Source organism: Peromyscus leucopus, chromosome 9 (assembly GCF_004664715.2).
Source record: "Peromyscus leucopus breed LL Stock chromosome 9, UCI_PerLeu_2.1, whole genome shotgun sequence".
Taxonomy (NCBI): Eukaryota; Metazoa; Chordata; class Mammalia; order Rodentia; family Cricetidae; genus Peromyscus; species Peromyscus leucopus.
In genome coordinates, this window is record NC_051070.1 from 67,542,266 (window position 1) to 67,610,090 (window position 67,825).

The 67,825-nt window shown below is 42.7% G+C and overlaps 1 protein-coding gene, 1 long non-coding RNA gene and 1 pseudogene across 2 annotated transcripts; 1 reads left to right on the plus strand and 2 right to left on the minus strand.

Moving 5' to 3' along the window:
- The first annotated feature begins 31,739 nt into the window (after positions 1-31,739).
- LOC114683788 (histone H3-like centromeric protein A) lies at positions 31,740-32,822 on the plus strand. The gene is made up of 3 exons (XM_028858121.1): positions 31,740-31,877; positions 32,338-32,394; positions 32,607-32,822. Exons 1-3 carry the CDS (start codon positions 31,740-31,742, stop codon positions 32,820-32,822), a joined length of 411 nt encoding a protein of 136 aa, XP_028713954.1.
- Positions 32,823-36,935: 4,113 nt separating this feature from the next.
- LOC119088523 lies at positions 36,936-41,361 on the minus strand. The gene is made up of 3 exons (XR_005092178.1): positions 41,174-41,361; positions 38,218-38,620; positions 36,936-36,999 (listed from the first exon to the last, which is right to left on the minus strand). It is a non-coding gene; the product is annotated as an uncharacterized LOC119088523 (long non-coding RNA).
- A 4,826-nt stretch (positions 41,362-46,187) lies between these two features.
- LOC114683787 lies at positions 46,188-49,056 on the minus strand (annotated as a pseudogene).
- Between the last annotated feature and the right edge of the window lie 18,769 nt (positions 49,057-67,825).

Sequence of the window (67,825 nt, forward strand, 5' to 3'; positions counted from 1 at the left end):
GCAGCATCAGGTCTTTCAAATGTCCCAGGAGACAGAGTCAGGTCATTGGTGCTCACAAAGCTATTGCCAATGGGCTGAGATGGAGGGCAAATATAGATGATGGGCAGGTGACAGATGAGTGAGCTCTCTTGCCATCTCATGGGCATGCAGGGTAGTTAATTTACAGCCCACTTCCTCTCCCCAACCCCCACCCCACCCCCCGTCAACAGAACATTGAGCCCTCCAGCCTAAGTATGTGGTAAGGTAAAGAGAGATAGGAGACAGACCTCTCCCATGGGTGATACCCAACATTCTCTCTTTAGAAACTAGAGAGTCATCTTCAGTTAATCAATTCTAGAAACAGGAAGATAGACTAGAAGGTCTTGGAAAGTTCCTTCCTTTAAAAAAATAATGAAGAATTTGGAAGTTAGGAGATTTGAGCTCATCATTGTAGGTCAGAGGTACGGCTCCTCCCAAACCAGATAAATCTCTTAGGTATAAGGAAGGACAGGATGTTCCCCAAATATATTTACTTACAATTAGACTTTGTATTTCCTTATGAGCTAATCATATTCTTAAAATAGAATTTTATTTTGTGTTCTCGTAAAGTTTGTGTAACTATGGATTCCAACCTGCTGGAAAATGGCATTAGTAAGATCAGATGTGTACAGTTTGTGAACTGTGCACAAAATTCAGTGTTCTTATGCAGTCCCCTTTTTGAGGAACAAAGACCCAGAAGTGATAGGCTACTTTCCTTTTTAATGCATTAAAATGTGAAAAGTGAAAAGATAGCGCCGTGCAAAGGAAACATGACATCTCCGTGGGCCTCTCTGTCCTTGTCCCTTAGGTCATTACCACTGCAGCTTGTTGGGGGCAGGAACAAGCTAAAATTCAAGCTGAAGGCCGTGGCTTGGGTTAATAGCCAAGGCCCGTTAATAATTACTGAACACCAATGTGGTCACACAGTGGGGATGCAATATGGCACCCAAGCTTGCATACACAAGAAAAAGAACTTTATTTTTTGGTGAGTTTAATTTATGCTTTGAAATCCACTTGCCAGGGGGTAGAAACGTCAGTGTTGGTATATTAGTGTCTCCCCAGCTTCCTCTAGTGCTGAGTCTGTCAGTCAGGAGTGGTTTGTGGGCGATGAGTTATTTAGGGGGAGACTCACCCGTTCCTGGAGTCTTTTGTTCCCTGGAGGGATGAAGCTGCTGTTGGTTCCAAGGAGAGGAGGAACACTCGGCACTAAGGGGTCGTCAGTTGGGGGAGGTATCTGAGGGGGTACAGGACCAACTGGCACCTCCCTCATTGGCTCATCTAGCATCAGATCTCATGAAGTTTGATCTGGCTGAATGATACAAACCTTCATTTAGTTCTTCCTTCTAAAGCACTAAGGCAGTTCAACAACCTTCAGGGACACTTCCGTACAGAGCCGATGACTCCTCTAGTTCCTTTTCTCATCTTACTGTGAGGAGGGAGAAAGAGCAGCGGCAGGAAAGAGGTTTGCAGGGTCTGGAAGGAGCCCGAATAACAGCCCCCACGGCCTTTGGAGCCCTGTCTCTGCCCTCAGCTGGCCCTTGTGCCAGAGGCTGGAGGCAGAGCTGACACACACCCAAGCCGTGGTCTGGCTTTGCTGTCTGAATAAACAAGATGATCATTTGAAGATAATGAATGTTTACCTTGCTTTTCCTCAGTCCTAACATCTTTTTCCTTTTCTTTTTTTTTTATTGGTTTATATTCCTTGTACACAGTGCTGGGTTTTATAAAGACAATTTCTTTCAAGTTCCCGTATCCCTTGATCATACTTCCCTCCCTGCGTCCTCTCCTTTGACCCCCCTTACCCCTCCCACTAATCTCCTTCTAATCTCCCTTTGAATTCCTGTCATTTCTGTACAAAACGGTTTTATGTATTCATGTCAAATAGGGGATCCATAAAGTAAAGAAAACATGGCGTTTCATTCTGAGTCTTGTTGATTTCACTTAATAATGATCACATACACTTGCACAGTTCCCCCTCAGACGACACCATTTCATTCTTTTTTATGGCTGAACTAAACTACGTTCTTATTTGTATCATCTTCTTTATCTTTTTATTTGTTGCTTCCCCGGCTGATTTCCATGACTTAGCTGTTGTGAACAGAGCGGTGAGAAACACGGATGCACCAATAGCTCTGTACTACGGTGACTGGGGATCTTTGGTTGTTTACTCAGGAGTGGTGTAGCTGGGCTATCCTGTAGCACTATTTTTAGTCTTTTGAGGAAACTCTACACTGATTTCCATAGTGGCCAGACCAGTTAGCATTCCCACAAGCAGCTTATACTGGCTCCCTTACCCACATCCTTATCAGCATTTGAGGTTGTACCGGGGTGAGATAGAATCTCAATGTGACTTTAATTTGCAGCTCCTTGCTGACTAAAGGTAGTGGGGAAAATTTCATGTTTATTGATCATTTGTACTTCAACTTTTAAGAACTGTTTATATCATCAGCTCCTTTATGGATTTCATTGCTTAGTTTTTGTGGTTCTTTATATAAGCTGGATGTCAATCATCTGGTGGGCCCAGCCAGCAAAGGTTTCTACAGAGAGGCTGCCTCTTTTCTCCACAGAAAAATTTCAATTTCATCTGTCGATTCTGGGGATTATATCCTGAGCTGTTTGAGTACCTCTCAGAAAGTCTTTGCTGAGGCCTGTATGAATTGTTTCCCCTCTGTTTCCCAGCAGTGGCAGAGTTTCTTTAGAGTCAATAAGGCCCTTGACCACTTCGAATGGATTTCTGTTCCAGTGTGAGAGACAGCTGCCTGCTCTCATTCTTCTCAATGTGGGTGCCCACTTCCCCCAGCACCATCTCTCAGAGGGCTGTCCTTCTTTTCAATGGATGTCTTTGAAAACCTTGTCAAAATTCAGCTGGCTATATTCCACTGATCTGAGGATCAGGGCACGCGCGCACGCATGCACGCGCACACACACACGCACACACACGCACCTGAATGGAAGCACAATTGCCAATACCATGCTGTTCTTGTTACTATGTCTCTGTAGTCACTACAGAGTGGTGTTTACACTACAGTAGTGTATCTTGGGATTAGATACTATGATACCTTCAGCTTTGCTCTTTTTCTTGGGATTGCATGGGCGATCCAGCGACTTTTATGCTTGTATATAAATTTTAGGATTGTTTTTCTATTTTTGTGAAGACTGTCATTGGAATTTTGATGGTGATTGTATTTAATCTATAGATCATTTTGATAATATAGTTATTTTCACTGTAAAAAAAATTGTGCCCATCAATGACTATAGAGATCTATCTATCTTCTAGTGTCTTCTTCAATTTCTTTCTTCAGTGTTTTAAAATTTCCACTATAGATTTCTTCCACTTCCTCAGTTAGGATTCTTCCTAGGTAGTAAAGCTATTGCATATGGGACTTTCTGATGTCCTTTGCAGCATGCCTGTTGAAGGCAGAGAAAAGCTACTGTTGCAGGTGGTCTTACATCTCGCTACCCTGCTGAAAGTATTTATCCATTCTAAAAGTTTTCTAGCAGAGCATTGGGGTTTCTTATATACAGGAATCACATCAACACAGTAATAATGGGTAACTTCAATGCCCCATTCTCACCAATGGACAAGCCATCCGCACAAAAATGCAATAAAGAAACATCAGGGTTAAATGACATTCTAGATTAAGTGGACTTTTAAACTCTGCAGGTTAATGTTCTTCCCAGCAGCCATAGAGAGTTCTTTAAAATAAATCACATTCTGGGGACATAAAATAAATCCTAACAAATAGCAGTACATTGAAATAATTCCTGATATTGTATCTGATGAGATTGGAATAAAACTAGAAGGCAATGGTAAAAGAAATTATAGAACATACACTAATTAATAGAGACTAAATAAAATGTTATTAAATGATGTGATGGGTTACTGAGGAAATCAGGCAAGAAACTCACAAATTCCTAGAATCAACTGAAAACAGAACACAGCATACAGAACTGTGTTTAGAATGAAAGCAGTTCTGAGACTGGAGTCTATAGTCATAATTTCCTACATTTAAAAATATTAGAGAAATCTCAAATAAAAGCTTTAATGATGTCTCTCAAGGTCTTAGAAAAACAAGAACAAACCAAACCAAAATCAGTAATATGGGAAGAAATGAGATCAGAGTTAGGTGACATTACAAATCAAGTGGGATGAATCTCTAGAATAGTGAATGGAAATACAAAGAGCGATATAAGGATTCAATGAAACAAAGAGCTGGCTCTCTGAAAGATGAACAAGATTGACAAACACTTCTTAGCCAATGAAAAGAAAAATATAGAGGATATAAATTAATAAAATTAGAGCTAAAAAGGGATATATTTCAACAGACATCAGTGAAATTCAGAGGAACATTAGGGCAAACCTTAAATATTTATTCTAAAAAACTGGAGTATCTAGAAAAAATGGATACACATGACCTATTAAATTTAAACTCAAAGTGGCTGCAGAGATGAGTCAGTAGCTAAAAGCACTTGTTTCTCTCTCAGAGGGTCTTAGTTCAGTTCCTAGCTTGCACATGATGCCTCACAACCATCTGTAACTCTGCTTCTAGGTGATATCTGATGCCTTCCTCTGACCTCCCTGAGCACCAGACATGTCATGCACATGGTACAGATACATACATGCAGGCAAAGAAATAACATACATAAAATAAAACAAAGAAATCTAAAGAAAATAAAAATAATAAAATTAAAGCAAGAGACTATAAACATGTTAAATGATCTATAACAAACAATGATATTTTAACATTAATAAAAACCTCCCAGTGAAGGACAGGTACGTAGCACATGCTTTTTATCCCAGCACTCAGGAGACAGAGGCAGGTGGGTCTTTGTGAGTTCGAGGCCAGCCTGGTCTACATAGTGACCAAAAAGATAAAATCTTCTAAACAAACAAACAAACAAAAATCCCAGTTCCAGGTGGGTTCACTGTTGAATTCTACCAGACCTCTTTTATAGAACAATCAAGCTACCTACCCCATGACATATGAGAGGAAGCAACACTACCAAATTCATTTTATAGAGCTAATATCACCCTGGTACCAAGACTGGATAAGGATTCAACAATGAAAATTGTAGACCAGTCTTCCTGATAAGCATGCATGAAACTATTCTGAACAAAAGACTTACAAATGGAATTCAACTACACATCAAAAAAGTCATTCACCATGACCAAGTGGACCACATTCAAGGGATGCAAGGGTGGTTTGGCATATAAATAAATAGGTGTACCAGACCACCCAGCATCTGTATAATACCACTAGGCCCTCGGCTTCCTCTTCTCTCTTCCTCTTTGGTAACTGCTCTTCCTTTTTTATAGGATCTCCTGCAGACTATAGAAGGGACCAGGAGAGGAAGAGCCAATCTATGAACAGGAGTAACTGTGGGCACTGGCTAAGCAAGGAAAGGAAGATATACTCAGACCACTTGGGCTTTCTTGGAGTTCAGCTCTTCAATGGTTTCACTTGGCAACCCTTTTCAGGAGCACCCAGCATCAGATGTGACATAGGACCTCCCGTGGGTCCAAAGAGAGGAGCAAGCCAATGGTGGGAGCTTCTCAGGCTGATGCAACACACTCGTTTCCACAGCTGGGCTAGCAGAAGAAGAAGTTCTAGGGTAAGGAAGATGTGCCAGCTTTGGAGTCTCCTGTTCTTGGGCATGAAGAAGCTATAATATTTACTGAAATGCTAACAACCACATAATGTAGTTTGGGAAGGATCTAGAAGTTTCTTTAGCTATCTAGTATGGTGTGGGGGGGGGGTGTGTGGGGTCTTAGCATTATAGTTACCTCTTAAGGATCTCGAAGGTTTTTTAATTTCTAAGAGGTTCAGCTAAAACAGGTTTTTACTTTATAGTTTGTTGGAGGCTGATCTTGGACTGAATTTAGATCAGGTAAGTTTGATCCAGCCTCAGTCTGGGTCATTAATATAGTCAGTGAGATTCCACCTGGCCTCACAATGGCCTTTGTCAGGGTCTGAGTTCCAGCATGAGGGTTGGATGTCTGCCCACAAGTTCCCTAGACGAGTGCCAGTTTATGGCTCTTGGGGGTGAGAGCCCAGCACTCTTCATTACTACTAACCTTGGCAGCACTTCACTCTGGATTAAGCAGGCTACAAAACTAGTTTCAAGATGCAATGCCAGGTAGTTAGCGTAATTGCACACCCAGGTATGTTCATGGCCTGGAAAGTGGGTGAAAGGTCTTGGGCCATTCATTAGCTCAGCAGCTATAGAGAATCAGTACCAACCGGGGAACAGGAATGTTTCCAGGCTCCACCACATGGGACTTGTACCTTTTTTGTGTGTGTGTGTCAAAAACAAATTGCATTGTTTTTCCTTGCTTCCTTTTTTCCTTCTCCTTCCCTTCATCTCTCTCTCTCACTCACTCCCCATCTCTCCCTCCTTGTCTCTCTCATTTCCTCCCTCTTTCCCCTCCTTTCTGCTCCTTCCTTTGCAGTGCTGTGACTCAAAGCCAGGTCCTGGTGTGCTAGGCAAGAACTCTACCAACGATCTACATCCCTGATGGCCCCTATTATTTATGTTAATTTCTGTGCCCCCCACCCCACCCCACCATCCTCCAATTTACTTCCTGTTTTTCCTTTTCTGATGAGAGTGGGTCAGTTACACATGTAGTGTGTTCTAAGTGATGTCTGTCTACATTTTTTGGGCTAAGCCTGAACTTTAGACAGGCTTAGTTTATCACATGATTCCCAGCAAGACTGGCAATGGGCTCTCAAGCTAGCAAGACTTCATCATAGCACTGAAACTTTTGCAGCCTGAAAAGGGGGTAAGTTCACTGAGGACAGTCCGCCAATGAACAGTAACCAAGTGAGAAATGTCTGTTGAAGGTCTGCTGCACATGCTCAGCACACAGTAAAGAACCTTTAAGTTACCGGAGAAATATAAGCAATGGTTGGCTCTTGTAACAAGATGGTTAAATCAAAAGAGGAACAGATCCCAAATGTATGCAGACCAAGGCAGGAGGGAGAAGACTTTTCTCAGAACTATAAGTGAAGACAGCACATGGAGGTGGCTTCTATTCCCATTCTGCAGGGATAGCAGCAGTTTGCAGATAGGGTGCTTCTCTCTTTAATATGTGGCTTCCAAGACTGCCCTGAGGACCGTCTTCAGCTCAGCTAGACAAGGGGAAGGCCTTCAGAACTTCAGCACCAAGTACAGGTGTGGAAAGTCTGTATGAGCTGAGTCACAACAGATGTGTATCCAGACTCACTGGTTAGAGTTCAGAATGTGGACAACTTCTAGTCAATGACACATTTTGATTATGTCTCAAATCCAGTCAACCAGGCAACCTAGGGTCTTGTTCAAGTAAAGGGCAGGCTCTGTTACCGATCTACATGCCCAGCCTTTGGGGCATGTGTGTTCAATGGCATGTGTTGTGGAGGTCAGAAAACAATTTGTGGCATTTTATTCTTTCCTTCCACCATATGGGTCTCGGGGCTTGAATTCAGGTCATCAGGTATGGTGACTCCACTCTGGGTTTTACAGCAGTCAGGGAAAAAAAAAAATGATCAGAATGAGCTAAGAATGAAATTCAGCTCAGCCCTATTTTATTGTAACCAGTGCTGGACAATGACTTCTAGAGTCTGACCCAGATCATTTTGCTTTAGCTGTATTTAAGCACATCACAATTTTTTGGGGAAAAAGCATTCAGATAACAATTAGCTCAGTCCCAAGTGCACAACAATTCAAGATGTGTTATTGAAGCTCTTTGTAAAGTACACATAGCTTCATCCATACGATGGGTTCTTGTGGACTTAGAAACAATGCTCAGGGTAAGGGTCTAGGGAGAAAGACTGAGGAAAACACAGTGCCGGTGGGTGTCAGGATTGGCCTGGTCCTAAAATAACACAGAAGTCACTTCTGCTCTTGAAAGTACAATCGACATCATTCATAAGAGTGAGTTTTATGGTCTAAAAGCAATGCTTAAAATTTAGGGGGAGAGGGTCCAGGATAAGTAAAAACAAAAATTTTGCAAGATATGGACAGGGCCCGTCTTATCAGATAGCAAAGGATCACCATGTTGTAAACTACACCATTCCTGGCATTCCAGGAAGAACAGCGCCACACCTCATTCCATTGAAGGGGTGAGCTGTATGTTTAGCTTTCCTGGCTTCTCCAGAGATTAGCTGTGTGCACAGTGTGATGTCTTTTTGCCCTCTACAGTCAGGCTTGGCAACTGGCATCTTTACCTGCTGAGCTTTCTTGTCAGTCCCTGTATCTATCCACTTCTTACAGTCACAAGTTCACGGCAGCAGCTCTAGGGCAGAAATCACAGTACTTTCTAAGTTCTGGCTGTGCACATGTACTTTTGAGGTCCACTGTTTGGCAACGAGCAGAAGTCCTGTGGGTCACTTCTAGGTAGAGGCAGTAAATGTGAATCTTGGAAATGCATTTTCTTTGAACTGTGTGACTTCTGATGAAGACCTGGGGAAGACTGAGGACAGGGAAGCATTGTTGAGTGATACATGTTGATTAAGGAGCTACTAAGGAGATTGTCCTAACCTACAGCTGAACAGCGTGTGTGAGAGAAAATGCCCTGTTGTATTGTGCCACCAGGACTTTCAGGATTTAGATGACCACATAGTCTAGTGTGTCCAGACTGACAAGGGCTTGCGGGCAGGAGGAAGGGGTCTATCTATCCTTGGAGTGGAGGAATAGGAGAAGAAGAAGGGGCACTGTAGAGGGCAACTTTTTCTGCCTCACCACCAACAAATCTGTGAGCTGAGGGAGAACATGGATAGATCTGTCTGACTTTGGAGGAAAGGGAAGCTCAAGAAGAAAGAAAATCGCTCTGGGGCCTGGTTCATCCACAAGCGTGAGGACCTGAGTTTGGACTCCCAGTATCTATGTAGAAGTCAAGTGTGGTGCCTCCCTGTAACCTCTAACCTATGCATGTACACCATGGACCAGGTAGGCAAACACACACGCACAGAGAGACACAGACAGACAGACAGACAGACACAGACAGACACAGACACACACAGACACACACAGACACACACACACACCACACACACACGAGAGAGAGAGAGAGAGAGAGAGAGAGAGAGAGAGAGAGAGAGAGAGAGAGAATAAAATAAAAATTAGAAAAAAAAATCTATCCATCCAAGTATGGTGCCCTAATGAATTTAATTGGTGTTACTCACAGGGACATGGGTGAGGGGTTACCTATAAAAGCATGGACAACTTATAGATGACCACACCACCAAAATAAAGTCTCCCTCCCGCAGCAACCATAAACGATTTTTCTATTTAGAGTGAGGGGAAGGACCGCATGAGCCTGATGAACCACTGATGAGGTGCCTGGGGGAGCCCCATGGGTTCCTTGTGTGCCACATGTGAGCTATGTTGTGGCCTAGTGAGCCTTCTCCTCCACAAAGGGAGTTAGTGGGCCCAGTCTTGTGGGGGTGAGTAATCACATCTCAGTAATTCCAGAGTTCCACAAAAAGAGACCAGTAGGAAATGTTTTTCTTTCCTGGAGGAGGGAGGGGTTAGTTACTGGGTATTGGAGCTATGGCCTTGTTCTCTCTAAGAACATGCCTGTGGATGAATTATACCCCCAACTGTACTAGTATAATGAGAATAAAAGTTTCTCTGTGGACAGCGTTAAAGCCACCCACCAGGGGTGCTAAGGGATCCCGTAGGTCAGTTTCTGTTAAGTTACCGTCAGTAGATATTGATTATGAATTGATTTTAGGGGTACCTGAGATTTAATTCTAGGCCTCATACATGCTAATCACATGCTCTACCAGTGAACCGCAGTTCCTGGTTGTGAAATTTTAGCTACACCGTTGTCTTGCCAAATGAGACAGTTGATGGGGTTGACAGGTTTTGTAAGCAAAGACAAACTTTAAGGGATAAGGACCTCATACATTACGGTATGAAGTTTTTCACATCTGAAAGTCAATAGTTCATTTTATTTAGTTATTTTTTGTAGTACTAGGGATTGGACCTACGTTCTCTCACACTATGCAAGCATTCAACCACTGAGATATGTCCCCAGTCTTCTTTTTACTTTTTATTTTGAGACAGGGACTCACTAAAGTGCACATGCTGGCCTTGAACTTGCAACCCTCAGCCTGAACTTCCCAAGTGACTGGGATTATGGGCCTGCACCTGGTTTTCTTTCAGTTTCTAAGGTAGAGTTTCACCCAGGTGGGTCTTTAACATTTAGGCTTGAGCTGTTCTCATCCTCAGCCTCTCAGGTGGTTGGGACTATGGGGCAGGTGGTGCCATGCTTGGTTTTGGAGTCTTACCCTGCCGCCCATGTTTTCATCCTGCTCTATAGTATCTAACTGACTGTGACACTGGGCAGCATGGACTTGGTGTGCAGGAGCTCACTGTCAGGTACGTGTGTACTCTGCAGCTCAGAAGCACCTCTGGAGAACCTGAGAGCCAGTCTCAGAAATTCAACTACCAAAAGAATAGGAATGTAGTCTTTAAGACCCCACAGATACAAAAATAAGGCACAGTAAAATAGCTCTATAGTGGGTAGAATCCTAACTTTGATAATCAGAAGGCACCTGGAGAGAGCAGCAGGTCCTTTAAGCTCATTGCCCAGTCGATCTAGCTGTGTCAATGAACTCCAGGTTCAGTAAGAGACTCTGTCTCAAAAATAAGATTGAGGATGATTGAAGAAGATGCTTGACATTGACCTCTGGCCTCAGTCTGCACACATCCTCACAAACATGTGCATACATCACACACAATCACACACAATTGCAGGGTGGGGAGAGAAGAGAGAGAGAGAGAGCGAGAGCGAGAGCGAGAGCACGACAGAAGACAGAAAGAAGATGGACAGAGCAGTGACAGAGACAGAGAGAGGCAGAGACAGGTGGAGAGACATAGAATAAATCGGGTTCGTTTTAAGAAAATATTATTGATTAATTAATTTAAAATAATATGAAAACATTTTTCTTGCAGTCATAACCAGTTTGATTATATGCAAATTTTCTCTCTGATTCATTCTTTACAAAGGCTCACCAGCTTGCCTGGATGGTTGCAGCTTGCCTGGATGGTTGCAGCTTGCCTGGATGGTTGCAGCTTGCCTCGATGGTTGCAGCTTGCCTGGATGGTTCACAACCCACTGAAGTCTTCTGCTGTGTTCTTTATTTCTTCCTTTGCATTTTTGAAATGATCCCGCCAATATCCTTTAGGACAGAGATGTACTTCATAATGCAAAACTTCTTCTCATATAAGAACTGCTTATTCTCCTTTTCACTCTCCTTCCCCAGGATACATCCTTATACCTACAATTTCTTTTGTATTTTTCTCTACTACTTACTGACCTCACTCTGCTTTCTCTTAATTTCCTTCTGTAAAAGTAGATTCTGAAACAATTATTTAAAAAGAATTAAATCAGGCAAAATCACCTTTTCTCAATAAAGGGCGACTATTTCTTTGATTCATTTTATTGAATTACTGATTTTAAGTACACTGTTTCTACAACCAGATGTTTGGTAGCAGGAAATGTTAGGGTGACTAAATAATATTTTCTATCTTACTGACTTTCTCATTAAAATGCATCTTTATTTTTCTTATATTCTTTACATTTAGAATGACACATATGAATGGGTATTTTTAATTCTGTTATCTTAATTTCTAGTGAGAACACAGGAAGAAAGCAATTTTGAATCATATATCAATAGTTTATGTTTATAAAATGTATTTATTAATAAACCCAAGCATATGTATATAGTATCTTTCCTAAGGAACTCAAGGAGTCAAGAGCAAAGTTGAAACTATATTTGGCAAATGATGATTCAGTGTTTTAACTTACAGAGAAATGACTCAGACCTTTTATGAATACGTCAATTTAACTGGTATTATGTAACTTTAGATTTTAACTCATCAAAAGTTCATTTACATTCCAGCATGGTGACATACATTCATAATCTCAATATTTGGGAGGCTGAGGCAGGATGACCATGAGTTCAAGGCCAGCCTGGACTATAGAGTATATTCCAGGTCTCATTAAGACTATGGAAGAAGGAGGAGGAGGAGAAGAAAAAGAAGAAAGGAGAAGGAGGAGGAGGAAGAAGAGGAAGAGGAGGAGGAAGAGGAGGAGAAAGAGGAGGAGAAGACGAAGAAGAAGAGGAAGAAGAAGGAACCTATAAATAACTATTTATCCCTGTGGTTGTATTGTGTTCCCCAAAATATTGTACACCCTAATAAACTTATCTAGGGTCAGAGAATAGGACAGCCACTAGATACAGAGGCTAGAAAATGGTGGCACTCACACCTTTAATCCTAGCATTCCAGAAGCAGAGGCAGAAATTCCTCTGGATCTCTGTGAGTTCAAGGCCACCACATTGGAAACAGCCAGGCATGGTGACACACGCCTTTAATCCCAGAAAATGAGCTTTTAATCCCAGGGAGTGAGGCAGAAATCAGAAAGGTATATAAGGCGTGAGGACCAGAAACTAGAAGCATTTGGCTGGTTAAGCATTCAGGCTTCTAGCAGCAGTTCAGCTGAGAGCCATTCCGGATGAGGACTCAGAGGCTTCCAGTCTGAGGAAACAGGATTAGCTGAGGAACTGGCAAGGTGAGGTAGCTGTGGCTTGTTCTGCTTCTCTGATCTTCCAGCATTCACCCCAATACCTGGCTCCAGGTTTGATCTTATTAATAAGACCATTTAAGATTCTTGCTAAATATCCCATTTATCTTATTTTAATGATTCTATCCGTAGATTAGTTATGATACTGAAATGTTAAATAAGAATAGTCCTGATTTCAAGTTATTTTCATGTTAAGGAACCACAACCCCTAAGAGCTAAATTGCTATTTTTGAGGCATGGGGGATAATGCATATTTTATTTTAGTACACCTCTAAGTACTCCTGCTCATTTACTTTTCTTATTTTGAGATGGTGTCTTGTCTGAGAACCCTTGCTGCCCAGAACTTGTGTTTGATGGCCTCGAACTCATGGCCATCAGAACTTGTGCTTCAGCTTGTCCGGAGAGGGACCCACAGATGTACTACCATGTCTAGCTCTTTATGGGTTCTAGCAATTTGAGCTGAGGTCCTCACACTTGCATGGCAAGCTCTTTACCCTCAGTCACCTCCTCAGCCCTGTGGTTATTTATTAGACAAGGTCTTTCCAGACAGCACAGGCTGGCTTTCAATTCTTCAACATCCTGCCTTATCTCCAGTGCTGGACTGACAGGCTTGTGGCACCGTGCCTACGCTCAATACACTTTGACTTGTGATATTTTTGCCTTCAATGGGCTCATAAAAATGCAATCCTGTGGCAAGTTACCGGGATGATGCTAATATGGATGTGTTTATAACCTTGGTTAAGTAAGCAAAGCAAATATTGGAATAGAACATATAAAATCAGAGCTGTGGTGTGAGACTATTTCTTTGATTCATTTTATTGAGTTCCTGATTTTAAGCACGCTGGTTCTGCAACCCAGATGTTTGGTAGCAGGGAATGTCATGGCAACTAAAGCCATTGCTGACAAATGACTTTTCTAGGGATTGTTTCTCTCCCATTCTCCCTCCCTCTCTTTATCTTCAGTGTTGGGGATAGAGTTCAGGGCCTTGTCCATGCTCATCAAGTGCTTTACTGCCGAGCCGCAACCCCAGCCCTCAGATCTTTTAAAGAGGAAAGGGTGTTACCTCAAGTTCCAGCTACTCAGGAGGCTGAAGGCAGGAGGATCCCAAGGTCCTGTAGGTATAAGATCAGCTTGAGCAGCATAGCAAGATCTGCAAATTAAACAAATTAAAAATCTCTGCACCTGTTGGAGTGATTGTGTGACAATCATATCCAAGAGCCCTTATGGATCTAAAAGGTCATACCTATGCTCCCATAGGTAGTAACAGTTGAATTTAATGTAAGTGTCAAATAGCTCACTGGAGAAGGGAGTACTCATAGCCCTTTTCAATGTCACCCATCTCCGAACCAAATAGTTGTTCTACAGTCAGCCAGTTCATGGAAGCAGGTGTATGATAAATAAGAATTACTTCAGCCGGGCAATGGTGGCTTTAATGCCAGCATTTGGGAGGCAGAGGCAGGCAGATCTCTGTGAGTTCTAGACCAGCCTGGTCTACAGAGCAAGCTCCAGGACAACCAAGGCTGTTACACAGAGAAAGATTGTCTTGAAGAAAAAAAAATTGCCTTGATGTGTGCATACTTCTGCGTGTGAGAGATGCCTCGTCCTCACGGCCCAGAGAGCAACAGTGACATTATGATGGCATTGTTGGATACTTGTGCCACATGCTTGTTCTGTGGGACCTTGTATAGATTACTTTTTTTCCTTTTGTTTTCTCGCCTACCTCCCACCCCCACTGGGTCTCACTATGTTCCTGAGCTTGGTTTCAAACTCATGGGCTCAAGAACTCCTCCCACCTCAGCACCCTGAAGTGTGACAGGACAGAAGTGTGAGCCACTGATGCATTTGGTGGTGACGTAATAAGTGAGAAATCATTTTCTTCTATGCCAGAAAAATCCTACCCTAAAATCCTCCCGAAGGAACTGGCCCTGCAGAAGCCCTGGGTTATGCCCAGTGAAATCCTGACCTTCAGAACTGCAAAACAATAAATTTATGTTATTAAAACGTCTTCTTGAGCTGCTAAGATGGCTCAGCAGGTGGAGGTGATTGCCACTAAGCCTCGGGGACTGAGTTCATTCGATCCCTGAGACTGCATGGAAGAAGGAGAAAGCCAGCTCCCAGAGGCTGTCCTAGGACCTCCACATGCACTAATGGCTTCTCTTTTCTTTATTTCCTGGTCCATCAAAAATCTAGAATTTCCATTTATTAATAGTATTTGGAACTCAGAATCTTAGATCTGAAGATTTTTTAAAATTCTCAGCCAGTGACACCCCTCACCTATTTTCTACTTCTGAAATACTAGTTGCTGGATTCACACACACACACACACACACACACACACACACACACACACATACATATGCACACAGGTTATAAATATTAGCATATCAGATTTCTCTCTCTCTCTCTCTCTGTCTCTGTCTCTCTCTCTCTGTCTCTGTCTCTGTCTCTCTCTCTCTCTCTCTCTCTCTCTCTCTCTCTCTCTCTCAGTAGCAGTTCCCTTTGTGGTTTTCTAAGAAACACCTCTCAAATCCATTAAATCCTCCCCTCCTTTGGTGACAGAGTTTGGCTATATAGGCTGACCTTGTCTTGAACTTGAAATCCTCCTGCATCCCCCTTAAGAGCTAGGACCACAGGTTTGTACCACCACACTGGGTCTAAGTCTCCATTTTTGTCTATTTTGGTATTTGTCCTGCTCATTGAACTTTTAATGAAAATATCTATGTGTGTTTCATCTTGAGAGTTGTATTTGGTTCCTTTTCAAATCTTCCCCTTCTTTGTCTCTCTTCTTTGCAGAGGTTCTAGTCACCCTTGCATATTTGAGCTGGTTTGACAAGCCTTTTCTTTCTGCTGATGGATGACCTGGACGGCGCCAGGCTGAGCCACACTGCTGGTGTGTCTGATGTTCTGCTCTCAAGGAGAGTGGGTGCCTCACTCTTCGTCATTTCCCATTTTGGGCTCATGGTTAGCGGGGCTTCTTTCCTTCTGAGACTCCCTCGTGATCTTGATTCATTATGTGAATTTAATTACAAAGAAAAATTTTAGATCCAGGGGATATAGCCCAGCAGGATAACCTTTGTCCAGCATGTGAGGCCCTAGGTTCTACCCCCAGCGCCACAAAAATAAAATAAGCCCTATGAACATTTGTGTTTGTCTGGAGGACTGCTCAATCTTTTAGTTCCTGTGCCTCCCACATAAAAACTTGGGAGTAAACAGTCATTGAAAATTGACTCTCAGCACACAGCAGCAACACTGGGGGTTGGGCTGGGAGCTTGTTGCACACACTGGTTGCTTTGCACAGTCTCACCAAGATAATTGGTAGGAATCTTTTTTTTTTTTTTTTTTTTTTTTTTTTTTTTTACATTTGGAACCTTCAGATGAAAATGGGAACAAATACACATCAAAAAACTAAAATAAAAAGTACAGGGGGATGTGGTGATATTATGTCCCCCCAATATATTGTGCACTTTAATAAACTTATCTGGGGGTCAGAGAACAGAACAGTCACTAGACAGACATAGAGGCCAGAAAATGGTGGCACACACACCTTTAATCTTAGCATTCTGGAGGCAGAGATCCATCCAGATCTCTGTGAGTTCAAAGCCACACTGGAAACAGCCAGGCATGGTAACACACGCCTTTAATCTCAGGAAGTGATGGCAGGAAGCAGAAAGGTATATAAGGCATGAGGAGGGAACTAGAGCCTGGTTAAGCTTTTAGGCTTTTGAGCAACAGTTCAGCTGAGATTCATTCTGGATGAGGACTCGGAGGCTGAGGAATTGGCAAGGTGAGGTGGCTGTGGCTTGTTCTGTTTCTCTGATCTTCCAGCATTCACCTCAATACCTGGCTCCAGGTTTGTTTTTATTGATAAAACCTTCTAACAATTTGTGCTACAGGGGGAGGGCCTTGTTTTGGACCAAACTGAACAGGCAGGCCTCCATGCCAAAGTTCTACCTCATCAAAATGTAACGGAGCTGTTATCTGACTTCAGAGAAATTTGGAGAGACTGTCACAAGCCAAAAATGTCAAACAGGCCAGTGCAAGCAAGTATGTCTCAGTCCTTACCTTAAAGTGGCCTAAAAGAACCTAATGTCAACCAGTGACTCTCCCCTTGTTTCCTCCCCATGTATCCTAGCCCCCAACAGTCCCTCACCAGAAAATGGAGTTAGTTATGACATTTCTGGTGGGTTGTTTTTTTGGTGGGTTTTTTTCCCCTTTGCTGGCAATAAACTGAGCAGCTCTGGAGATAATTTAGTTTTATGTAGTTGTCTACCTCTAGAATTACAAATAAAGCCAGTTTACATTTTTCTTTTTTTCTTTTTAGATAACACCTCCATAAATAGCCCTGACTGGCCTGGAACTCTCTATGTAGCCCAAGCTGACCTTTAATTTATGATAATCCTCCTGCCAGGGCTACAAAGAAAAACCCTATCTCGATTTGTGTTTGTTGAGCTAGGACCTCCCTAAGTAGCACAGGCTAGCCTAAAACTCTTTGTATAGACCAGGCTGATCTTGAACTCACAGAGATCCATCTGCTTCTGCCTCCCAAATGTTTGGATTAAAGGCGTGCTCCACCACTGCCCGCCAACGCCAAAAAGGATCTTAATAGTTGTGATTTTGCCTTTTGGTAATTGTGAAAAGTGGCTGGGCCAGTCTGTTTAATGATAGTGTCAGGGCTTGGAGACCAAAGTCATTTAAATTTGGGCTCTTCCTCTGCTTGCAGAACAGGCCGGTGCTCTGAGTTCCCAGGGAAGCTCTTACTTCCCAGTCAGTGGGTGAGCTTGTCCTGGGCATCCTCTGGAACTAAGTGGTGCCCTTGGCTGTTCTCCGACCAACCACCCTCTTGGAGATCTGGGATCTGGTCCCTAGGGCAATGTCAGCATGAGCCTAGGCAACCTGGGCACAATTACTGGTCTCTTCCTGTGTTTCTGCCCTGGACTCCTTCTCCCTCCCCCAGACTTCTATTTTAAGGTCATCCTGGCATTAGAGAGAGTTCTTCCAGTTTGTCAAACTGGAAGATTTGACAAACCAGGGATTCTAAGCAGTCTTACTCAGCTGTATTTATAGCAGAAGAAGTCACCTTCAGTCTTTCTGCTTCTCAGGGGCACTGATTTGACAAGCTCACATACATCCACCTGTCTGTCTGTCTGTCTGTCTGTCTCTCTCTCTCTCTCTCTCTCTCTCTTTTGGGCATGATTTTACTATGAAGCCCAGGCTGGCCTCAAAGACTAGATCCTCGTGCTCCAGCCTCTTCATTGCTGGGATTATGAGATTATGTCACCATGCCCTGCTTACTGGGGTTTCAAAACCCCATTCTGTGCATAGTGATCATGGGTATCTGTGTCACCAGGTTTCAAAGCTAGTCCACAGTAGAGGTGTGAAGTGTGAGGGTGGCCTTCAGCTGCTATCCCTCCTGTAAAAGGAGAGGTGTAGTGATATACCACCGCAGTTCAGAGCACATGCTTTGACCCTGTCCACATCTGCAGTCTCAACTCTGTCATTAACCACTGGCTACTAAGTTTCTGAATTTCTATCTCCTCAGATATAAGACTGGAAAGTGTGGGGAAAGCAGTTCAGTGGAACAGTGTGTGTGTGTGTGTGTGTGTGTGTGTGTGTGTATACACCCGTGTGCACGTCTGAGAATGGGGACATTGTTTCCATCGTTTTTTACCTTTCCACGGCGTGTAGAACAAGCCTTGCCCAAAGGCTGAATTCTTGGCTCATGGAGTGCCCAGTGGTGGGTGGAAAGGGGAAGGCTGAGTCACTGGTTGGGAGGAGCAGGAGAAGGTGTAGGTGGGGTTCCTGTAAGATGGGATTTAATTCTGCTACTTTGAATAAGAATTTTGCACTTGAGGTTTCCATTTCAAATGTAGAATTGGAGAGCAAGGAGATTGTGTCTCCCATAGTCGCCCAAGAGTTTCTCTTCTGCAGTAGATGAAACCTCTCATGAAGTCAGGATCAACTATCAATTGGACATACAGACTGGAACTATGTGGACAGTCAACAACATCACTGGTTGCTCAATGTGCCTCCCTTTGAAATGTCTGTCCACTTACATCCTCTGGCGCATCTCTTCATGCCCTGAAGAGACTGCTCATTGTGCAACATGCTTATTATTTGAGGTAGAGTCTGATTGTGTAGCCCAAGCTAGTCTTAAGTCTGTGGTCCTCCTGCCTCAGATTCAAGTGTTGGGATTACAGTATGTGCCACCATCACCTTCATATATTAACATTACTTTTTGGGGGGTGGGATGGGGCTGCTGAGACTGGGGCTTGTCATGTGTCCCAAGGTAGCCCCTTGAACTCCCTATGCAGCCCAGCCTAGCTTCAAACTTGCAGCAATCCTCCTGCCTCTGCTCCAGAGGGCCCAAATTACAAGCATGCGTCACCACATTTAGTATTTTTGTGGATAAGAAACTCATGGTTAAAGAAATTTGCCATATGAGACAGATGTGTTTATGTAGGGGTATGTAAGTATGTGTTCATGTAGACCTCAAACACAGTCTGTCACATCACATGGCTTGCTGTACTATGTCTCCTGTGCCCTGTGGCCATACAATGTACATGTGGGAAATGTGTCAACAGTCGGGGTCCTCTACCTGTTTTGACAAACTGTGGGAGCTCAGGAAGTCGTTTCCTCCTGTGAAGGAAATGAAATAAAAATATTCGCACTCAAAATGGAGTTGGAAGTGTTTCAATCAGATCTGATTTGCAATGAGCTGCAGGCAAATCCACCCATGAAACTACCTCTGAAACATTGTTTTACCGGTGGAACTACCTCTGAAACATTGTTAACCTCTGCTGACCTCCTATACAATGGACCTCTTCCTCCAAAGTACGTCAGAACCAAGATGGGACCCGATCCCTTTCTTAAAAGACACCCACTTTCAGACGGCGACAATGGTGATTCCTGACTCAAAAGTGATGTCATTTCCATGGTTGGAAACTATCGGCACAGCTACCATTTGGTCAAATCTCTCAGTATACTTTTTAAGACGGCTTGGGTTTGTGGTTTCCCAGGCTGTAACTCTAATTAGTTTCAAATAAATATAATTTCCCTGGCTCTCAAGTCGGTTGACTTCATTATTAAAGGAATATCCCTTGGAGCTTGGCTTCATTTATAAAATGAAAGTTGGAAAAATAATAAAATACATCGAATTTTATTGGAAGATTTTTTTTTTCTCTTTTGCAGAGTCTCACTATGTAGCCCAGGCTGGCTTCACCTTCCCAAGTTTAATTGACTTTATTTTGTAATTTTGAAACAGAGTGAATGCTCTTGTCCACTGAGCAGATTTAATCCCTAAAACAAAGACACTCTTAGTGGAAAAGCAGAGGAGATCGGATTGTTCCCAAGGCACCCCCTTTGTAATGGGCGGGTGCCTGGGAAACAGAACAGCTGAATGAATCCTGATGAGTCACTTTTGGGGGTTCCGAATCAAAGCAGAGGGAAATGTGTTATCATGCAGACTCTAATTGGCCCGTTTGGGGAATCTGGCTAACCTCTCTCCGGATTCTTCAGTCAGATAACCCACCTTCACTTTGAGAAGGAGAACGTTCATGAGTGAATCCATCTTGATCTTTAGCCTGGTCTCTTAGAGCTCAGTGCAGAAAGCTTTGTCTAAAATGGCACTTGCCTGGTTTTGCTTTAGCGGGACTTAGTCAGACAAGCTCTGAGGTCCCCCACAGCTGCCAGGGTTGTCCTGAGTGTTAGAGGACACGGATTCCAGCTGCATTATCTCCCATCTCATACCTGAAAGTTGACGCAGGGAAAAAATATTTATTGGGAGCTCATTTTGCAGGGCTAGGGAGGTAGCTCAGTCCCACCCCCAGTGCCCACATGAAAAAGCTGGATCTGATGATATACGTCCATAATCACAGTGTTGGGGAGGCAGAGACAGGCAGGTCCCGAGGGTCATTGGCCCATCTGACCACGTCCCACCCCCAAGCTCATTTGCACCTCACTTGTTTTGGGTGTTATTACCTACTGATTTTCCTTCATCCCTATGCTAATACCCTTTGGATTAATTTCTGGTATTCATAAACCCTTCCTCATTTTTATTAATCTTATCTTTCCATTTTTCCTCTGTCAAACATGCTATTCTCCCAATCAGAGAGCTTAAACAAAGTGACTCACACTCTACACAAAGACCCCAGTGTGTTGGGGTTTTGTTTTGGTTTTTGATAACAAGAAGGAGAGAAGAAGGCAGCTGGCAGGGCAAGAAGAGACGCCAGTATGAAGACACCAAGAATGTCCTACACGCCTTGTTTACTTTAGGGCTGCCAGTGGTTTTCTGACTTCTCATAAAGCTGGGCCATTTTAGGAGCTTCAGGGCGAGGGCACCTTGACTCCTTGACTCTTTATGGACCAGATAAAAATGTCTTTTCTGCTTCCTTCTATGGCTTCCCGGAAAGCCCTGTGCTCTGTGTGTGTCCTGCCCAACACTCATTTTTGCCATGGATGACTCATTTTCTCTGTAGGATTCCAGGTGCAGAATCTGAGAAGACTTTGCCCTTGGCCCATAAAAGCTTTTAAATTGCAACCGACAATTCAGACTCTTGCTCGGCTGCTTTTTTTTGTTGACTCTAGCCTTGTTAAAAAGTCTTAGAAGTTGGGCCCAAGGGGCCTTTCTTCCACTCTCAGCTGCTCTGGAGACCGAGCCAGAAGGATGAGCTGAGGAATCTGAGGCCAGCCAGGGCAGGCCAGCCAGGCCTCTAAAAAGTCCGTATAGATCAGATTTCGAGAAAATTACAAGAAATTGTTAGAAGAAATCTAGCCCATCCACTCACGGTGCTCTCCATAGTGGTGATGGGGGTTCTGGAATCTTCCCAGTCCATGTTTTAATGGAATGAGAGGCTGAGCGGCTCACTGGAAGATGGATGTTTCATCCTCTGTGTCTAACTAGATACCGCAGCCGGGCTGAGTGTGGATCAGTGATGGGGTTCCTGTGTAGTGTGTGCACGAAGCCCTGAATTCCATCCCTCGAGCTGCAAAAGCAAATAAAACCAACAAAACTCCCAAGCCAAAAGAGAGTCACTGAATCCACATTAACTCAACAGAATCATTAAAATCTTGACTTTTGGGGAGAGGATGGAGGCACAAGATGCAGGGGACAGGAAGGAAACATGCAATGTTTTATAGAGCAGGTGGCTTACTATGGCTAGGGTTGGCAACTATTAATTGTGCATTTTAATATAGTCAGTGTATTTAAGTTTTAAATGTTCCCAATGCAAAGGAATCATCTTCAGGTAAAGATATGAAATCTGCAGTGCATTTCATCTATATATCCATCCATCCATTTCTACCGCAGTAATCTCTTGCATGACTGAAGGTAAACTAGTTAGTATATTTGATAAGCCCCACTTTGAGCAACATAACACAATGTTGATTTCTCATGTGAGGAGGCAGAGGGAGTGGGAGGGAGGGGATTTCCTCACTGTCCTTCAGGAAGCAGGTTCAGGGAGGCTCTGCCAGGTGGCCTCACCCAGTGTGTCAACACCTTCCCCGGGGAAGCAGGAAGATAAGAGTTGGGGTGAGCTAGTCACACCAGCCCACACTTGGTGGCCCAGACTCATTCAGATGGCTCCACGCAGCTGCATGGGGCTGTGGAACGAGGAAATGGAGTCCCAGGCAGATGCTTGCAGAAACAGCTGTGCATTCTGGAGGGGAGCAGGTTCTTGGGTTGCTATTGCCAAGGAGCTGGCAGGGAGGGCAGTGACGATGTTGCCTTCCCTCCAAGGAAATTAGTAATGCTCCCCTCCCCCAAACCAGACTGGGAGCCTAAAATCCATTCACACCTCAGGCTATTTCCCCAAATGCAGTTTTCACCAGCCACTGCCCTGGTGGGGACTCCTACGATCTCCTGCCGCCCCAGGTCTCCATTCTGCTGTTTCCGTATTCTGGAAGTCCATCTGAGCTCTGCTCCACAGACACAAGATGGCTGAGGATTTGGGTGGTGAGCTCCAGCCAGTTCTTTTCTTTTTCATTTTTATTTATTTATTTATTTTTCTATTATCAGCTTGGTACAGTATAAATTCTTATCCTAATAGTGAAATGTTTCACTGAGGCTTGCCCAGTGATTGGGTAAAACCAAAACTTATTATAAGCCACAGTCATCCTAGGGTCCCTCCTGCTAGGTAGCCTCCTTGCTTCTGTGGGTTGCCATCTGATTGTTCTTTGCTTTATATCTAGAATCCACTTATGAGTGAGTACATACCATGTTTGTCCTTCTGGGTTTGGGTTACCTCACTCAGGATGATATTTTCTAGTTCCATCCATTTGCCTGCAAATTTCATGCTGTCATTGTTTTTCTCTGCTGAGTAGTACTCCATTGTGTATATGTACCACATTTTCTTAATCCATTCTTCAGCTGACAGGCATCTAGGTTGTTTCCAGGTTCTGGCTATTACAAATAGATCCATATCTGTTACTATGCACAAAACTCAAGTCCAAGTGGATCAAAGACCTCAACATAAATCCAGTTACACTAAACTTAATACAAGAGAAAGTAGGAAGTACTCTTGAATGCATTGGCACGGGAGATCACCTGCTTGGCCCGAGACTGCGTGTGCCATCTGGTGGTCGTAAGTGGTTACTGCAGGATTGCAGTTTCTGGAGGAACAGTCTTGACCCGCTGCTGGCTGATGCATTTGGGGTGTCTTTGCTGATAGCATACCAGCACTGCTCTTGAACTTGTGCTGAGAGTAGTTTCCTGCCTTCTTACACTATGAGTGCCTAGCGAGTGGTACAGGCTTGCTGGTTATTTTAAATAAAAACCACTGACCAGGAGCTTTACGGACTGTGAATTTACACACGTGATCTCAGACTGGCCCCCGGCTGCAGTGTGGCCTCGGCCCACTGTCCCAGCAGTCACCTTTTTTAGTGGTTCTAAAAGGCTGTAATGGAACTGAAAAAGCCCTTCAGCTAGAGATGTTCTTGGTAACGATGCTGCACAACCACTGATGCCTGTGACCACACACATGGGCTTCCTCTGTCTCATAAAAACACAACAGCACGCTGGTGTGCAGTGCAGAATTCTTAGAAGGGACCGCGATCCTGGTTTATGTGTTTAATAGGCCCTTTAGCATTATTTTAGGGCGTACTTCTACTTATGAAAAAAACCTTAAGAAGGGCCGGTGAGTCGGCTCACTTGGTGAAGGCGCATGTTGCCAGGTGAGTTTCATCCTTGGGAACCACGTGGTGGAGGGAGAGAACCAATTTCTGCAAGCTGTCCTCTAACTTCCACACACCAGTCATGCACATGTGTGTGCACACACATGCACCCTAAAGAAATGCAACTCAAAACAAATGTAAAACAAACCCAGAACACCTTAAACTAAACCACGCCACATTCTGGGGCAGCCTTCCAAACTCCTGTTGTCTACGTTGCTGGGCTGCATGGAGGACTAATCTGGACCAGCTTGCTTGGGTGAGTGCATAGCTTAAACAACTATGATGATGCAGTTCTCAGAGCACTGTGCCCTGATCTTAAGGGATGTGCGACCGGATTAGCTCAGTTTTACTAAGGAAAAGCCTGGCCTTCCTAGAGGTTAAGAAGCCAAAACAGATGAACAGAAGACCCTGAGCTCGGGCCAAGTATTTAGGCTTTAAACCTTGGGCTTTCCCACTACCATACAACCTGATTTTCCTTGAGAATTCCTGGCTGCAGCGCTGGACTGGAGAAGAAAAAGCAAATTTTCAGATACACAGGTAATAATTCTGACTTCACTGAACACAGGTTCCAGAGTCAGTTTCCCTCATCTTCAATACACAAATAAAACCAAATACACAAAAGAGTTGTGAAATAAAGGGCTTTTGTCCTGGACTAGTGTCTTTTGCTAGTTTTTTTTTTTTTTAATTAAATAAACACATTGTAGCTGGGAGTGGTGCATTTGCTTATAATTGTAGCACCTGAGAGATAGAGGCGAGAGGGTCAGAAGTTCAAAGTCATCCTCAACTACCTAGTGAGTTCAAAGCTAGCTTGGGCCACAAGAAGCTCTGTCTCAAAAAAAAAAAAAAAAGTGTGACTTTTCCTCCATTTCATTGCTGGGAGCCTTTGTATGCTAGGCAAATGCTCTACTATAAATGTGAGCTATAAACGTGTTTTAAGAACAAAGAGGAACCAAATTGGAAATACATTTATCTGCAAAGGGCTTGGCCCTAGTATCTCCCTTCTTAGTTGTGTTGGGAAATCAGGCGACAAGGACAGCCTGACTCCCAGAGCTCGGCTGGTTTGTGACCTACACAGCCACAGCCGGAAATGCTCAAAGCCTTTGCTATCCTGGGTAACTAACTTCTTCTTCTTCCCAAGGCGGCAATGCCCAGGGGTTACCTGGTCCTGTAGTCCTGACAGCGGGGAGACCCACAGCCTTGAGGTGAGTAACATCTGCTTTGTGTTCTGCAATTTACAGAACATTGCTTAAACACGCCCACGCCTTTGACGTGATCTGCGAAGTGGGTGTGTTAGCACTTCCCACTTACCTGCCCCCATCCTGCCCCCCTGGCAAACAGAAGACTGAGTATGAAGTAAATGGACAGAGGGAGGAATTACTCTAGGAAGCAGAGAAGCTCATTCTCAAACCCAGGTTCTTGGATGCAGGTCCTTTTCTGGTCATATCCCACAAAATCTACTCAGTTGCTCCTGCCCTTCTCTGAAGGGTGACCAGCTTTTGTGGTATAGAGAAGTCTCTCTCCTCTTTCAATTACCTCCTCCCTCCATTGAACACCTACTCAATTCTATCAGTGTCTTTATGTGCTGGGGATGTCACAGTTAACAGACACCAACTGTGTCTCTCTCTGGTGACAGAAGATAGAAAACAAAATAGACAATAAATCAAAGCACAGCTTTTGGTTTCCAGGGCTGTGAAATCAAACAGATTGAGGATATTACTCTTTTCCACATATGCTTATCCACGTAGTGAACAGAGTGAGATACTAAGACAGTGGAGCAGAAACATAATCTGACCACATTAGTTAGCCTTCCACAAGCCATACACAAGCCTAAAGCCTCTTCCGGGTTCCCATTGCTGGGAGGACCCAGTCCCAGCCCCATCTCCAGCTTGCTATCTTTCTTTAGTCTGAAAACACACCCTTCTTCATAGGGCTTGATCCTGACACACCCCACAGACCTAGGACCTACTTCATTCAAGCCTAAGGTTTCAGCTCCAAAGCCCCGATCACAACCGCATCTCCCCACGTTGGAGATATTATCTGATAAATGGTCCTCTCATGGGGTGATGTTTGATCAGTGATCATCTTCATTGGAGGAGTTATTTAATCAGTGATAATTATCATAGGAAGGGACATTAGGCAGTGATCATCTCACAGGAGGGGTTTTGTGATCCACTGGAAGCATTATTTGATCTGTGATCATCTCTCCCGCCAGCTTAGGATTCCAGGGTGAGGAATTTATTGGATCCATTCACTAAGCGGTAGTTGAGGTCCTGAGCCCTTGGGCCTGACCAGCATTGGTCAAGTTCTGAGTCATTGTAACATGAAATGTAGAGACTTAGGACATGGGGAGGGAGAACACTGCTGTGAAAGGGGCAGGGCAGGGCAAGTCATGATACCATGATGACCTCTGGTCTCCCAAAGACATGCTTTCCTGGTCTGGCTTCTTCACTCCCAGGAAGTCCCTTGAAACTGACTCTATCTCTGTCTCTCTGTCTCTGTCTCTCTCTCTGTCTCTGTCTCTCTGTCTCTGTCTGTGTGTGTGTGTTTCCCTTCTTTTGATTTTGATTGTCTTGGATTATTTATTTCCTGTGTTTTCATGGTTGTAGTTAGCCTCCTTAGGATGGAGTTTTCCTTCTAGCCCCTTCTGTAGGGCTGGATTTGTAGACAGATATTGCTTACATTTTTTTTTTTTTAAATCATGGAATGTCTTCTTTTCTCCATGTGTGGTAATCAAAAGGTACTACATTTAGTTGTCTGGACTGGCATCTGTGGTCTCTTAGAGACTACAGCACATGTGTCCAGGTCCTTTTGGCTCGTAGAAGTCAGGTGTAATTCTAATAAGCCTGCCTTTATATGTTAGTTAGTCTTTGTCCCTTGTAGCTTTTAATGTCCTGTCTTTGTTCTATGTGTTTAGTGCTTGGATTACCAGATGCCAAGGGGACTTGCTTTTCTGGTCCAGTCTGTTCTGTATGCCTCTTGTATCTTGATAGGTATCTCCTTCTTTTGGTTAGGGAAATTTTCTTCTATGACTTTGTTGAAATATTTTCTGTGCCTTTGGCCTGGGTTTCTTATCCTTCCTCTATACTTTCATTCTTAGGTTTGGACTTTTCATAGAGTCCCAGATCTCCTGGATGTGTTGTGTCTGGAGAGTTTTAGATTTAGCATTTTCTTTGACTGTTGTATCCACTTCTATCATGTCTGCAATACGTGAGATTCTTCCATGTCTTGTGTTCCTTTGGTGAAGTTTGCCTCTGTGGTTCCAGTTTGAGTTCCTGAATATTTCATTAAATTCAGATTTCATTCTGTTCAGGTTTTCTTTATTGATTCTACTTTTACTTTCAAGTCTAGAATGGTTTAATCAGTTCCTTCCACTGTTTGTGTTTTCATGGATTTTTTTAATGGGATTTGTTGGTTGCCTCTTTTAGGCCCTTTAGCATATTAATAAAGGCTGTTTTAAGGTCTTTTTCAGCTATGTTGGAATACTCAGGGCCTGCTGTGATAGGTTGCTAGGCTCCAGTGGAGATGCATTGTCCTGGCTGTTGTTGATTATGTTTTTGTGCTGGTGTGTAGGCATCTGGGATTGGGAAGATTGTAACTCTGGGCACTGATGTCTGATCTTTGTTGAATAGGTGTTTTGTTCCTTGCCTTCTCTTTCCTTTCTGGTTCTTAGGACCATGTGAGGGCTGTGTGTTGCCTGTAGGAAAATCTTCTAGGGTTCTGATAGGTGTGGGCACTGGGAGCTCCAGGTAAAAGATGTTTCTGGGCATTGGGACCTGAGACTTAAGAATGAGGAAGAGTTAGAGTCAGTGGAAGGGTTTCATAAGAGGGAGGAAGCAGGGTATTTCCCCAGGATCTGCTTGGTTAGTTCCCTGGGCATGGGGGTTGAGAGTGAGGAGAGGACACAGTGGCAGATTGCTAAAGAGGTTGGGATGAGACTAGGGATTTGAAGGAAAGGTGAAGGCCTGCCGTTGGCCTACTTCCCTGCCTTGGGTGGCCTGTGAGGTAGCAGAATGTGCCTTCTGAATGGGCGCTGGGATAAAGCAACATGAGTCTGTGTGTGTGTGTGTGTGTGTGTGTGTGTGTGTGTGTGTGTGTGTGTGTCGGGGGGGTGGTGGTTATGAGTGTAATAGCTGCATAGTCCACTGGAGATGGGGGTAGATGGGAAGGGGAGGTCTCTGCACACAGTCTACTGCAAGCTAGGGAATGCCTGGGGACTGGATTTTGGGGACTGGATTTGGAGCTAAGGGAAAGGTGGAAATCTGGTATTAGCCTGCCTGTTTCCTGACCAGAGTGGCCTATGGGTTCCCAGCTAATACCTGCTTCAGTTGGGGAGGGAGGCTCGGAGGAGAAGTGGGATCCACTACAGATGGGGGGATGAGGTTGGGAATGGGGGCGGGGCTGCCACAGGTGCTCTGCTGCAGAGCTGGGATGAGACTGTGGGATTACACTTGGATGAATGGAGAGAAAAGTGAAGATCTGCAGTCTGACTAGCTGCTTCAGCTGCCAGAATGGCTTGTGGGTTTCCAGGGCCAGCTGGAATTGGGGCCGGGGACAAAGCAAATGAGCACGTGTGTGTGTGTGTGTGTGTGTGTGTGTGTGTGTGTGTGTGTGTGTGTGTCAGGGGTAGGTGGAGTGAGAAGAGGAAAATCTGTGGGATCCATGGTTATCATTAGCAGTTCGGTTTTTTGGTGGTTTTCCCTTTATTCTGTACACTAACCCCTGTCTGAAGACCAGCTGGAAAAATTCCCCTCCTGTTTTGTAGACTGTCCATTCACTCTTCGGACAGTTTATTTTTCTGTGCAGAAGGCTTTTGATTTAACATAATCCCATGTGTCAATTCTCAGGTGGCTGTTTCCTGTGCTCCTGGGATTCTATTCAGAAGAAAAAAAATCCTACCTATATCCTGAAGTGCTTTCCCTACATTTTTCTCCAGCAGTTCCAGAATGTTGGGTTTTAAATTAAGATCTTTGACTCACTTGACATTTTACACAGGGTGAGAGATGCGGATAAAATGTCTTTCTTCTACAGGTGGATACCAAGTTTTGCCAACACCACTCATGCTTTGAGACCTTTGTCAAAGATCCGGTGTCCATAGCTGTGCGGTTTTGTTTGTGGTCTCTGTTCTTCTCAATTGGTCATGTGTTTGGTTTTGTGCATCACCATGCTGTCTTTGAGTAGTTCTGTGGTATAGTGCTTGAGCCTAAGTGTTTTACTTAGGATTACTTCAGCTACCTGTGTTCTTTTGTGTTTACATATGAATTTTATTTTGTTTACTTTGTTTTGTTTTGTTCTGTAAAGAATGTCGTTAGAATTCTGGTATGACAAATCAAACCTTTAGATTGTCTGTAGCTGGAGAGTTTTCTCTCCTGCTCCTACCAAGCCCCGGCAGTCCGACAGCCCACTTATAAAATAAACACACAGATGCTTATATTATTTAAACTGCATGGTCTTTAGCTCAGGCCTATCATTATCTAGCTCTTACTCTTATATTCAGCCCATTTCTATTAATCTATACTTTGCCATGTGGCTCGTGGCTTACCGGTACCTTATATCTTCCTTGTCCTGGCGGCGGCTGCAGTCTCCCCCTCTGCCTTCCTGTTCCCTCAATTCTCCTCTCTGGTAGTCCCATCTATACTTCCTGTCTGGCTACTGGCCAATCAGTGTTTTATTTATACAGAGTGATATCCACAGCAATTGTCTTTGGCAACAGTTGTTTTCACAATATTAATTCTGCTAGTGAAAGGTGTGGAATGTCTTTCCATCATCCAGTGTTTTCTCCAGTTCTGTTTCTCTCGGTGTCTTAAAGTTTTCATTATAGAGGTCATTTACCTTCATGGTTTGGCATATTCCTAGATATTTTTGAAGCTGTCATGGATGGGATATTTTTCCTAATTTCTCCTCAGCAAGTTCATTACTGGGGCAAGCAATAGCTGTTGACTTTCCATGTGTTGATTTTGTATACTACCACTTCCCCAAAAGGGTTTATCATAGCTCAGAGTTTTCTGTAGCACTCTGTGAGGCCTGTTAAGTGTATAATCATCTCATCTACAAATGAGAAAGCTTAACTTCTTCCCTTCCAATTCTTGTCCCATTCATACCTTTCTCTTGGCTTACTACTCTAGCTGAGGTTCAGTCTGCTGAGTAAGAAGGCAAAGAGTGAGCACCCTGTCTCCTAGACTGCGGTTAAGATGCTCTTTGTCTTGGCTGTGGGGCGTTTACCCACCAACCCCACAGCTCCCCAGAGTTTTCTTGAGTGCGAGCAGCAGGAAATATTAGATAGAAGGATTTAATGTGGAGAATCTTGCGGAGATAAACAGATAGAAAATAAAGGATAGTCTAGAGAGGGCCTGGAACCTTTTCCAACGGGCCCTGACTGTCTCTGCCCCAGGGTTTTTATAGAGATGCCAAGGGGTAGAGCAAAAGACCTCCTCCCCCAGCACAGCCAAGTGCAGACCATCTCAGACACCTGCACTCAGGCCCGTGGTCCTGATCATCCTCTATTCGGACCTGCTGGGTAAAGCCACGAGGAACCCAAAAACCGGCTCCCACACTTGGCTCAGCATTAATTTTGGCTTCAGATTTGTTGAATACAGACTTATTGCACAGAGGTATGTCCTGGCTGGCTCTTCCTAGTTTCTTCAGGATTTTTATCAAGAATTTGTTCACTACATTTTCTGTGTCCATCATTAACTCTTACTCACAAGAGGCATCTGGCAGGTGTGGGAACATATGGCAGCAAGTTCTCTTTACCCTACAATGGTGGTTGGTAGGTAATTGTACTGGTCTCTGTGGACCATGTATTCAATTTTAATTGGAAACTTAAAGATGATGTTCTCAAGGCCAAAAGCATGGCCTTCATGGTGAAAATTTCAGACATAAGCATTGGGGCTTGAAGGAAAACTTGGATTAACACTCCCAGCTCCCCTGTCTCTGTTTTCTTCAGCAGCAGTCCATGGAGGACTTTGCACACTCATGATGCATGCATACTTCTTTCCCAATAAAACTCTCCAAGAAAGCCCTTTTGCTACCCCCACCCTTTTTTTTTTCCCCAAATAGCCTATTACTATTGAATCACTTAAAAAATATTTCAAGGAAAGAACAATTGCATCAGAATCCAGTGACCCTGATTTTTTTGGAATTTCTCATAATTTCAAATGCTCAAAGGGAATTTCATAATTCAGAATTAATTGGACAATGAGTGAGAACAGGGGGCACATTTTGGTGTGTTGACTCATGCCAAGTTCAAACTCACTCCATCTCTGTTTCCCAATGTGAATAATGACTCCATTATTTCAAGACAGGAGGAAAGTTGTGACTGCAACATATCTCTAAAGCAAATAAAGAAAAATATCCTCCCTCTCCTTCACCATATTCTGAATAGAGCCACCAAATAATAGTAGTTTTATTTATTTATAGAACATACATTCTCTAGGGCTCAATAAACTAAAGGATGAGCAAAATGCAAGTTAAAAGAAATAAACAGAGCTTTGCTATCTAATTCTGAATTAAAGAGCTAGTCAAGGGAATGACAAAGACTATTTCTTTACATGAAAATTAGAGAGAGCTTGGGAAAGGGCAAAAATGAAGAGGCGATGATGTCGCCTTGTCATGTTCCGCTTGCCTTCCATCACACCCAGTGCCGCAGAGAGTAACTGTCTGGGTGGGAAACCGGCATATTCCCTTGATCACTCTGAATATGACCCCTGACACCACACATCCTCTGCTACAATGACAAACTTCTGTGCCTTCCTTTTCCCCTCCCTCTGGATGTTATTCTAATGGTATATGGTTCATTGGACAGAGAGCATTGGTGCTCAGTGTGGTTTTCCATCCAGCTCTGTTAGGGCGGGTCAGCAGTGCACAGGGTGATTGCTTTCAGCTTCACAACATTGAAGAGACAAATAGAGAAAGACAGAAAGACTGTGCTAGGGAAGGCCGGTTACACACACCCCTAGACCCAGGAGAAACAGGGCCAGTGCTCACCATGAGAGTCCTGGCTGCCAGAAGTCCCCGGAGCACTGGGGAGCAGCCCTCATTGCCCCAGTGTTGGATTTTCTACAGAGATGTGCCTGAGCTTGTCATCCTCTCCAGTGGGCCGGATGAGGCATCCTACCGCCACAAAGCAAGAGGTTGAGTTGGGAAATGGGCTCCATGTCTAGCATGATCTTTAAAACACAGCCATTCTCCCAGCACTGCATTGATTGGATGAAGTGCAAAACCCCAGTCTGCCCCTTGCTCTGTTTTTGTTTAGTTTTTAATCCGATGAAACCACTTCGCTTTTTTGCATTTCCATTCCCCTCTGTGAAAACTAGAATGCAGAGAATTGGTTGTGAGACGAGCAAGGCAGAGGAGTCCGGAATGGTTCTCAGCTTTGAATCTGTGCAGCTAAGTGGGTGGTGGTGCTAAGGTGGGGTGGGGGTGGGGGCAGAAGGGGAAACAGGTTAGGAGCAGTGAATGAGGAGTCTTGTTTCACACATTAGGTAATGTGTTGTTCTGTGTATTGCATGTGTAAAAAGAGCTGAGCCAGACATTTGAAATGTCATAGAAGATTGAGGTTAGAAACAGCTTTTTGGTGTTTGCAGCTCTCTAACGCCAGCGCCGCCTCTCACTCGCCTAGCTCCAGCCGGAGGAAAAGCGTTGTAAGTAAGGAGATGCCCATAGTAAGGCTCATCCAAAGCAGACTGCCGGCAAATCCACGGTGGTAAAGTACTCAGCAAACAACTGGCTGCAAGAGCGGCTCGCAAGAGTGCGCCCTCTACTGGAAAGGTGAAGAAACCTCACCGTTACAGGCCTGGTGCTGTGGCACTGGGTGAAATCAGACGCTATCAGAAGTCCGCAGCTCCCCTTGCAGCTTCTGGTGCGAGACATTGCTCAGGACGTCAGAACAGATCTGAGCTTCCAGAGTGCGGCTATTGGCGCTTTGCAAAAGGCAAGCGAGGTCTATCTGGTTGGCCTTTTTGAAGATACCAACCTGTGTGCTATCCATGCCAGACATATAACAACTATGCCAAAAGATACCCAGCTAACACAAAGCTACACGGAGATCGTGCTTAAGAGTCCACTATGAGGGAAACATTTCATTCTCAAAAAAAAAAAAAAAAGTTTTACCTCTTCTTCCTGTCATGTTAGATATTTTCTTCCATGGGGTCAAAGGTACCTAAGTATATGATTGCAAGTGGAAAAATAGGGGACAGAAAACAGGTATTGCCAACTTTTCCATTTTCATTTATGTGTGAATTTTTAAAATATAAATGCAAGATATAAAGCATTAATGCAAGCAAATATTTCAGTGAATGCATTTCAACAGTTCAACTTTATAACAATTATAAATAAATTTGTTAAACATTTCTGGACAATGCCAGCATTTGGAATTTAAAAAAACAAGTAAATTTCTTATTGACAGCAACTAAATGGTGTTTGTAGCATTTTTATCAAATAGTAGATTGCATCCATTCACTATACTTTTTGATGAGTTGTCCTACATGCAAGTACATGTTTTTAATGTTGTCTGTTTTCTGTGCAGTTCCTGTAAGTTTGCTACTAAAATACATTAAACACAAACAAAAAAAAGGAAGAAAGAGAGAAAGAAATAGAAAGAATGGAAGGAAGGAAAGAAGGAAGAGATTTTTTTCAGCTATTAAAGGCCAAATTAGATAAAATACATTTACACTCCTAGGAATCTCTAAATGATTGTGTGAACTGGGTTCCTATATCAAATATATTCATTAATATTTTAGCAGATTCTTTTTCCATAATGTATCGATGCTTTCTTCAATAAATTTGATAATCTAAGGCTTAATTATATATATATAATGATATAATATATATTCATCTTAGAAATATTATAATGAAGAAACAGAATAATGCTTTACACTGGTAGTTTTATTTTCCCAGTGTTGGTGGCGGCAGGGGTGGGGGCGGTGAGAAGTGCTGATATAGACAACGAAAGAACAAAATTTGGACACTAGAGGGTGCCATGAACATGTCAGAAGACCCCAAACTTAAAAGGTACCACTCAGGGTCTCTCCTGCCTTCATCTTTCCCCTAATGCAGAAATTAAGGCTCCTGGGTCTGTGAATAAAAGATGAGCCCCACCCCCTCCAGGCCTCGTGATCACCCTTGCCAAGGATGGCGTCTTCTTCTTCTTCTTCTTCTTCTTCTTCTTCTTCTTCTTCTTCTTCTTCTTCTTCTTCTTCTTCTTCTTCTTCTCCTTCTGATGGCTTCTTAAGGAGGGTCCCCAGCAGGCTGAGTGAACATGGGAGCAGAAAGGCGGAAGTTAAGCATGGGGAACACAAAGGGAAATGAGAAAGCAGGTAAAATAGAAGAGGGTGAACAAGAGGCTACGAAGAGTGGGAGAATTCCAAAAAGCCAAGGCCCGAGGGGGCCAGAGAGACGGTTTTTACTGGACCCTCCATTTCCCAGGTGGCTCTGTACTTTCCTTGATGCTGTAATACAATACTCTAACAAAAACAGCTTAAAGGAACGATCATTTTGGGGCTTGGCTCTAGGCAGGGAAGTCACGGTTTCAGGGCTCTGAAGCAGATGCTCACGTTACTGTGACTGTCAGAGCACGGTTACATTGTCAGAAAGCGGAAGGAGGTGAGCATGCGTGTATGGCTCACTTTCTTCTTTTAGGACAGTCCAGGATCTCAATGAGTGTGTCTTTCTACCTCAGCTGACCTAACCACGGGAATCTTCCACAGTAATGTCCTGAGGCCTGTCTCCCAGCTGAGTCCATATCTCATCGGTTGGAATTTAAGATTAATCATCATAACCATGTGAAAAGTCAGATGTTCTCTACCCTATGTACCGTCTTCACAGAGCATACAGTAGAAGTTCCTTCAGTGTTAAGCCTCAAAATGGTTTTTTTCCTTGCATATCTACAATAAAGTTCAAATTAGGAATGATAAGGGCATAATGGACAGGGAAGGGTTAAATGGTGTGGGACAGGGAGAACAGCATAGAAGAGGCAGTATGAAGAGGGGCAGCTAACTCTAAAAAACTTTGAAAATGCTATACGGAAACCTACAACTGTACAAGTTTCCTAAAATGCATACATACTTAAAAGTGGTTTAAGTAGAGTTATCCTTTGATGTGATGGACCAGGTATCTCTCAACACCACAGGGTATCAAATAAAAAGCCAAGGACTGGATATGGGTTACCCCCTTTCAAGTAGTTGGTTGGTAGAGTCCCCTAGTCCCCCCCCAACCATTGTAGGCTATTGTTATTGCGCCTAGTTACTCTCCATTGTTTAATGATAGGACCCTATTTCTGAAGACCCCATGTACTTGAGTCATAGGAGATGAAGAAATCAAGCTGGCACTGATGTAGAAGCTTCATTCTTGCTGACCAGCTTTTACGGTGCTGGAAGGTTCTATACGTGCTATCAGGGGGGAAAAGTCATCAGCAGTTTCACCCAGCTCCAAGTCCTGTTCACTACAATGACTGGCGCGATATGCTCACTAGTGCAGCAGTGGTGTGAAGGTTAGAGCAGTGTCCCAACTGCTTTCTGGTGGGACTGAAAACCCACTCCAGAAAGTGGAACTCATGCCTGGTATCATTAACTGGGCCAAAAAAAAAAAAAATTATGGTTGGCTAGGTCAGAGACCCCAGAGGAGAAGCTATTATTCTGCTAGATGGCCATAGCAATAAACTGCTCCTTCAGTTCTTATCTTTATACTGATAAATTAGTGCTTCTCTAAGTCCTCATCAAAGAAGCTTGTTTTTGCAGCAGATTGTGATTAATACAGAGACCTACAGCTGGTCAGCATGTAGAGAATAGAAGACAGGGAGAGGTCAACTCTAAGACGTCTATATCACACCTCCTCCTACCAAGCTTCAAGGATCGTCATGGTAGAAGCTCTGGCAAGACTCTAAGAGCCAGAGGAAATAGACATCTCCAGGGAAACATTATTTGCTGAACATGACAGGGCCACAGCACACATGAACTCACAGTGACTGCAACTACATGCACATGACCGATGCCAGATCACACCCGCCAAAATCACGGCATGCATGGGAGAGTGCTGGGGACCAGCCCCGGGAGAGATCGGGACTTGAGGAGGGTGGACGTAGCAGGCGATATAAAGAAGTTGCACCAGACAGCAGTTTGAATCTTTTTCTGAGTCTCTACGAATATTTTATTTGTTACTGTGCTCAGGAGGCAGTGTATGGGAGAGGAAACATGTGTCTCTCTCTTTCCAGGGCCACAGAGTTTATTTTTATATCTTACAACAATGATTACATCAGTCTATATTTGCATTTCAAAAGATACCTAATATGTGACTATTTCCCCAACATGAATCAAAATATCCTTAGAAAGTCATAATCATAAAATTCAATGATTACAGTTCCTGGAGCAAGCAAAGTTTAACTGGGGGAGGGGAGAGGAGATTCCTTTAATATTTCTTCATGGTCACTGTTGCCAGACAATTAGAATCTAAAAGGCTAATTTTTAACTTATAATAAGCAAAACAAAAATTCTTATTAAATTATATTATAGTCTATTTTAACCCTTTATATATCCTAATTTATGTATCTATAAAATTTCTGCAACATTACTCTTTCTTATTTTTATAATCTTCTAATGATTAACTCATAATGTAAAATCGTGTCCTTTTTCTTGGTTCTTAGTTTTCAAATTTGCATTTTTTATCTATTAAAGCATTAATATCTTCACTACAAAATAAGCAGGAAATGTTTCCAAACTCATTTGTGGGTTTCTTTGTACTTTCCCAATCTTGGTCTTCATCTCCATCTCTGGGATCTAGTCAGAGCATCCTGTTCAGCCATTTCATCAATATTAATATTTTCAAATGTGTAGGTTTTATATTACTTTTTCCCATAAACTTATTCATCTTATTTCCTTTCCCAGACCACCTCAGATCATCAATATTTTGAGGGCAAAGGAGAACAAGTCAGTGAATCCAAAAAGCACTATACAAATGATTTTATTTTTTAAATAATAAAACTAAAGGAGGAAGTGGGGCTGTGTCCACCCAGCCAGAAACTGGAACTTTGTCACCCGGTTTCTTCAGCCAAACAACAGTCCTACAGTGTCCTTAGCTAAGTTATGAGACCTGGAACTTTGTCATGCGGTCTCCTTAGCCAAACAACAGCCATACAGTCTACTTAGCCGAATGGTGAGTGGCGCCACCATCCCCCTCTTTTTTATTTTTCAGTCGATCCATTTGAAATTCCATTGACAGTGTTCTGATGCCTCTTGCTAGTTGTCATTAGATGACTAGAAAAAGGAAAACAAGAAGCAAGAAAACAAAAATTATCAATTCCAAATAATAAAAAATGGCCAAACACTAGTGGAACCTCTATATTCCCTAATATATTCATTTTAAATGAACCTTTGTTAGTCTCAAAAATATGTACAGAACCAATGGATTCACTACGTAAAATTGCATAAGGGGCTTCCATGTATGAAGTTATAGCTGTAGATATAATCCAATATTTATTCTTAGAGTGATAATAATAAAGAGTTACTTTGGCAGTTACAGCAAATAAATGGAAAGATCCTTTTGTACATTATGCTCATGCATAGAAGTGGAAGGAGAATAAATGGGAACTACCCTGTCTGGAGAATACCAAGCAGCAAGTGGTTCCTCAGGAAACATGTGGATCATGCTGAAATCAATTCTCTTTTCTAATAAAAACTGTATAATCATAGCTAGGCCCTCTAACACCCCATTCAATCAGTTGATTAGTATAAGCTGTAGCAGGATAACTTACTGCTTTTGAAAAACCGCAAACTATAATGGATATCCACTATATGGATCAATATTATTCTAAACATCATCTACTAAATAACGCAATTTTCAAGGAGGGAAATAGAAGGTAGAGGATAATCTTCTGGATAAAAAATCATAAATTATTGGCCCCATAAATTTAAGACTCCATACATCTCGATAGCCAGGTTGTTCCTGAGATGGAGAATCAGCAACTAGTGTGCATTGACGTAAGAGAACACAACCCTTTTTTTTTTTGAGAGAGACTTTCGTTAGTATAAAAACAAATTGTGGGAATCTCTGAATAACCTTCATAATTGACTTCCTGACTTTTAAACAATATATAACTACTGTCACCACCTCCCATAAGCTGTGTATCATTTGTGGTTACCTTAATTGGTCCCTGTGCCCAGGTGGCAGGGTGAAAATATGGTGGCAGGTCAAGCAAATATGACATAAACGGCTCCGCTCCCACTAAACAGGAATCCAATAATAATTAAAAATAAAACTAACCACCTTTAATCCCAGCACTCGGGAGGCAGAGGCAGGCGGATCTCTGTGAGTTCGAGGCCAGCCTGGGCTACCAAGTGAGTTCCAGGAAAGGCGCAAAGCTACACAGAGAAACCCTGTCTCGAAAAACAAAAAACAAAAAACAAAAAAAAATAAAATAAAATAAATAAATAAATAAATAAATAAATAAATAAAAAAAATAAAACTAACCGTACCCGTATAGTAAGCAAAGAGATCATAGCCAGGAAAAGATTAGCTGGATTTTTTTGGAATTTATTTTCTTCAAGAATTTGTTCAGCCAAACAACTAAGCTGTTTTATCTGACCCCATGTTGGCAAAAACTCTTGACGAGTAGATCTTGCAAAGCGGCCTTGCTCACGTCGCTTTGAGTGAAGACGAAGCTGAGCAAAAACAGGCAAAATATTCTCAACCATATCTGTAGAATCGGGCATTTTTGATGGTGGCGGAATGGAAGTCGATTCTGAGTGGGAGAATCGCTCATATTCTCTTGTCGTTTCGTTTTTCCAATATGGGTGCAGGACATGACATGACCGTCTCGGGGACCGGTCCACATGGCCTGATGAGGCGATCTGGGATCCCAATGGGCGATTCTGCATTCTGAAGAAAAACATAAGCATATTCCCTCCTAGAGGTTAAGAGAACACCTGATCCTTTCCACTCTCCTGACTTTCCATCTTACCATAGGTCTTTGTTTTGATTTATCCAGTTCCCAATGAAGAGACATTGGAGACATTCCTTCTGGATTAAGATTAAGATGGTTAATTACAAAGAGAGCATGAGATAAAATATGGTGAGGAGAAACATATTTAAATTCTCCCTGCTGTAGTTTAATAATTTGATTTTTAAGAATTTGATGAGTTTGTTCCATTATAGCTTGACCTTGAGAATTGTGTGGAATGCTAGTAGTATGCTTAATATCAAACTTTTCATAAAATGAGGCAAAAGCCATATTAGTATAAGCAGTAGCATTATCAGTTTTTAAGTGTTTTGGAATTCATATATATGAAAAGCAATAAAAAAGATGTTGAGAAACATCCCTGAAAGCTTCTCCTGTGTGGGCAGAAGCAATAATAAGATGTGAAAAGGTATCCACATATATATGAACATAGGGTAATTTTGCAAAAGTATTTACTTGGGTCACATCCATTTGCCAAAGATGACTAGGCAATAATCCTCTGGGATTAACTCCCACTGATAAAGAAGGCACAAATCCAGGACAATGAAAGTATTGCTTAATGATCTGTCTAGCAGATTTCCGAGTTAGGCCAAATTGATGTTGGAGAGCCCATGAGTTTTGATGATGTAAAGCATGGCTCTCCATTGCCTCTTGTAAGGCAGGCATTACGATAGATTGTGTATAAGAATCTGCTGTTAATGGACCAGGTAAAAAAGTATGTGCTCTCAAATGTCCTATAAAGTGGGGTTTTGTCCTGTGAGTTAGAAGAGACTGTAATTTAAATAAGAAGGTAGAAATTGTTGTTTCTGGCATTCTTTCTGCCAATGATAGCCTTTTTGGCAACGAGGGCAGAGTGTGGCCCGAACATTAACCATTACCCAAGAAGAGATCACTGGACAGGAAGACATAGCCCTTGGGGCTGATAAATGACCACCATTAGTTGGACAAGTCCTACGAACATGACCCATTTATCCACAAGTATAACATGGACCAAGATTGACAACTCCAAATGTTTGTGGCTTTTGAAGCATCGGTGTGGGTGTTTTTCCTTGAAAGGCTGCAGTATAGCTATCCCCTGCATAAAGGAAGGGTAAAGTCATCACAAGCCTTTATATAATCAGAAGTGCTTCCTGTCCTTCTAATAGGGCATATCAGAGCTTGGCAAGCACTATTGGCATTCTCATATGCCAGCTAATTAAGCACTATTTCAGTCACTTGTTCATGAGGAATAATTTTGTCATGTCAGTCAATCTGGCCAAAAAGGTTTCATAGGATTCATCTCCCTTCTGCTTTATATTAATCATGCTATTTGCAGGTGCACCCCTTGAAGGGAGATGTTTCCATGCTTCAATAGCCATAATGGTTATTATTGTAAAAATCTTTTTTGGTATTTTTAATTGTGATTTGAGTGTAATCCATTCTCGCACCCTAGCAACATAGGAAGGGTAATATCTTTTTCCTTTTGTAAACTAATCTGTCTTTTAACTTCTTCATATTCTACTTTCCAGAGCAGAAGTTGTCCTCCTGACAAACATGATTTTGGCCACCTAATTCCAATCACTAGGAGCTAACCAATAAGTTCCTAAATTATCCACCAAAGTTAAAACATAAGGAGCAGTGGGCCCATATGCTACAACTGCCTGTTTCAATTCTTTAATTAATTCATAAGGCCAAGGCTCCCGCCCAGGCATCTCTTCATCATTTGTGTCAAACGTTACTGTTAACACCTAACAAAAGCTTCCCCTGCTCCAGCAACTTCTCTCTAACCGCTGCAGCAAACCCTACAGGCTCCTTGTCTGTTTTTGGCCTCTTTTTAGGTTTCTTTTGAAAAGGAGGTGGCCAATCCTCCTTGACATTTTAAATTTCCTCTTTCTCTCCTTCACTTTCTATTTGAAAAGACTCCTTATTCTTCTTATCTCTTCTCTCTCATTGTTAACTTCCTTTTCTAATGGATCTTTAAATAAAAGAGGAGTAATAGATTTATTTTGAGGCGAGGTTTCTGTAGATTTTTTTTTACATTTAGGTAAATCCCCAACTTCCATAGGCACCCAAACCTACTTCATTAATGACCACAGGCACGGCTTGTGACCATTCATACCAAAATCTAATATCTCCTCCTACTTCATCCCAATTATCAATATCTAGGGAACCTTGATCAGGAAACCAAAGACTGATCTCATGCACAAACTGTAAAAATTCACAAACTTGTATTTCATTGTCTTTCATTCCTTTCTTTTTTTCAAAGTATATTTTAAAATATCAATAGAAAGTCTCCTTTCCTTAGACTCCACCTGTCCCACTGTATTAATTTTTCTTTTCTCTTAGGTATTCTCCCTAGCCCTATTCTCTGGCCAGGGGGTCTTTATTAACTCTTTCTTATTCCCCACTACCACCCAGCCTTACTCTTTGACCAAGGGGTCTGCAGCACCCTAGTGGGATCCCTGCTACAATGGAAACACCTTATTCATGCTTACCCTACTTCAAGTCTCCTGTTCGGGCACCACTTGTATTGGGGACCAGCTCCAGCAAAGATCAGGACTTAAGAAGGGTGGATGTAGCAGGCGATATAAAGAAGTTGCACCAGACAGTAGTTTGAATCTTTTTCTGAGCCTCTACAAATATTTTGTTACTGCATTCAGGAGGCAGTGTATAGGAGGGAATATATGTGTATCTCTCTCTTTCCAGGGCCACAGAGTTTATTTTTATATCCTACAACAAGGATTACATCAGTCTATATTTGCATTTCAAAAGATACCTAATATGTGACTATTTCCCCAACATGAATCAAAATATCCTTAGAAAGTCATAATCATAAAATTCAATGATTACAGTTCCTGGAGCAAGTAGACAAAATTTAACTAGGCGGGGGAGGAGATTCCTTTAATATTTCTTCATGGTCACTGTTGCCAGACAATTAGAATCTAAAAGGCTAATTCTTAACTTACAAGAAGCAAAACAAAAATTCTTATTAAATTATATTATCTATTTTAAAACTTTATATATATACATATATATCCTAATTTGTATGTCTATATGATTTCTGCAACATTTCTCTTTCTTATTTTTATAATCTTCTAATGATTAACTCATAATGTGAAATCATATCTTTTTTCTTGATTTCTAGTTTTCAAATTTGCATTTTATATCTATAAAAGCATTAGTATCTTCACTACAAAATAAGCAGGAAATGTTCCCAAACTCATTTGTGGGTTTCTTTGTACTTTCCCAATCTTGGTCTTCATCTTCATCTCTGGGATCTAGTCAGAACATCCTGTTCAGCCATTTCATCAATATTAATATTTTCAAATGTGTAGGTTTTATATTACTTTTTTCCATAAACTTATTCATTTTATTTCTTTTCTCAGACCATCTCAGATCATCAATATTTTGAGGGCAAAGGGGAACAAGTCAGTGAATCCAAAAAGCACTATACAAATGATTTTATTTTTTAAATAATAAAACTAAAGGAGGAAGTGGTGCTTTGTCTACCCAACCAGAAACTGGAACTTTGTCACCCGGTTTCTTTAGCCAAACAACAGTCAAACAGTCTCTTCAGCTAAGTTATGAAAACTGGATTTGTCATGCGGTCTCCTTAGCCAAACAACAGTTATACAGTCTCTCTAGCTGAATAGTGAGTGGTGCCACCAGGGGAGGACCTCAGGAAGTCCCACCCCTAGCTGAGAAGCTGTTGGCAATTGGTGGCTTCCTGGGAGGGAGAGTTGTTTTCTTTAGGGATATGACTTCTTAGATCCTATACATACAGGCATATGAACTCTGTGTTTTTAAGAGAGAGAGAGAGAGAGACAGAGAGAGAGAGAGAGAGAGAGAGAGAGAGAGAGAGAGAGAGAGAGAGAGAGAACATGAAGTAAGAAGGGGAAAGTTTCAGGAGCACAAGAGAGGGATTACAGGTGGATTTGATCAAAACACACTACATGCATGTATGAAGTTCTCTGTTAAACATTATAATAAAAAAGATCAACAGCAAAACTAATAATTAAATAGAGCAATTATGATATAATTAAAACATATGACTTATTTATGGAGATTTATATTTGTATTTTCAGACCATAGTTGGTCAAGGTTAATTAAAACTATGGAAAACAAAACAGACTTTTATTCTCAGTAAGCCTTAACATAAGAATTCACCTTCTCTACATTTTACTGTTCAGAGTCCCAAATACACCATAAAACACAAATGTAGACTAGTACCATGTCATAAATACAATGATATATCTCAAAACAATGTGCTAGAATCTATGTTTGAATTCAAGACAAAATTACAGTAACTGAGTTAATGTTTACAATATTAAAAGGACTTAGGATTTATATTAGTTCTCTTAAGACTCTTAAAAATTAAAATGTTTTTCCACCATGCCAAACTATAAATGAAGAATATAAATTGTGGAATCACACAAATTCGAATTTCAGTACTAGCTTTCCTTACTTGCTAATCCATGAACAATATTTCTAAGCCCTCTTCCCTCCTCATCTACAAAATAAAAATAACAACAGTATGTCAGAGGATTATGTTATAATGTATGTTATAAAGGATTCAAATAGCTAAAATGTTATTGGTAAAATTTCTAGTTTATTGTATCCTCCCAATAAGCAGTTTCCAATGCTCTGTCAAAAGAAGGGTTAATACCCTTAACTGACAGGGGTTCTTATAAATGGGATTCACAGGGTATGCACAAATAACTTGCAAGAAAAATGTATACAAATAAAATATAGTTCATAAATAAATGAAAAACTAAATTCACAATAACAAGTATTTTCCTGCCTTTTAAAATTTCTCATTTCATTTAAAAGCAGCCTTCCTTAGTAGCTGTCTAAAGTAAGTACCTAAACATTAAAAGGGACACTTTCTCAGGTACGGGACAATGGAGGCGTCATGGGGAAGTGTGTTATGAACTGCTGTCTTCTGTCTTATATATATTGGCAAGACGTGTAGGGGTCTCTGCAAACACCAGGACTGGCAGAGTAGTATCTGCCTGAGGCAAGAAGAAAATTCAATTCAACACTACTCAATAGCCAGTGTTGGTTCAAACTTCTAGAGTCTGACACTGGGCATGTTTAGGCATATTTAAGCACAGCACAACTTTTTAAAAACAGTGTCCTGATGACAATTAACTCAATCCCATGTCTACAACAAAGCTGAGACATGTTTACATTGAAAATCTTTACCAAGTACATATGGCCTCTTCCATAAATATGGGTTCTGTTGACTGAGAAACTGCTCAGGATAAAGGTCTATGGAGGAAGAGTCTGGAATAAACATAATAAAATAGTCTGGTGGACTCAGGTGTGGCCTGGCCCTACAGATAGTGAAGATCACCAGGTGATTAACCACATCCATTCTCAGCTTTTCCGGGTGGAAAACAGGTATACATTGCTTTACTTTGAAGAGACAGCTCTGTGTGGTTAATATTCCTGGTTTTCCTAGTGCTTATCTGTAAGCTCAAGGACCTCACACCCTCTACAATGATGAAGGCAAGGAGCATGGGGGAGTTGATGAGACAGGAGGTAGATATGTCCATAACTCTCTGTGTACACGCAGGAGATTCTCAAAGAAAATGGTTAAATAATAAAAATAAATGACAGTAAAGGATAAAAAATAATCAAATAAGATTTCCAAGTCTACACTGATACAAGCCAACATGCAAATAAATAGGGGATAAAGGAAGGCTTCTCTTTACAAAAGAAAATCAACTAATAATAAATGTAGGAGGAATAACAGAACTAGAAAAACATCATCCATTTTCAGTCATCCCAGTAAAAATTCTTTTAAGCAAGAATCATTGACACTAGTAGAGCATTATATAGTTTCAATGTCTCTCCATAAGATACTAATTTTAGTTTCAAGAAGTCCCATTTATTAATTGTTTTTTTCAGTGTGCTACTGGTGTTATATTTAGGAAGTGATCTCTGGTACCAATGCGTTCAAGACTACTTCCTACTTTCTCTTCTATCAAGTTCAGAGTAACTGGATTTATGACCTGCTCTGGTGATCAGATGGCCGAACACCCTGGCTGTCATGATAGAACTCTCATCCAGTGTCTGATGGAAGCAGATGCAGAGATTCACAGCTGAGCTCCGGGAGTCCAATTGGCAAGAGAGAGGAGGGATTGTATGAAGGAGAGATATTGAGACCATGATTGGAAAAAGCACAGGGACGAATAGCCAAACTAGTGGAAACACATGAACTGTGAACCAATGGCTGAGGAGCTCCCATGGAACTGGACCAGGCCCTCTAAATAAGTGAGACAGTTGATTAGCTTGAACTGTTTGGGAGGCCCCCAGGCAATGGAGCCGGGACCTGTCCTTGGTGTATGGGCTGGCTTTTTGGAGCCTGGGGCCTATGCTAGGACACTTTGCTCAGCCTTGGTGTAGGGAGGAGGGGACTGGACCTGCCTCGGCTGAGTCTGCCAGGCTGGGTTGACTTCCCAGGGGAGACCTTGCCTTGGAGGAGGTGGGAATGGGGGGTGGATTGCGGGGAGGGCTGGGATGTGGGAGGAGGGAGGACGATGGAATCTGTAGCTTATATGTGAAATTAAGTTAATTATAAAATAAAAATATTAAATAAAAAAGATAAAAGGTAAAATGACAGCTTTATTTTACTGGGTAAACCTGGCAGGTGTACCATGTGAGCAAGTGTAGCCCTGCCAACAATGTGGCTGTGGACAGTCCTGGCCTCTGCTGTGATGCACTGGGAACACAGTATCTGCTCCAGGCTCCAGCAAGTGGATCTGATGTCATCAGGTAGGCTCACAGGGCTCTGCAGAAGGTGCACTCCCAAGTGTCAAGGCCAAGAAATGCAGAGGAGGACTTTACAACTTCACTGGATTAAGGAAACTGGGAGAGAAGGATGGTAAAGAGTGACCTTGGTTTTTCTTTGGCTACGGAGAATGTCACTGGAGCAGCTGGAGAAGTGTGAATAAGTCCTTTCAATTATAGAGTGGCACTCTAATAATGCTGCTTTCTGATTTTTATAATATTGTATTCTTTTCACCAGGAGGAGATATCTTTAACATTCTTCTTTAAAGAATTGGGACTCTACAATTACTTAGGAGATGGAATGAAACTGGGCAATAGATACATCTCATGTTCACTATGAAAATCTAGACTCTAATTCCAAATGTGTTCCTCAGGATAGACGGACGTTGGGGATTGCAGTCTGGGTCTAAGTCTGCAACTTAGCCTCCAGGCAGAACCTTCTCACTTTTTCAGTTACTCAGAAAAAGACGTTCTTCCTTTTCCTTCTTTTCTACCTCTTGTTCTTTAGGATGTTGGCCGAGGCCGGGGCATGCTCTCCCTGACACTCTGGGACCTTTCACTCATTCTCTGAGAACCTCCCCCTAACTTTTGCCATGTGGCTGCTTCCAATATCCATTACTAAGGCTTCCTGCTTTCCTGGACCCTAATTTAAAAGGCCTGGCTCTTTCTTTTTAACCGCCTAACCTGTTTCCGTATCCCGGAGACTAAATTCCTTCACCCGTTCAAGAACACGTTAACAGCATCAGCCTCCTCCAAAATTTCCAGTACCAAAGACTTACTGATGACATTGCCTCTGCAGCAAAAGATGGTTACAAAAACCACAGTTACAGTCTCCTTCTCACCTGCCTAGTAAAAACAAAATCAGGAAGGTTAACCATGGCCGTGCCACTCCGTAAAGCCCCTCCATCTTGGTTAAACGGCGGCAGTGCCCCAAACTAGAATAATTTGGTTCCCAGAATTAAAATAACTCAATTTTCCTCATTCTTGCCCTCCTCACCTGGCTGACCCCAGTTATGGCCGGGCACAAGAGAAGGTTATCCACCACCAACATTCTTTAACCCTCGCTACTCCGAACAAAGGCCAGCTGCAGGCCAAGAAGGGGAATTTTCAGTCTTCCCCTCCCCCGCTTTTTCTGCCCCCTAGCTACTCCAGCCTGTAAGTGGACAACGGGCTTTGGTTCTTGGACTAGAGACTGTCCCTCCACAGGTCCTTTCTCCACTAAGGCCTGTGTGGTTAAGTCGCTCATTCCTTTGTCTTTCTTTCCTTCTTACCTCATCCCTCTCACACTAAGCACGCTGACAAAGCGAGACTAGCCGCCAGAAGGAGTTCTGGAAGCCCCACCAAGCCAGGTTCAGCCACCCATCCTCAGTTTGGCCAGTGAGGCAGCCACAGCGATGAAAAGCAAGGATGGGAGACTTACTCCAAGTGGTCCAATCGGCCAGAAGAGCCAAGAGGCCCGGCGACATCACTCCCCACCCCAAGTTCATCTTTGGGGCCCTGAGGTGAAGTTTAGGTTTAACTAGAAGACAAGAGCTATGCATAACTAAGCAGCCCTGGGCAAGGTGTGGTCCTGCACATCACCCTTGTCTCTGCTCTAGGCTCTCCTGCAAAGCGGTCCGACAAGCGGTCAGAACTACACACTCATCTCAGGGCCGGAGACCCCAGCCGCAACTCCAGCAGCCCTGCAATTTCTCCCAGCTGGCCGGTATATAACTCAAATAAACTGATGTTGCTTACACTGTTGTCAGGGTTCTCTTGCTTGAATCTTACATTGTTAAATACTGTGAGAGGTTTGAAATGCTTTGAAAAAGTGACAATTCTCCTCTAAAGTTATTTAAAAAAAAAAAAAAAATCCAGTAGACAGGTAGAGTGAGCTTGATCTGGCTGAAAAAGAAAAAAAAGTGCTGTCTGTGGAGTGTGAAGTGACTCACAGGAAGCCGCCACACCCCACATCCGTCTCAGCCCCATTTTAGGCTTTGTTCTCTGCATTTGCCCCTCCTCCTTCTCCTAGTCACCCACTGTCCCCTTTCACATGTATTTACCTGCAGGGACAGCTCCTTCCCGTCCCTCCCCTTCTGCCACTCACAATCGATCGCCCTTGGTTTCACAGGAGCAGGGTGTTGAGGGAGCTTTGCTAGAGCGGACTGTGCTTCCGGGGCAAGTGTCCGCTCTCTGTGTGCTTCTGGGGGATGGGGTAGTGGAGATGGAGGAGAAGGAAAGACTGCCTTTTCTCACCCACCTCCTCCGAGGGAGGGCAGAGGCCGGCTTTTCTTAGAAATGACTGCTTCTGGTGACTCTGGGGGGCTTCTGATAAGTGATTCCGTGGGTGTCATCAGCCGTGGCCACTTGTGCCACCCTTCACGTACCACCGGCCACACAACATGAGCCATCCTTTCCTGGACGCTCGCCCTCCATCCTCTCAGCCCTGCCTCGGTTTGAGGCTCCAGCCCGCCAGTTCCCTGTGCTGCCCTGGCTCCTGTCTCCACTCCTAATGTAGCCATTTGGAGTGCCACTGCCTCGTTTCTGGCTTCAGCCCTACTTTCCTGTCTCTAAAAGAGATGCACATGTATTCACAAGCAAGTCCCTGGCCAGTCCTGGGGCCTATGTTTCCTCTCTGGCCCTACCCAACACCACTTCCTGCCGGCCCCGGAAAGCTTGTAAAGCTCCATCAAAGCACGTCAGGATGTCTGTGGGGACACCACTGAGCTATGATCGCCTCTGATGTCTTGTGCTGGACGCAAACCACTGAGACACAAAAGAATGCTTTTTTTTTTTTAAGTTTATATTTTGCACATCTCACTGTGTCACAGGTCAACATGCTGTGACAGGGCCTCCCTTTCCTCAGGGGTAAACTTGGACATTCCAGCAGCATCTCTCCCACCCCCATCCCCCACACCTCCTCACTGCCTTTTCTGCGAGCTAGGCTGGGGCAGAAAACCATGCTGCCTCTTTCCCCATCCCATTCTTTGATCTAACACTTCAGCTCCACTTTGAAATGTTCACCAAAGAGCATGACTTCAGCCCCTCTCTGCTTCCTAGGTGACCAGAGTCCTCCCTGGAGGACCACAGGCCCAAGTGCTCTTTGACCTCTAGTTTTGCTTTTGTTCTTCAGAATCTGAGAATTTATTACTGTGTTCCCGTCGTCAAAATGTATGATCTTTGTCTCCTTGCCTTTGTGCTGGGCCAAAAGAGACACATTGGCTACTTGAACAGCCTTAAAGAGGACTCCAGGAGTATCACTACCTATGGCGTGACCTTTTTGACCAAACCCAGCAACCAGAACACCATCGTTTTGCTCAGTGAAGTTCAAGCAGCCATCCTTGGGCACTGGCACTGTGATTCTCTTGCCATGCTTGGTGAACTGCACCCTGACCCACTTTCTGTTAGCAGAATTTGGATGTTTCGGTTTTTAATGCCTACGTGTTCAAGCACAGTTCCCTTGGCATGGGAAGCACCTCCAACAGGATTGGTCTCCACGGCTGTGCCCCAATGGGCTTCCTTGTGCTGTGTGCCATGCCACTTCTGGGACTGGTTGGTGACTGTGGAGCTTCATGGCGGTATGAAGACTGCGACGGTTGCCCATCCTGCCGGCACCACAGGCCCAGGCGAAGGAGCTGGCCTCTGGTTTTAATTGCATGCTGTTAGCATGGAGCTCCCTCATGCAAATAGCCGATTTCTCCTTCATTTCTGTTACAGAACCCTGACTCTTCTCAGGTCTCTCTTTCAGGACTTCCAGAGCTTTCTTTGGACTTTCAACCCTTTATTGGACCCCTGGAGATCTGTTAGTGAAGCATTACTTCTGTCACTGCTCGCTTTTGGTAGAATCAGTGAATATCCAGTCAGGGATGAAGACGAAAGTATGGGTAGAGGAGGTTTACAGCAGCTGACCTAAGAAAACAGTGAGAGCGATAACAAGCTATATGACCCCAAGTAAGCACCTGGCTGAATAAATAGTAGCGGGTCCACTCAATGAAAAGTTAGCTAGCTAATGCTTATAATTCTTGGTGATGCTCCAAGATTCCAAGGATGGCCCGCATCAGAGTCACCCAGGGGCATATTAAAAATACAGATTTCTGGACAGGGATCCCAACTGAACCAGAAGTTCTGGGAGCAGATGGCTTTTTTTTTTTTTTTTTTTTTTTTTTTACAGGCTACTCCAGTGGCAGTGCATATTAAACTTGGAAAAAGTGGGAGTTAGTTCATCATGAGGAGAAATGGTCCTGACACATGGTCCAAATGCAACTGTCAACCTGGCCGATACGGAGCTGGAAGAGTCAAGAATGGCTGTGTATATGTACATATATATTTACCTTGGCAGATAACAATGTGGATGACTGTGCTCTTAACCAAGTCAAAACTTTCACAAGTGCTGTGACTCACTTTCTTTATCACTAGTCACTTGAAAAGAGACAGCAAGGAAGTGGCTGTGGAAGAGAAATGTCCCTTCTCGTGCATCTCCACAACTGCTCCACACACCAGGCTCCAGCCCCTTGACAGCAAACTCTTTACACCACCTCCCCAGTCCCAAGGCCACATTCCAACTCAAAGTTAGAGGATGCAGATAGACAAACAGGTGAATAAAGACTTCTCCAGATGGATGAAGATGGCCAGCTAGACCTGGAAAAACACTCATCGTTAGTCACCAGGGGAAGGCAAAGTGAAACCACAGTGAAATGCTATTTCACACCTACTAGAGTAGCTAGGAAAATATGTGCTAATTAATGGAAATACCAAATTTTTGCAGAAGCCAAAACAGAACCCCTGTATATTATGATGTCAATGAAACCAAATGTGTGTGCGTGTGTGTGTGTGTGTGTGTGTGTGTGTGTGTGTGTGTGTGTGTAAAATGATAGAATTGTTTTGGAAGACAATTTGGCACTTACCCAACAAGTTAAACATAAAATTACCATATGACCCAGAAATTCTAGTTATAGCTATATTTACAAGGAAATTGAAAACAGACATTCAAATATCTATACATGAAATATTAATAAGGGATATTATACATAATAAATAGTAAAAATGTCTAATGATCATCAACTGAAAAAGATTAAACATAATATGGTATATCTATACAATGGAATATTATTTAGCCATAAAAAAGAATGAGGCCCTGAATCATGCCACAACAGAGATGAACCTTTAAAGGGTTTTTCTTGGTTAGGGAAGTCAAATGTCAAAGGTCACATGTGACAGGCATGGTGGTGCTTGCCTTTAATTCCATCACTTGGAAGGTGGAGGCAGACAGATTTCTGTGAGTTGGAGACAAGCATGGTCTACATAGTGAGTTCCAGGACATCCAGAGCTGCATAGTGAGACCCTGTCTCAAATAAATAAATAAATAAATAAATAAATAAATAAATAAATAAATAAATAGTCCTATGTTATATGTTTCCATTTATATTAAACACCCATGAAAAAGAGAGAGAGACAGGGAGGGAGTGTGGTGATTCCCTCACATGAAAAAGGCCTTCTGGCCCTCTACAGGGAGGAATGGAGGAAAAGAGGGAGGGCGGGAGAGAGAGAGAGGAAGGGAGGGAGGGAAACCTGACTTGTGTTTTCCAGGGTCTAGAGTAGGAAGGAGGAATGGAAAGTGATTGTTTATTAGATACAGTTTTCCTTTCTGTGTGATGGAAATGTCTTGGAACTAACTAGAGGTGATGGTTCCAAATCTTTTGAATATACTAAATGCTACTGGATTGTGTAAGCATTGAGTGAAGTCCTGAATGGATGTTTACTATTAATGTGGGCACTGCCATGTCAAGGACCCATGCCTCAGAGTGGCAAAGCCTCCCACTGGTGAGGCTCAGAGGGATGGCAAAGACTTCCTCTGCTCTGAGTGAAAATATTGATAGTGTGTCCAGAAAAATCCCCCTTTCTCCCCCACCATGTTTTCAGCCTGAAGATTTCTTCCCTGCAGAGATTACTCCTTGATCCAGTTGTGTGTAATAACCCTGCATTCTTACTTATCTGTGTGTAATAACCTGCTCCCTGCCAACTGTGTATAATAAACACTCTGAGCTTCTGGGGAGCTAAGGCTTCTCCATCAGAGATAGACTACCCAATCCAGGTGTGTGTGTGTGTGTGTGTGTGTGTGTGTGTGTGTGTGTGTGTGTGTGTGTGTGTGTGTGATTTTTTCATTCCCTTGTTACCCCAGTCAGATACCTGGAGCTGTGCAAGGAAATGTAAGGATTGTGAGAGCCCATTCTCGGCTTCCTCGTGGCTTTACCCAGCAGGTCAGCATAGAGGATAATTAGGAACACCGGCCTGAGTGCAGGTGTCTGAGATGGCCTGCACTTGGCTGTTCTGGGGGAGGAGGTCTTTTGCTCCACCCCTTGGCATCTCTATAAAAACCCTGGGGCAGAGACAGTCAGGGCCCATTGGAAAAGGTTCCAGGCCCTCTCGAGGCTATCCTTTATTTTCTATCTGTTTCTCTCCGCAATAAATCCTTCTGTCTAATATTTCCTGCTGCTCGCACTCAAGAAAACTCTGGGGAGCTGTGGGGTTGGTGGGTAAACGCCCCACAGAATGGCGCCATGAACAGGGACTAAAAAAAAAAGAAAAAAAGGGACTAAAGAAAAAAGGGGAACAAAAAAGGGGGGACTAAAGACAAATGAACAGGGACTAAAGATAAAGTAATAGGGACTAAAGATAAAGGAAAATAATAGTTTTATTACAGAGTTTTTGGCGAAAGTGCTGAGTCAGCCCTGCCAGTGGAAAGGCATGCCGGTGTTATGGAAAAAATATATATTTTATATATATTATTGAGAGGCAGGGGTTTTATCCTCGGGAGAAAAGGAAAGCAGACTGGAAGGATGTCCGATGGTGCAGCGAAATTCTTTTCTATTAAAATTTTCTATCTTCTATCCCTTTCTCAATTTCTATCTGTGAAAAATAAGTATAAGGTATAGGGTAGTAATATAGTTTAGGAAAAACTTAGAAGTGTAAGATTGTGTAGGAAAAAATAAGTAAGGCAACTAGACAGAAAGTCTTCAATTTTCTAACTTTGGGGACTATGAATGCAAACTGGGGGGAAAATCTTTCTCTGGGCTTTACGGGTAGTAAAAAAGCTCTTCTCTGAGCTTATGGGGAAGAAAAAGTTTCCCATGGAAGCTTTTGACCTGGGGACAGCTGAAATGCTAAGTCCAAGTGGCAGGAGAAAGTGATTTCTCCCTGAGGCAAAAATGGGGGTGTAAGAAGTCAAAGTTTAAAGTTGGAAAGTTTGGGGGAAAGTTGGTCTTTCTCCTGGGGAAAAACATCTTTCTCTTAAACTAAAAGCTTTTCTTGGAAAAATTTGGGGGATAAAAAATTCTAAAAAGCCTTAATCTTTCTCAAAAGCTCTCTTAAACTTAAAAACTAAAGCCTTTAACTTTCTGCCTGAAGGATAAAAATTAGAATCACCTGAAGATATTAGTATGGGGACCACCTGTGATTAGCTCTAAGGGAAAACAAACTTAAGACAGCAAAACCTAAGTTCTTTCAAGCTTTAACAATCCTCCCTGCAATGCAGGAGGCAGGGACAAGTTCCTAAAAACCTCTTCTAAGCTCTGTCTCTTCAAGCTAGTAAAAGACAGTGGGTCAGAGTACCCTGAGGGAAACGCTTGGGAGAGTGGGTGAAGAGCTACAGAGAGCCCAAAAGGGCAGGAAACTTTACCTGAGAAAAGCAAAAAAGCCAAGCTTTTCAGTTACAGCCGAGCTGAGGCGGCAAAGGTTTTGAGTGAGCGTTTCAGAATGAAAAAGTGCTCCTAATCGTCCTATGCAAAGATTCCCTGAAATTGTTAGCATTGTATCCTCGCTTCTGAGCCAAAACCCAGAGGCGACTGGCCAGTGTCTGAGTTGGAGTGCATTTCGGGGATACTAGGGTTCCTGCAGTTGTAAACTTCCTGGAGCACAGAGCTGAGGCAGGAAGGTGCAGGACCCAGGGGAAGATTGCTAATGAACCAAGAAAGCTAAAGCCAGTGGGAACGGCCCAGTTGTCTGCTTTCCTACAAGTCCCGGTTGATAGGTCCACAGCTGCAAAAAGAAATCTGAGAAAAGCTTTCCTACCAGAGTAAGGACCTTTCTGGGAAAAAAGTAAAGCTGAACTGTGTCTGAAGCAGTTGTGCTGCTGAGTCAGAACGCTGTCTGGGGAAAGAGCCCAGCCAGGGCAGAACAGAACTATCCAGGAGTAAAGCTTTCTTTTCTGTCAGAGAAAGCACCTCTTTGAGAAAAGCTTTGTTTCAACTGACTCCTGGTGAGATGAGGGAGTGTAGCCCTGAGGGGTGATTGCCTCTGGCATAAGCTCTGTCCTTGAGCACCCAGACAAGCAAACACAACCCACTGGGGGACTGGGCCAGGTGAAGCCCTGATGAGGCAAAGCACCTGTCCTAATGGGAGTTTAGAAATGTCAAAAATGTCCCTTGTTAGATTTTCAGTCTGTACGCAGAGAAAGCCGCCACTGTAGTGTCGGAAACCGTTTCTGGGGTAGAGGGGATAAACTGAGATCAAATTGAGAACTGTCTGGGAGAAAGACTCTGAAGAAACAGAGAAGGGACATAATCCTCCCCAGAAAATATATGACCTGACAAAGCTGCTAGAATTTGAGGCAGTTTTGGGGGGAGAAAAAAAGCCCCTACCTCCAAAGGCAGTTAGCAGAGGTACAGAGCCGCAGACAGATAGCTGAAGCTCTACATCTGGGGAAGGAAGGAGCAAGCAAAATGAGATAAATCAGTGGGAGAAAATCTCTCTGAAAGAGCTATGGAGAAGCTCTGTTGCAAATGTTTTTGTTTTTCACTGACTGGCTAAAACAAACACAAGCCCCGAGGAAAGTTGCTTTCAGAAATGCCAGCCTCAATGCACCCTACCGAGGCAGGTGCGGTTCTGATCCAGGGCCAATGTCTAATGAAGGAGAAACACCTGTTGAAGCCAGCTGAGGAGAGAATAGGAATCTCCCAATGTGCCATAGCTGAAAATGTAAAATGCTTGTTCAAATCTCCGGTTGCAAAGGCAAGAGACTTTGTTCAACCTCCCAGGCAAGTCTAGTAAAAGAGAACCAGTTGACTCTCAGACCCAAAAAGAACTATGGGAAATGACTGATATAAGGAAAATGACATAAGAGACTGATATTATGGACTGATATAAGGGAAATGCATTCTGGGAAAGGTAGTTTTTCTGCTAAAGATGGTGACATTGCCCTGAAACACTTTTGTCAGCTCCAAAATAGGTTCATGGTAAACTTAAAATACAACTTTTAAATAGAATAAGGAGGAAAATCATCTAAGAGTTTAAGTGTCAGTTCCAATGAAAAATTGAAAGGATACAGAACTAGGCGCTTCGTGGTTTGGGGGGGTTGGTAAAATGTCTTATTTACCCTAATAGTTGTGCAAATTTTTATGGTAGTTGGATGACAAAAAGCTACCTATAAGAGCAAACAAGCCACTTTAAAATTCTTAAAACAAGGGAAAACAGTTTATACACTGAACATTGTCTTAGATATGAAGAAACTTATGTTGAAATTAAAGTTCTTTGCCTTTTGAACAAACTGCCTGCAATGAGTAATAAGGAGACAAGGAAACAGGCATTCAAAAAAGAAATGACTGCTTTATAGATGGGAAACTTCAGAAAATCGAGCTGTCTTACAAAATAGTTGCTTCACCTGAAAGTTCCTTATAAGAAATCAGTGTTAAATATCACAGTTGCTAATAACATCAGGAGTTAAAGCTAATAAAGGGAAAATACTAAATCTTGAAAATGCTTTTTCTCAAAGTAAGCTAATGAAGGAAACGTTTCATGAAAGAACATCTATGTTCTTGACTCCTTTGAATGGTAACAGTTTTGGTGAAAATATTGGAACTAACAACAATCAAGTCAAAATGTTTCAACAAATTCAAGATGCTATTCCACAAAAGAAAGCTTCCATGCTTTGTGGGCCATATTAGAGCTCACTCCAATCTTCCTGGTCCTTTAGCTGAGGGTAATGCAATGGCTGACCATTATCCCAAGTGGAAATGGCTCAACAGTCAAATGCTCTTCATCAAAATAGTAAAAGTTTAAGATGGAAAGATCCCTGCTCAGGATTATGGAAGGGTCCTGACCCTGTTTTAATATGGGGTCGAGGACATATTTGTGTTTTTTTCACAAGAGGAGAATGAAGCTCGGTGGGTACCGGAGCGTTTGGTAAGGAGCGTGGAACCTAAGGAAGGTCAGCTGCAATGAGGTTCCTATAAAGGAACCAGAATGAAAGTGGCTCGATTAGTATTTGAGGTTTTGTCACGGGTTTAATGCAAACAGTGAGGAAATAAGAGTTCGGAGCTGTGCCGCTTTTGGCTTTACTAGCTCCTTTAGAAAAATACTTTATATCACCTAATAGCTGTGCAGTATTTGGCGAAGAGCTTTACAGCAGCTAAATACAGTAATTTCACCCTCAGCGTGAAGTGGAGGTTTTTGGTAGAACGAACCAAAAATACTGCTGTAATAGAAACGTTTATCTGAATTGAAGCACTTAGGGGAGCTACTCTGAATTTGGATGAAGGGACAGCCTCTAGTTAAAAACTGTTTACCGCTGACAGTATATCTCTGGCGGTCCGGAAAGGCTGAGAGAACTCGGCAACTTTGGAGTGTGGCTTCGTCCAAAGGATGTTACAATCCCTAGCAACAAGTATCACAACTCTATAATAACAACACTCACTAAATCCCAGTGCTTTATAACAAGCTGACTATGAACTCTAAACTTTAGAAATGATGTACGTACTTCCTGTCTAGTTAAGAGAATCTTTCTAATAGAGATGGTGATAATAATTAAGAGTAAGAAGTAGAAAGACGAAAATAAGATGTGAGTTTGTAGAAATTATTCTGTCTTGTTAGATCTGTGTTAAGAAATCTTTAGGTGTTTGCTAAGTTAGATATTTTCTAATGGTAGCCCTATATAAGTTTGTAAAATAGATCTATAGAGTTCCTTTAAGAATATAAGCTTGCAAGAAGTATCTAAGGTAGTCTTAAGACATGTAGTAATAAGCTTGTAAGATGCTAGTTGTAAATGTAAGTTTAAATAAGAAATAAGAAGATGGAATGACTATCAGTATATAAGAATAACAAATATATTTGCTAAAGTAGTTCTATAGTTTTCTTAAAGTATAAATAAGTAGATGTTAATATGTTATATGTGAGTTTGTAAAAATGTGTAAATGTTGAGTGAGTTTATGCTTAAGCACATGTTATGTGGGTTTGTAAAAAAGTGTAAATGTTAAGTGTGAGTCTATTCTTAATGTATATGGTGAAAGTACCTGAGACACAGAAGGTTAGTGTCCCAGTAGACTGCAAAGTAGGCAGTCTGAATGGGTTCAAAAGCTCCAGAAGCTGCTAAGAAGCTAAGAATGGTGAATGCCAGAACCAGCACAAGGCATCCACAGCTGAGATCCGTGGAAAATCGACGCAACACAGAAAAACCTGAACTAACATCAAAAACGGTGCGGTTTAGAATACTACTGTACCTAAAAAGGACTCTGGCTTGAGAGTAAAAGTTCAGAGACGCTTGTTTGAACAAAAATTATTAACTTCAAAAAGTTTTGGTTGAAAAACGTCTCTTCATATTTGGAAGTGAAAGCCTGATACCAGAATTTTTCTTGTTTGAACTTTTTGAACTTAAAATGAGATAAAATTACAAAAAGATTTTGTTTATGGATTTCTCATATTTGGAAGGCTAGTACCAGAATTTATCATTTGAATTTTAAGAGTTAAGAAATGAAATAAACAATAGAGATTTCATTGCAATGGGACACCTAGGAACCTAGGAATGGTTTTCTGGAATTGGGTTAAAAGTGGAACTGTAAAAATGAAGAAGTTTATTTCTACCTAGAATCATGATGCAGTTTTGTGTATGCATATATGCTTTATTAACTGGTGATTCATGAATTATTTTGTAGAACTGTTTATGTAAAAATGGAATTACTTATGGAACTGGTTTTGTGTTACAAATAGAACTGTTTAAACAGAAAAGTTTGGGTTTTCTAACAAGGCTTGAGATTTTGCTTAAAATTATAAAGAAAAGGGAGAGTTAATATTCCTTAGTCTATTTAATTTAAATTGATGTTTGAGTGGATTAATGTCATGTTTTGTTAGTAAGAAATGCAAATGGGGTATACTTTTATAAAAAAAGAGACTACTTTTAAAGTGTGTAAAGAGTTTTATTAAGAAACTGCTTTTGGATGTTTTGCTAAACGTTTTCAAAGTGTTAATGGTTAGATTGAAAATATTGCTTTTCAATATGGGTTTGTAGGAATTGTATAAGTTTGGATTCCTCTAACTAGGTTTGAGATTTTGTTTAAAAAATTATAAAGAAAAGGAGGAGTTATGAGATTGAATTATGTTCGCACAAACCTATTGATATTAATGCACCCTGGTTTTGTGGAGTTAAGGAAATATTTAAATTTGATGTGAATACATCAAAGTTTTTCCTATGTTCTGTTATCAAGAAAATTCAAATGATTGAGTTAAAGTTGTAAGACGGAGAAAATTGTTAACTATATATAGCACCATATATGCTAATTCAAATGGTTCTGTTAAGAGTTTGCTTTGAGTTGTAAGATTGAGAGAATTGTGACTATGTATAGCAATATTTGTGTTAACCTGTTAATGGTAATGATGAAGCTAAGAGATTCTTTAAATTTGTAGTCGCCTTAAGAGTTTTTGGTTTAGAAAGGGGTGAGTCAGCTAAGACTGCTGTAGTCACCTTGGACCTAACTGAAAAGAGAAATGCCATCTATATCATCCTCTACTCCCATACTGGGAGGTATAACAGCTATGGAGGTTGCTGTAAGCCATTAATAGTTTTTTTTTATGTATTAAGAAGGGGGGACCTGTGGGAGCCCGTTCTCGGCTTCCTCGTGGCTTTACCCAGCAGGTCAGCATAGAGGATGATTAGAACCACGGGCCTGAGTGCAGGTGTCTGAGATGGTCTGCACTTGGCTGTGCTGGGGGAGGAGGTCTTTTGCTCCACCCCTTGGTGTCTCTATAAAAACCCTGGGGCAGAGACAGTCAGGGCCCATTGGAAAAGGTTCCAGGCCCTCTTGAGGCTATCCTTTATTTTCTATATGTTTCTCTCTGCAATAAATCCTTCTGTCTAATATTTCCTGCTGCTCGCACTCAAGAAAACTCTGGGGAGCTGTGGGGTTGGTGGGTAAACGCCCCACAAAGGATGTGGCAGGATTATGGCTAATGGTAGCCAGACATTGTGGAGCATACCTGTAATCCAGCACCTCGGGTGTTGGAAGCAGGAGGATTAGGTGCTTACCGTTATTCTCAGATATATAGAAAGTTGGAGGCCAGCCTAGGTTTTGGGAGACCCCATTTCACAAAACAAAAGTAAATAAAATTGTTAATGGTTAATTTTATGGTATGAATTTTATTTGAATAAAAATTCTATAAGCTTCCAAGGTCACTTAGAAGTGGTCTAGGAAAGTTAAATCAAAGTTTTGGACCTCAGAGTTTGAATTGCCCATGAGGCAACCAAGTGTGAGGATGCCAGAATAAAATTAAGACCACAGTAGAGGAGTGAGGGAGAAATCTGGGCTACCAAGGGATCTGAGCATTGTCTGGCTGGATACATACATACCTGTGGGTGTGGGCTCTCCTGGGAGTGAGTGAAGTGGATCATAAACTATGGAGAAATCCCATCACTGTCCCATTTAGTCTCCTCTGTGGTGTGGGCCTTATATTCACTTGTCTTATGTGATGGGAGTGGGGCATGGCGCGGACAGTTTTTATCTGCGAGTTGCAATTACCAAAGCACACACACAGCAGACCCTCTTCAGCCTCCATCTCTCTGTGCCTGATGCAGAGTGCACAGGTCCTTCCTCACCTTCCCAGCCCTTGAGGCAAGAGTTTGTGGGCCTTTGATTAGAGATGACTCGTGGAGGATGGGTCACAAGAAGAGATGGAATCTGTCTCAATAAAACAAGATCACACTTTTCTTATATCTTTTTTTTTTTCAATTCTACGATTGAACCATATGCGGAGTAAGTGCTCAGCCACTGAACTGCCCCCAACCCCTTCCAAAGCCGTCCTAATATCTGACTTGAAATTCATTTCAAGGCACAAAAATATCTAAACTAACATTTTTGTCTGTTTTGGGGACAGGGTTCCATGTAGCTCATGCTTGCCTCAAATTCCTGATCCTCCTTCCTAAGTGATGAGATTAAAGATATTCACCACTACACTCAGCTTAAACTGTCATAAGGAGAACAGGGTAAACCCTGATTGTTTTGCATCTAGAGGAAGGATATATGAATATTTATTGTACTATTTTCTCCATATTTATGTTGGCATATTTACAATAGCTTTAACATGATGGGGATTGAGATTTTCCATTCAGTTTTGTTTCTCCACAGTTTTGTTTCAGTCATTCAGCTAGGAAGTATCTGTAAGACAGACCTGTTGGGTGGTAACTTCCTATTATAACAACAGTTTAAGCCTCACTTTATAACAAATAATGTTTCAGTACAGTAAGAAGATGGCTAACAATTATCTTTTGAGCCAATAAGAAGTCAAGGCATGGTGCAGTGGGAAGGGGCTTGGACCTGTGTAGGTTCAATGTGCTGGCCTCTATTGACTCCCCATGGGAGACCTTGATTTGAGGGACAGGGGGTTTCGGGGTGGCTTGGGAGAGAGAAATGGGAAGTAGGAAGAGGGGGGGATCTGTGGGTGGTTATGTGGAGTGAGTAGAAAATTCCTTAATAAAGAAAAATGAAAAAAAATCAGCAACACTAATATAAATTATAAACAAAATTTAAAACAACAACAACAACAACAACAATAACAAAAGAAGTCAAGGCAGAGCTGCCTTGACCACCCCACTCCATGCCCAGATTTCCCACATCCTCCTCCAGGGTATAGCCTGGTGAGTAACCCCTATTGCAACCTTATTCTTCCACAACTGCCAGATCTAATGTGGGTCCCACAGCCCTGGCATAGCCTGGCCATCTTTGCCATGTATTAGCAAACCTCTATACTTCGGCAGGGTCTTTTATACATGCCCTGGGCTATTCCCACCACCTCCTCCTGCACTGCAGCCACATTCTAGGTATCCACCAGGACATGTCCTTCCTGCATCCACCCACATGACCCTTTGCTCCACCTCCACAACCACACTCCATAACCAGATTTAACACATCCTCCATAGTCTCGCCTGGTGAATAACCATGACTTCCTCATGCACACCTTTCCCACAATCTACAAGGTTTAGCCTGGGTCCCACGACCAGTACACCCACCTAGTCTGTCCTTCCATGTACTCATTGCAGAAGAGCTCTAGGCTTGGCCCAGTATACTCCTTAACTGTGAGCCAAGCAACAGGACTCTTCCACATCTTATCCTACCTTTCTACTCAGACATATCTACCCACACACTCCTAGCATGGACCAGGGAATACAACATCCCAGGCCCCTCTGTCCACCTGACTTCATTCCACCCAAGCCATTTCCAACCTCTAGATCCAATATACCCCCAGAACAACAACACCAAAAATCAACAACACAATGACCAGAACTAACATACATTTCAATAATAAGTTTAAGTCAAAATGGTCTAAATTTTCCAGTCAAAAGGCACAGACTGACTGAATGGATCAAGAAACACAATCCATCTATCTGCTGCCTACAAGAAACACATCTTAGCTTTAAATACAGGCACTATTGTAGCTAGAGTTTTGATGTCATCATCTCTCTGATGTAGATGATCCCTCTTTCCCCAGGAATCATGGACAGTCTCAAAGCTGGATGAGAAACTAGTAGAGAAAGGCCAAAGAAAGATGCCATATTAAAAGTATTTTCCAGAGTGCAGAGAAATAGCTTTGTGGTAGAGTGCTTGACTAGCTAGCATGTGCAAGGCCCCATTCTCCATCACCATTACTAAAGAAACAACGTCTTCTGGGAATCTCATTCGTGTACTTAGATTCTCTAGAATCATGTCAACGGGGAAACCCACATACAAGAGAGCCTGGGAGGGTGAGCATATCGTATTCAGCTGGGTACATTTCCACTCTGGGGTTTATATTGTGAAAGAGACAGTGAAGCTGTGTGCTTTATATTTGCAACTAAATATAAAAGGACTCTAATAGACCTTGGAAGTATAACACCCTCTTAGATGCGGTTACCTGCTCACCAATAAGGGGACTCCCTCAGCCAGACATGTGGTAGTGCACTATCTCACCCCACCCACTGAGTCCTCAGATGGAACAGCTGGAGAGTTAGTGCAAAAGCCACAAGCCTCTCATTGAGCTCCACTGTGGTAGTTTAAGCATCCATGTCTTTCATAGATTTTCAGCCAGTGACAGGAAGTCTGTTCTGAGATGATCATCGTACCGAGATATTTATTCTTCAAGTGCTTTGCTGGTACAGTTGAATATGAGCCTAACTTCAGGGGACCACTCTTCCCCAGAGTCTCAGGACACAGGACCAAACACAAGCTTCCACATCCCTCAGATTCTGCCTTCACAATACTTCTTTTTTTATTTCTTGAACTGACACTCCCTCCTCCTGACCTAGCCTGATCAATACTAGGATCAATACAAGCTACTCCATCTATTTATGAGCCTTTTGTCTCATAAATTAACTCCAGAAGGTGCAAAGAGACATTTCAGATGCAAGAATATCGCAATGAATCCTCACTACTACCTCCCCCAGGAGGTAAAGGAGATCTGAGTTCATCCTGGATAGCAGAAGAACTCTATGGGAACCAAGTGGCAGTTACCATGAATGTAGTGTAGACAGACAAGTTGAAATTCAGCAAAATGCATGGGGTGTGTTGTTTTCCTGAACAGAATTTCAACTGGGCCCGACCCCGTGAGTTCTACCTGCTCTCCCTGCTTTCACTCTGCTCTCTACTACTCCTGGCCTGAATGAGTCAGTGTAGGTCACCAAGTTTAATATCACATATTTGCATAACTGTTCTGGAAAGAATGATTTTAACCATAAGAGCTGTCAAAAATGTTATCAAATAGATGTTATCAAGAGTTAATGGGAACATTCAAGGAAAAGGGAATGAAGTAGAATCATAGAAAAACACAGTTCCCTCATTTCTAATAATTGTGCTAATACCCCAAGAAGTTAAGAGAGATAGACATAAGGGCAAGGGAGAACAGTGGCAACTATTAAGAGTAAGTAAGTCTCCAGATTATGTTGCCTATAGGATGAATGGAAACACTTGGTATGCCCCCAGAGGGGGCAGAATAGTACAAAATGTAGAGTGGATTGAATTGCTTTGGCTGGTGAGTTGATCATGAGAATCCAGACCCTACCAGACATAAATATTAACCACAACAGACAAAACTGTCTCTCTCCCTACATGACGCTGTAACCCCATGTGCTGCCAACTGGGCACACTGTCCTACCTGTAGGTGTGCCTAGTTAGAAAAGCTCCTTTGTAGCTTGCAAAAGTGCTTATGCTTCTGACGGTAGAGATATAGATCTAAAGGGTTATAATGGCTACCCGTGGGAGAGTTGGGAGATGGAAGGAGAAAGAAGCAAGGAACAAACTGGCAATAATTCTAACCATTTTCAGAAAGGTAGGAAGTAAAAACTGATTGTAAAACTGCTCATGCAAACCATTGAAACTGTATAAAAACAGACAGCCCAGGCTATCTGGGTCCACTTGTTTGAACAACAGGTGGTCACAATTTATTCATGGAACCAAATCCATCCTTCCCTGCCAGGTCCACGAACCAGTCTGGAGCAAGGTTTCCAGCAGCTGAGGCAGGAGGATCTGGAATTCAAGGACAGCCTGGACTACACAGCAAGTTCCAGGCTAGCCTGAGCTATACAGTAGGATCCTGTCTTAAAATGTGAATAAGGGAGTTGGTGAGACACTAAAGGATGAAAATTCACTCATCTTATCAAATACAACACAGGGTTACACAAGAAATCTCTACTCTTCAAACAGCCTGTGGAAGGCATGGAGGAAGGAGGGTGGGTGTCATGTAAGGTGGAAGGAGCCCAATATTTAAAATAGACAAAGGAGATAAGATCATATGCCAGATACCAAGTCACTGATAGTCAGAAAAAGTCAGAGATCCAGGCTTTCCAAGCCCCTGGTCCCGGCAGGGACAGGGAAATGCAAACGGACTCTTGGAGACAAGTTCCTTGTAGACAGTTGTCCCAACCCAATGCTGTGGAGATTCTGAAAGCCTCTGGGAAGGCTTTCTCTTGGTCCTCAGCTTCCCCCTGTCTTCTGAGTGTCCTGAAGTCAATTGTGGACTAGCCAGTGCTTTCTCGAGGGCCCTCCTTTCTGTTTTGTGCCACTTTCTGTCCTCTCCACAGCCCTCAGGAAATGAAAACCCCGCCCATCCATCCTGTGTCCATAGGTATTCGGGAGCACACCTGGCACTTTCAGTCATGTTTGGACAGTTGTCGTCACTGTCTAGTTGGGCAGTCACACAGCTGTAAAGCAGGGGACACAGAGCACGAGATGAGGCTAAGGGAGAGGCCCCTCTCTGTGGCTCACAGTTTCCTGTGGGGACTCTGGAAAACACGCTGTGGAACTCCCTTTTCTAACAAAGGCCTTGGCAGTGTAGACCTTTCTTCCAGAGTCACTGCTGAGGAAGGCATGGGTTGTGCTTCCTTCAGTGAGGCCGACAACCTCTTCAGAAGGCTGTGCGCTGGCTTTACCAGGAAGAAGAGAGGGGGTAAAACTCCCAGTCAGTTCCCAGAGATTCACTGCAAAACAAACAAACAAAAAGATGAAAGAATGAAATGGAGGAAGGAAGAGAAGGAGGGAGGTAGGGAAGGAGAAACAGAGGGAGGGAGGGAGGGAAAGGAAAGGAAAAGAAAGAAAAGAAAAAGAAAAGAATGAAATGAAAGCCTGGGTGTGGTGGCACACACCTTTCGACCCAGCACTCAGGATGCAGAGGTGTAGACAAGGCATGAACTCACAGAGAAAGAGACTTCACAGGTATGGGAATAGTCTTTCTTGTTGGGTAAAGGGCTTTAGAAAGCCTGTCCCTGTGGACTAAGGTACAAACCTTTCCTTGAGGAAGCATCTAGACAGGCTGTCCACCATCCATGGTCATTTCAGTTCTTTCTGTTTTTCGACAAACATCATAAGACCTCTGAACCCAAACTGTCCCCATAAACTTCTGCTTCTGATTGCTCTGGGTCTGGACTGTGGTGGTATTGTGTTCCCCGAAATATTGTGCACCCTAATAAACTTATCTGGGGTCAGAGACAGACAGCCACAATATTAAACATAGAGGCTAGGCAGTGGTAGCACATGCCTTTAATCCTAGCATTCCAGAGGCAGAAATCCATGAGTTCAAGGATACAGCCAAGCATGGTGACTCATGCCTCTAATCCCAGAAAGCGAGCCTTTAATCCCAGGGAGTGATGGTAGAAAGCAGAAAGGTATGTAAGGTGTGAGAACCAGAAACTAGAGGCATTTGGCCTGGTTAAGCTTTCAGGCTTCTAGCAGCAGTTCAGATGAGACCCATTCTGGATGAGGACTCAGAGGCCTCCAGTCTGAGGAAACAAGACCAGCTGAGGATCTGGCCAGGTGAGGTAACTGTGGCTTGATCTGTCTGTCTGATCTTCCAGTGTTCACCCCAATACCTGGCTCAGGTTTGAGTTTATTAATAAGAACTTTTAAGATTCATGCTACACTGGACAAAAGCCACTGGCTTTCCTCACCTTTCTGAATCCAAAGACCATCCCGGTGACCCCCTCTTACCCAGGTTTAACCATGCTTAGGCCCTAGGAACAGCAGCTGTGCAGTAAGAGAGTAAGTGCGGACTCTGTGTCCTGATGATCTCCCCGAAGAGAACCCAGGGCCCAATCCTAGGGATACATCAGAGCAGAGCATGAAGTTCAGGGAGCTTGGTAAAGATTGACAGACCCTCCAGGGTGCCAAACTGTCCCTACAATCGCCCTAGCTCTGCCCCTCTGATCAGCTTGATATATCTCTCTTCTTTAAGAATCTGAGGACATGCTTGAGGAGGTCCTGTTGAGAAACAGAGCTGGCATGACCCACACCACCTAAGGCAAACATCGACCTGTAGGAAAGTGTGGCATTTTGTGAGATAACTGGAAATTCTTGTCTTCTGACTAGGTTCAGGATTGACTGATGGTTGCTGCAGGGTTTTGTTTTTCTACTATCCAGTTGGTAGGATAGGAGACTCTGTTTCATAGATTAATAAGGATTATTCATATGAGTAGATGTTTCATCTTACCATTGCTTTTATTTAGTAAGGTGATTTGAGGTCTTTTTGCTTAAATCTGTGTAGGAAGCTACATTAAATGTGAGTCACACTAGGTACAAATCTAACTTGAATGTAATGTAAGCTTGTGTATGTCACAAGACTACTCTGTCTATGGATCATAAACAAAATTGATTCATAAGTCACCATTCTTCCTCTCTTCTTGATATCCAGCTTATGCCAGCATCAAAAAAGAACAGAAACACTACTCAAAAGAGGAGACGGAAAGATTGTTAAGAGCCACTGTGGTGGATGACTTCAAGAAAATGGTTTTCCAAGTACAATAGGCAGATGGATGTAGGAACTCCTAATGATTGTGATAACATGCAGAAGACCTGCAAAAATTCAAGCCAGACAAAACCCTGGCATGGAAGAATGGAGGTGGGCATGTAGTCGGATCCCTGCCTGAGGAGCTTTTGACATCTGACTGCTGCTGGGAGAGGGAGAATCAGCTTTCTTTAATGGTGTGGCACCTGGTATATTGGTAATACCCGAGGGCAGGCCTCATGCTCAACACAAACAGGACTCATTGAGGGAGAGAGCAAGAAGAGAGTGAGAGAAAGAACAAACTTGAGTTGGGTGGTTAGGGAGGTAGGGCATGATCTGGATGAGTTGGGGAAGAGGGATGATATGATCAAAATTCACTATTTGATATTCTCAGAGAATTATTGTTATTATTTTAAAAAAGGAAGGCATTTTTTAAATAAGAACAAGAACCACAAACAAACTTGTCTGTTTTGAGAGCTGCCATCTGAAAGATGGGGAACACACTTTCCCCCAGACAGACTAATGTACAGAGGAGGACAAGGCTCTCCCATTTCTGTCTCCCTTTTTTTTCTGTATAGGAGGACTCAGAAGTATCAGGCATCCTTCATGGGGCTACACTTTATCACTTCAGGAACAAAAACTTAGCTGTGTCACTATTGTTGCTATGTTGATGTGCATTTTTCTGTTTATTGAGACAAGGCCTTACTTTGGAGCCTTGGCTGCCCTGGGATTTATTATGTAGTCCAGGATGGCCTCAAACTTGTGATCATCCTGCCTCTGTGTCTTTCAGCAAATCCTACCGGTGTGTGTCTGGTAAAATGTTTGCTTAGCGTGCATGAAGCGTTGAACTCATTTCCAGCAATAAGTAAGCAGGATGTGCTACTGCACACCTGTACCCCCAGAACTCAGAAAATCAGGCATCCAAGGCCATCCATGGCTACATTCTGAGTTCCAGAGCTAGCATATATTAGATCATGTCTCAAAACACCAAAAATAAAACAAAACTTGACATAGATGAACATTTCTTGAACCGCACATGATTAACAAAACAAGTTACAAAATCTTTTGTGTAAATATAATCCTTTTTATTTTCCTCCTCTGTACTGGGGAAAGGTAGAAGCCCAAGCAGGGTGGGCATGATTCATCTGGTGAACGCAGCCAGGGCTGTTGGAGAGCTGGGAAGTAGAGGGGATGCTCAGTCCTTCCCTCTTGGCACCTCTCTGATCTCAGGCCAGCTCAGTTTCTTTTTAAGTTCTGTTTGACACTGAAATGGGCACCTCACTGGCTCCCAACCCTACTTCCTGCCCATCTGGTTGACCTTGATCTGAGCCAGTGCCCCCATTTCTTCTGAGCCCCTGTTTTTCTATCAGGACTTTTTTAATGGACTACCAGGATGCCCATCATTCTCATGCCTTGCCTGACAGGCTCTGAGGGACCAGCACCTGCTGGCTCCAGAACACAGTCATAGAGAGCAGCCAGGCAAATCTTCCCCAACAACATTCAGCCCCATCTCACATCTACATCATTGAGGACATGAGGTCAAGCCAATGTCCCCTGTGAGATCAAAGGCCATTAGACAGAATACTGAGTAGCCGCAGCCTCTTTACCAGTTTTAATCACCAATTGCAATGTGGTTCACTGTCCTCCCAGGATCTAGCTGCTGCTTTAGTGAGAAAGAATCTTGCCACAGAAGGACTACTTTTGTGATTAATAACCAAACAAATAGATATTGAGGATCTACTAAGTGCCATGTACAGGACATTCAAAGGTAAGGATGATGGATGCTGTCAATGCCTTCATGAAAAAGTCTTGAGGACTGTCATCAGAATATTCCCAACTGGGAAACCCACACAGATGAAACCATCTTGCTT

Excerpts from the sequence above, each read along its gene's own strand:
- LOC114683788 (XM_028858121.1), top strand. The coding sequence starts at position 31,740 with ATGAGAGTCCTGGCTGCCAGAAGTCCCCGGAGCACTGGGGAGCAGCCC. Across the intron at positions 31,878-32,337 it reads AGGCATCCTACCGCCACAAA|CTCTCTAACGCCAGCGCCGC; the intron begins GCAAGAGGTTGA and ends TGGTGTTTGCAG. Across the intron at positions 32,395-32,606 it reads CCAGCCGGAGGAAAAGCGTT|CTTCTGGTGCGAGACATTGC; the intron begins GTAAGTAAGGAG and ends CTCCCCTTGCAG.